Raw genomic sequence first — 72,089 nt, forward strand, 5'->3', positions numbered from 1 at the left:
CACCACCCGGAGCGAAGCTAAGCAGCCAGTGTTTGTGATTTACTTGTGTGTACGTGCTTGTGTGCTTCAAGTGGGAAGGGAAGGACATAGGGCGTTTAAATTGTTGCGTTGTAGAAGTTTCCCGATATTTATTATTGATACAATCCGGGAAAATATACCCGATCGGAAAGTTTCGTCGATCGCCTTAGGCGTCGCCTCGGAAGGAAAATAAGTTCGGTGTGAATCGGTGAGCAGAAAACTAGCTTTGAAATCCAGTGCTGTAACACGGTGCATCTGAACAACATTTGTACTGTCCAAGAAGCAGCATTGTAGTGCCGTAGCATAGCAGCATAGCAGTAGATAGTGCCCACCGGAAGCGGAACAGCTACTCACGTCAGTGCGTCGGATGCGGTCAGCGGAAAGATCTGCATCGTTTCAATGTTGATTACATGAAACATAATGGATATCCTGGGACACTTACAATGGACCTCAATAGGCTATTGAAGGTCTTCCCGGGCATAGCGTTAACATGGGTTTGCTTCCTGGTCGCAGCATGCTGTGTTAAGCTAACCGACGCACGTGTAGGTGAGTGTTTCATACGATTGCGTATACTAAGTGTATCGCTTAACACATAACAATTAATTCGGTCGGTGAATAAATCTCTACAACAATAAAATATCACAACGATTTGTAGTACAATGCCAAAACTCAAATTAAAGAAATGAACTGGTTGTAGCGGAATTGCTATGTTCGCTACATGGTTTCCCTTTAACCGTATCTTCAAATAATTTTGATGTTGATATTTTGTGCATTTAATGTGCCAATTGTAGCCAAAGTAGACACAAAAGTTCGTAGGAAAAGTCATAGAGTCATATAGAATGATAAAATGAACATTCGTAGAAAGGCTGAAGCCTGAAAAATCTCTTATTAATTCCCAGTATTCAATACACAATATCACAAATGTTGTCGTTTTCTCTGTAACTTTGCAAATTAAGTGATATTTTTACAACAAAGATAAAAACGAGAAGAATTAAATTGTAAAACTGTATGCCGCCGTCTTAATTTGAGTAATGATTCCATCGAATTTAAAGATGACTTAATGTTCATTGCAACATGATTTACAACATGCTATGGAAATAAGGTAAAATAAAAACGAGAAAAGGAAATAATTTTAGACTCATGCAACAAGACAAAATTGTATGTAAATTCAAAGTTATTGAACATCCCTTGTGCTACAACATAGAAAAACGAGCCGCAATGTATGCATGACAATGACGTTCGTTTTTGTCATTGAACCATTGTGGTTGACTTCATGTCGCTTTATAAATACGATACAAAAAAATAATAGCGGATTGTTACATAATATTAAACAAAAAGGGCTTCTTCTTCTTCTTCTTTGCGTAACGACCTCTTGGTCATGCCTGCCCGTTAAGGGCTTACGAAACTTGTTTCCCTGTTGTACGTGGATAGTCAGTCCTCTCGTACAGGTCTGACAAACAAAAACAAAAGGGCTAAACATGCTAATTAGATCATATTATAAACAAAATGCTTTTGTCCAAATTTACCCTCTCAATCGTAAAACAGTTTTAACTCTACATCATCATCGGAAACACTGGCCGAGAAGTCTGGTTGACGTCGATGGAGATTGAACTTTTCAATGAAGATTGGAGATCAACCCGATGTACATTGTTTTAGGGTATCTGATGTTCTTTTATATACGTATTAATAATAATTAAAACGGAACAAACACGCATATAAAACAATTACTATCTCATTATATGTAACTAAATTTGGTGGGAATGTAAAACCTCATTGTCAGTTTCATTAGATGTCGAATATTGAAATCAATGAGAATGGGTTTTTTAAACGACCACACGATTATTCTGTTTGTAAAATTGTCTGTCGATACTGTCCTACACTCGACAAATTGAACAAAATGATATATGACAATGTTTATTTTCCCTAATTGAATACATTAATAGCTTTCATTAAAGAAAACAATCATTCGTGGTTGATTCTGTATAACCCTCAATAAACCAGAATAAAATGCATTTTCCTTGCATCGTTTGCTCATGCACACCGTATATCATTGAAATCTCATGGTATGTGAGTAGATAGAAACAGTAGAGCAACTCACCAACATCATCAAACCATTGATGATTATTAATGTAGCTCGGCAAGCAAATCACGCCCAGCTCATTAGTATTCCGAATTAACATTGACCAAGGAACAATATCCCGGTTCGATAGAAAATATTCAAAGCATCCCCTGCTACTCTTTGATGCCGGTAAACGAAAGTGAGTGGAATTGTAAAGCATGAACGCAAGAAAAGCCCTTGGCAAATGACGCATAAGCTGCCTCGAAAACGAAACGTGGGCCCGTGGCACCAGAGGAACCCGTGCGTCCGAGCAGCAGACAGCCATGGATTTAGCATGACGAGCTGCTGAGCTTGATGCTCATTAAAATTGCATTTGTTAAGTGAAAACCCCCCCGTCCCCGGCGGGTGGCACCGCGGTCGCTTCGTTTTGCATCGAGTTTCATTACAGTTTCCGACGAAAAATAACAACACAAGACTGGTTCGATAATGCTCCGTGGAGCTGGTCGGGTTTTGCGGAGGAACAATCGATTGACATAAATCATTGATGGGCATGCTGCTGCCGTTCCGAGCCGAACGGTGGAAGCTGATGTGTGCGAGTTTTTCCCCGCGACGGTGATGCGATTCGGCGATCCGATCTTGGTGGCTTTTTGATTTGGTCCCGTGAGACCAAAGCCATCTGCAGCCTCCGGTGATGGTTAGCCGTGGGAAGTACTGCAGAATCATATTCCCCCATTCACACGCACACACACACACAAGCACATACTACACGGTGATGGTGATGATGACGACGGTGGCGGCCCGGGCTGATCGCCTTCGCGTCGTTCAGTGAACTGTCATGTTCACCAGTGCACGAGGATGATGTTTTCTCATCCATATTGCAGATGAACAACGCGAGAGCCCGCGCTCGTTGCGGTCGCTGCTGGTCTAATTCTGCTTCATAAATATTAAACTGAAAAACTTTCCGGCAATTTCCTGATCCTTTCGCTGCCGCTTTCCGTTATGTTGTTACGCTCCAAGTTGGGGCGGGGAAGGCACTTTTCCCGGTGCATGTCAGCCCTCGCCACACACCTCCATCGTCTCCATCGTCTTGCGTGCGTGGTTCGGTACCATTAGCCTGGACGTTTATGTGCCGCTGCGTTTTTTTCTCTTCTTCTTCCTTTCCTCCCCTTCTTCTTGCATCCTCCTTTCAACTCCAATGTTTGTGTTGACATTTTCCCGCATTATCCTCTCCGCAAACTCGCTAACCTCGGGGAACCGTTCGATGCTGCATTTTCTTTTTCCCTTCTTTCCTACGCGTGGCTACCAATTTCCCTTGGCAAGCCGAATGGGTTCCGGTGTGCGACTGGGATGAAGGAAAAACGACCGTGTGTCGTGTGAGGAGTAGGGGAAATACGTGAATCGAATCGAAGCCGAACGTGCTCAGTGAGCGGTGGACGGATTGCGCTGGATCCGCTTCCAGTATTTATGCCGAGCGGAAATTAATTGTATGCGTCGCATAACTATTTCACAATTGTCGTTTGTACAACGTTTTTCCCGCGGGGTGTGGGAGAATTAAAAGGCATTCCGTCTGTTTTGCGTTATTATTGCGGTTTCGTTTATTATGTTTTTTGAGACGTAACGTACAGAATGTGGGTGTTCAGGAAAATCATAATTTGCCACTCGGATTGGTCTGTTCTAGTGTTGTGCCTTATGAATCTTTCACCTAAGATTCATTCAGATGGATTCATGAATCTTTGGGGATTCGAATATACAAACGTTAATTAATCTTTCGAAACTTTAATAAATCTTCATGATTTTTTACGAATCTCCATGATTATTTTATTGGCGTGAATCATGCTACATAAAAAGGGGTCCTTTTATCCAAGTTTTGCTTATCAGTTTTCATTAGTTGATGCATCTTTGGGACTCATGAATCTCTCATTGATAGATTCATGAATCTCTGAAACGCAAAGAATCTGAGTTACACAATTCTAGTCTGTTCTGTTCTTTGGCGATCACAAATAAGAACTCTGAAAGAGAAAACGAAGGGAAAGAAAACTATATTGTCAGAAAAATGTAGCATAAAAGAAGATAACAAAACACGGAATGTCAAAGGAAGTTTGACCCTCAGCTGATGTAATTGAGGACAAAGTAGCTTCCTTTTAATTTTTGTTTTCCATTTTCCCATGACAAAGCTTCCGTTCCGCTGAAACAACCTCGAATAGGGATGGCATTTCCATTCAACTATCTACTTCATTGAAAACAACGGTCACCCGGTTGTGCTTTTCCGTTCCATTTGCCGTGTTGCGACCCTCGCGGTTCCCCGTTTCCACGGCGTCCGGTTTCCCGGAGAAAAAGTTCTCCACACCTCCGGGCGACGGAAGGACGCTACTGAACAGGAACTTGGATCGATCGATAGGCTGTTGAGCCGTTTCGATTGGCAATGGAAATCGTGTGCGTCGCGTTTTCCCCACCCCAAGCCAACGAGGTGGGGGGGCGAAGAAAAATCGAACCACCGAGCGTCGAGGGTGTTTATCTCAACGATGTGATGACGACGGGCATTTTCTCACTGCCTCAGCCTCGTTTTCCACACAATTATACTCTCCCGGTTGGTTGTTTTTTGCTTGCTTCACCTTCTTCGCCACTTCGGTTGTTGTGTTTCCTGTTCGCTCGCTTGTAGCACCCAATTGGTCTGCTCGTTTGTGTATGAAATTTTACGGTAATTTTCGATAAATGATTATGTTCGTACGTGCACAGAAATCATTACCATTCAATGGCCGACGTAGTAGCGCGTGGGTATGTTTGTATATATGGTTTTGTGTGTGTGGCTGCCGGTGGTTGCGTGAGGGTCGTAGCGGTCCTGCCTTAGTTCCGTACGTTCGTGACCGAGTCCTCGGGAGTGTGTCCCCAGACGACAACACTGCTTGATCAGCGGTTCTTTGATTGGACCGTTTATTGAAAATCAGTAGGTCGTTGGTATTTACTTTTATGCCGGCAGGTGAGATGAATTTTAATTGTGGGGATCATAGCGATGCCAAGTATGATTAAAAGGGGAACGATTCTAAGATAATCAAACAATCGTCAAAATAATGTTGGAAATAAGAATAAATAAGGTTAGATATTTGGGGCCGTACAAGAAAGAAATCAGACACCATGATTTGCTAACAAAATTTATCGAACTAGAAGGTTTGTATTTTCGGTATGGGTTGATTTAATGCGCAATATGGTTGATAAGAAAAAAGCAGATACTTCCTTTTTGAACTTACAGCGTCAATATTTTCCATTTTATCGAGCTTAAGTAGTAACCGTTTAGGTAAACCGATGCCCCAATGTACAACCAAGCCTTTCGCAGCTGATTGACATCCCAAATCAAACCGACTGATCTTTTCTGCCCCCACGCCGTCTCGTTCTTTCCATCAATTCGTCAAAGCAACTGTCACCCATCAGCCAGTGACATATCATGCACCATTTGTGATAGACCAAAGAAATAAGCCGCAGCACACGCTTTGACAGCTCGCCAATCAGTCAGACGCTCATCATTCATGCGTGCGTTAGAAATGAGTTTTATTCCGTAGGTCTGCGTAAGTGTCGATTATTTTTTTTGTGCTCATTTGATGTATAAGAATTGATATTGGAACTTATTTTGGTACAAGACAAGGTTTCTCGTCAATTAAATTATGATCAACCATTAAGGGAGAGTACAACGTCCAATCTACATTTTTGGGGATGAGCAAAAATGTGAGTCGTATTTCGTTGAATTTGCATTAGAGACATCGACCGAGTCACAGTTTCATATGACACGGTTCTATTCGTTAAATCTTTCCAACTTTGCCAAAAATTGCTAGCACCACCAACTGAGCCGGAATAAGGCGACAAACACGGGTAGAGTATGAAAATAAAATCAAAAAAATAGTACTCGCCTAAGCCGACGCCATCAGCAATACACACCGGTAGAGCGAATGTTTTGCCCCTACGCCATGCAAAACACTCCTTGCGTCCTTGCAGAAAGTTTTGCTTCCCATGGCACATCGTAACGTCGTGCTCCGAAATTCGGAGAACGATGTCACGACACCAGATCGCCAGCGGCATGTGGGGAAAAACGAGGCATCGCTAAATTCATAAACTCGACGAATCCATTTTCTGCCATTTCGTTATTCGATGAAAGGCCGCTGGGAAGCCTCCTGGGGGGGGTGCTCGAAACCACTCGGTTCGCGTTTCCATTTTGTTTTAGATTGCAATTTTTTAGGCATTCGCGACTTTTTGTTTTACCCTTTTTCGGCCAGCCAACACCATACATTTTCATTTGGGATTTCAAAGACAATTCTTTTATGTTCGGTACCATTTTTCGATACGATATGCGCATTCAGGTTTTTGCATGCTCGGGATTGTACATTTTTCGGAGTGCTTTAAATCCTTTCGACGACGGAACTGTTCCCGTGCGCTATTGGCCCCGTGGACAGATTGTTTCTGTGTAGGTTTGCGCTTTTTGCTTAATTTTCGTTTTTCGAACCGATCCCGAGCTGGATTGGCTTGTGACCTTGCCTTCTGCCGCGTTGTCAGTTTGAACATTTGTTTCGGGACCATTTTAATGAAAAACGAAACAACGATTATCTCTCACGCCGGGAACGGGAAAAATAAAATGCAATTCGTATTTGTTTCCGAGCGGACATCACCCGCCGAGCGAATCGCCGAATGGTGACGTGGGATTCAACCATTTAACAGTGGATATAGCTTTTTCTTCCGTTTTCATCCTTTTGCCACGACCTCGGCCAATCGGTGCCGGTGTCATCAAAAAGTGATTCTCGGTGGATCAAGGTTTTCCATAGGGTATGCGAATTAAATTATTGCGTGTGAGAATCGGACAAACCCGTTCCAACCGTTGCGTTTCTGTGGTTGGAAAAGTCGAATCCGATGAGCATTTGGCGGCGTGGCGAAAAAATATGATAGCAAAAGTTATTATTAAAATGCATCGATGCAAAAATGTATGGATGACTGTGGGACAGACATTTGTCCAGCTGGTTCGCTTTTATTGCCCTTCCAAGTTGATTGTATTTGCATTTTTGCTTTGTGCAAGGTAATATTTCTCCAAATTGCTTCAGGCCATGGCGAAATGACTGGTTTATACGTAAAATGACAAATCAATTTAAAGATTTTGTCAATAACGGTAATAAATGATAGAACGATAGTGAGCAGAGTAAGTGAAATTAATGTAAATATGGACAAGTGTAATATTTCAATTATGATTGATTTGTACAAATATTTTGTTACGTCTGCATAAAATCATCAAACAACTGTTCGAAAAATTTTATTTAAATTTAAACTACTACTCACTACTAAACAGACTTGCATAGTATGAGATTGTTCAAATTCCATTCACAAACCAAAAGCCAAACGTTTCTTGGAAAAGTTCTATAATAAATCTATCCTTTGAAAACGGATGCTTAATGTGAGGTCCTTCTAGAAATGTTTCATAAACACTGTTTCAAGCAGCCTTGAACCTATCAATATCGGCAAAAATAAACACTCGCAAGGAGCAATTGCAAAACATCCGCAAAACCACAGGGAAGCAATCAACAACCCAAAACGCCTCCTGGGGGCAATATGTGGCGAAGGCAGTGGGCGGTAATGTGCTGTGCTGCGAGTCGGAAAACCACCGGAAAGTAGCTCACTTTGTCAGCCATCTGCACTGGAGCCTCTCCTCCCCCACTTGACGCCGATGCCGATCCGAACCGCTGGAAACTGATCGACCAAAAACAAACCGAACCGAAAGAGGGGATAGAGTATAGAGCACAAACAACCGGAATGGAAATCACAGCCCTACCGTTAAGGCCTTGAGCTCGAAATGCCGTGCGGGTGGCACCGTCCCCACGTTCACCACCCCATCGTTCCTTCCCGATCACAATAGGAAAGACGCGGCAGGCGGTGACAGACGGAAACTGATTTAAATAACAATCTGCTCCTATCGAACGACCTCTGCAATTTTCAGGGAAAATGAGCGTACCGAGAGCGTACGTACGGTGGGCAGCGGTGGGGTTGGTAGGTGGGTAACAACAAGGCTGTGAAAAACACAAACAAACGGTTATGTAAGGAAGAAAAATTCCACCCGATTCGGAGGAAAAGCACAGAATGACAGAAAAGGAAGCGTGCCGAGAGAAGGAACTAAGCAAGGTCTCCCCTGGCGTCCTCCAGCCTGGAAATCGTTTGGAGTTGGAACAAAACCTAAAATCAGCGAAACGATGATTTTCCGGTCTCGTTTACGTTTCGTTTGTTTTGAATCGAGTGAAATTGTTTCCTGGGGAGGTCGTATACGGTCGCCGAGAACGAGCCCGAAAGCCATACGATTATTCATGCACGAGCAAGGGCACACGTCCTCCCGCAGACCTACCTGGAATGTTTGAAGATGAGGGAAAAAAACAGTGGCAAACAGCAAGCATCCTCCCCGATCGATACGTTTATTTGGCAAGGGGAATAAACTTTTGGTAAACCTCTTAGCTCGGTTCTTTGCCGACGTTCTAGGCTTTGAGCAGTGAGGTTGGTCACGGCGTGCATACACATGGAGGACAATCGCAAGATCATCAAATTCTCATTTACCACCTCCTAGGCCCTTCTGCCTGTCTTCCACTATTCCTACCCCATTTTCCTTTGCTGGGGGGGAAAGAAATAGTCAAGTGCCAGTAAAACATTCCGCAGATAAACCTTACCCAGGTTTGGTCTAATCTTTGTTTAATCGAATTGTCTATTTGGGGTGTGTCATACTTTCGGGCTTTAGGAGCTACCCGGGCTAGGGCATTTCTCGGAAGCTCAATCTCCTGATCTCCGCCGATGGACAACAAGCTGGGCCGGGAAAAGGATCCTTCAGCACACCCACTAAGCCCACACCGGTTAAGGACCCACTCGTTGGCCGCACTCTTCATAAGCCTCTAAGTGTCACTTGATACTGGATCAAACTAATAAACGATTCTCTCGGGTGTCCCATCGATTGTCAACCGAGCCCGAGCGCTCGAAATGGAGGCTGGTTCTGCGAAATATCGCTCCTCCTTCTCCACCTGCGGGTTCCAATGAAGCAGACATTCTTCCATGCCCCCGTCGCCTTAGCGAAAAATCTATCATGGCACGTTACGCCGGTACGCCTACGGAAGCCCTACCGCATTCCCCGGAACGACACGCTTCCGGGTGCCTCACCCGGGTGGATTGATGTACGTTTCTTAATTTATTCAAATTTGATTCTCTAATGTCGTTATTATTCAAATGCTCGTTATTTATTGGCTCGATGGATCCCCGGCATCCTTTGGCATTCCGATGTTTGTCGAGGTCGATCCGCCACGATATCGTGCTGCAGCATTTTCCCTTCTGCTCCAGCGGGAGGTCCTGTGGTGGGTTGCAAATGGCCGACTGCAGTCACCGAGAGCAGGCGGCAGCAGATGAGGCTCTCCCTTCGCACAGATTCCGAGGTCGTACCCGAAGTGGGTGGCTCGAGTGAAGTACGGAATTTATGAGACAAGATTATTAATTGCGTAATTTGTTGGCTACGGTTCGGCATCTCCCGCCTTGACGGCTTTCGGCTTTTCTTTGCGGATAAAAACTGCTCGACGCGAAAGAGCGATCGTCAGCGAGAGGATGCGTTCGTCCGCGTCATCGTCGTTGATCTAAATCGTGACGGAATTTTCATAACGGAGTGGAACGAGGGACTGGAGCAAACAAGGATAGATGGAGAGAAGGAACGAAGCAAAAACACTCCGCGCGATGCCATCCATCGTCGCTGATGTCTCGATAATTGGGGAATTGAACGTGCGAACGAGGAGCCTTGGCTGAAGCCGTGGCTGATCAGCGAGATAATGATGATATTGTTGACGACGAGGACGATAATGATGTTGCTTTCATGCCCATGGGTTCGTTATGGGAGTGTGTCTCGGGCGAATTCCATGGAAATGATTGAGACGTATTGTTGGTTGGCTCTTCTAACGATTTTGTTTTTCCTGTTCCCGGTTTTTGACATGAATGATTTGCAAATGTCGAATTATGAATTCATCTGTTTCACAAGAACCTGTTAAAAATGGTTACAAGAGCTAGGTTCATTTTTAAATGTAAAGCTCTTGCCCTTACCCAATGTGTGTTCAAGCCCAGATATTGGTCAGCCTTTGAAATTTTATTGTTAAACTTATTTAAAAATTTGCATACTTCTTTTTTTTGAATTACGATCAACATACACATTTTGGTTTATTGTACTATGAATTGCTTTTTTAAAATTGTACTTAAAATTCATCCGGTCTTCAAATTATTTTAAAAGAGCTTAGTTTTACTGGCGTATTCTCTGAGTAACAAAAATAACTCAAAGGCTTTCAAGCAACAACCAGTCCATTACACAATCTTTGGTCATCTCTTTAAGAGATGTACGTTATTTACTTAGTAGCTGCCATCCTGTTAAGGAAAATCACTACGCATGTAAATATTTTAATCGCAATAAAGCCTCAATTTCCCTTTAGAAAAACGCGAGTTTGGACTAGACTCGCGATGCTAGGAAATTTAAGAACTGCTTCAAACTGTCAGATTATTCCTGTGTCACAACATTTGCCTTCCACGCGGAAAACATCCACACGCCCAACTGTCGCAATGTGTTGGCCAATGCGCCATCATACAAGATTCACAACAAGCCACCGAATGGTCCAACCATGAAAACCATCATGTAAAAAATTATGAATCAAAAAAGGCATACCCGACTGCCCCGACGGGGAAAATCGCCCCTTGCGCTGTTGTCATTGCAATTAAATTGAGCATGAAAGCCGGGTACACTTTCTGATTTTCCGAATCATTTTCTTTTCTCCCTCTGACACAAGGCTTCCCGGTGGTTTTTTGTCTTTTTGTTTCTATCTCATCCGCTTGCCACATGTAAAACCCCGTTTTTCCGCGCTGGTTTAAATGCGGGATAAACTGTGGAAAATGTGTTTCTGTGTGTGTTCGTGTGTGTGTCCTTATTATGGTCGGTAGGACTGTGGTTCGGTCGCTGACTTTAACGGAAACCAACATTTCCCACCAAGGCCAGTTGCCCATTTTCACATATAATCCATAGCATTAAACACTCATGCATACACACACAAACACATACGATGGCCATATGGATCATGGATCTGAAACCAGGTCTATGGAACACGTGCACGTGGAGGAAAGAAGCAAAACGAAAAACTCCATCGGCACACCAACCTGCTTTGAGGACGCCGGGAGAGGGGGAGGGGGAGAGAAAAAGGCGAATTAAAGGAAGACATTTTTCCAGCACAAAATCTCTGCAGTCACTTTTCACCGAGGCGTTCGGTGAGTCAGCTGAATCCAATTTTCACCACACGGCTACTGGACGTGAAAAGCGGCGACCAGAGTCGGTTGCGTTGGAAAAATCGCATGTGTATGTGAGGCTTAGTGGCCTTTTTTTCCCCAGCCCGTTCTCTCCCAACCGATCGAATGTACCCGATGTGCGAAGGGAGTAAAGGAAACCCCCGGCGTTTGGTTCTGCTGTCGGAGTTTACTGGACGAGCGGGCATGGTGCTGTCTTCTGCAATAGAATCTAAGGTAGAAGGGTTCATGCTTGCTGGGTGGGAGGGGAGGGGGTATCCTGCAGTGAAGCATCTATTCTGACCTGTCCGACGACGTAAGGTGGATTTTCCAGCCAGTTTTAACTCGGTACCAGAAAGCGGACTGGCCCTACAGGACGAGCCTTTCAATCTCAACTGGTGGAGCATCGTATGAAGATCTTTTTTTTTATTCCAACGCAGACAAAAGAACCAGACAATGACACAAACATACACACACACACAGACGTAGGGATGAGAAGAGTGACTGACAAATTTCTTGGCTGCAGTTCAACGTTCAGGATCTCCTGGTGCGGATGAGCGAGGCTGAGCAACACCGGGGTGTCGTCTTCCGTAGCCCAACCGACCAATTTTTCCGACCGGAAGCAAAGACACAATCGACCGTTACATGAGCTCACGAACAAAACACGTGCGGGGAACGCGTGGATCGAGGAGTAAAAATCGACCCGGAAACATACGAGACCTGAGCTGGTTGACCGACACGTTCAACAGAGATTTGCTGGTACTACGGTCTGCGCCAGACTCGGAGGCTCGAAGTTCGGGCAACACTCGACCGGGGCTAGAGACCTTAGTTCCGTCCACCCTCGGAGGCCGGAAAATGGGCGGAGAAGACAATTTTGTGGCATTAATTCGAGGTCAACGAGGAAACGATTGCTGCAGTGATTTATTCCTGATTCGCCTATTACAACGTCCTCTAGAAAAACGAACCCAGCTGGGGGAATGTAACACAACGGGGAGAGAGCCGGGTACACCGCCGGGTCGGTTGGTGGCATTTGTTCCGTTAGGTCGTTCGAGAGGTTTATGGGAATAATTGCTTACAGCAATTGGATTGAAGTAGGACGGACCGTGTTCAAGTCCGCCCCGTGCCCGAACCGGGTGGGACTCCAAAATTTGTTAAATTACTCCCCAGTTAGATTATTTTCGGTCGGAAAAGTTTATCGGACAAATTAGCCTAGGTCATAATTTACTGAACCGACACACAAACACACATACACCGCGCGTAAAACAGTGTCCCTTTGGTGTAGCGTTTCATTTCGGGTGTTGGTTAGAGCGGTTTTATCGCAGATAGATGACTTTTTCCAAGCTTCAATTTGGAATTCGACCTTCGTGTTTTTTGAAAGAGGGAGAGACAACTAGAGAGGGTGGGGGTATGAGTGAGTGAAGATGAAACAACACAGAGTGGAACTCCAGAACCTTCATCCCCCCGGGGTAGAGGATTATTTTGTAAAACCAAGCTCTCGCCAAAGCCAACCGACCAGCATTTAGGATGAAAAGTGTCCGCCTTGCTGTTCCTGCTGGAGCTGTTGGGCGATTTTCCAAGCTCTGGTACTTGTGTAACTACACTTGGCCTGGGTAGCAACGTACGAGCGTCGGAAAGCGCAGCGTTTTACGAACAGCCATAACTAAGCGGATCAGATTATCCGAGCAGGAATTAACACATCACTACGACGAGCGAACAGATGTCGAGCTATTCGATGCAGAGAAGGTACTTATATTTTTCCCCTCATTTGTGGTCTGCTCTTGGAATGGACCAGGTGCTCGTTTTAAATTCAAGTTGTCCAGAACACTCTTAGCCAGGGATTGAAGCAATCAGACCTGTAGCGCATGAGAGGTGCTGGAATGGAATATTGTTGAAAAAATTGATAAAGTAAAATGATTTCGAACAGAACCAGTAGCGAACTTGTCTAAGGCGATTTAACTGTTAACACTCTGAAAACCATCGTGGCTCATTTGCACCAAAAATGATTTTCAATAACTTTAGTGACAATAAGTTTATGTAAATCAAATTGTGCTGTTTTGTAAAAAAGTTAAAAAAGGTGAGAGTTGGGATGATTCAAGGACAACTCAACAATAGGCTTCAACAAATAAAAATAGCTAGTGCGCTCCTTATAGTAGCTGTCTTGTATATGACCGTCTCGCCACGATGTCTCGAGAAATATGACTCGTCAAATTAAAAGAATTCAATAATTTCACGAAACGATAAGAGCAGCCGACGAATGTTTTTTGGAAAATTAAAACAAATGCACCACAACTATCAATTAGTTAATCGCTGCTTGCAAAAGGTTAAAAACATGTGTTTTTCGAATCTTACTAAGCGATATCTTTTTACCGAATCCGCCTATAGAGAAATTGAAGAGGATAGGAAAAGGGGAAAACGCAATACTGTACAAGAGCCCAATTAATTTTAAATATAAACTGGCCATTTCAAGGGGTCTGCATGACCCTTGGTTGTGTGAAGAACCCAATTAATGTTGGCTAAGCATTGGCCATTCACGAACATTTGTGTTCCCAATATACCACAAATGACAACAACAGCTTTAAGGGGTCAGCATGACCCTTGGTTGTGATTTAATGATTATCACAAGTGCGAGTTAGTGTTAAAACAAGTGGATTAGAGGCATCATCAATAGTTATAAGCTCATTTTGACTGATTAAAAATAAGTGAATTGGATATTTAGAAATTACCAACAGATAAGCTTTTAACCAGAAGTGTATATGCAAAACACCACCTGGCCAATGGTGTGTAGCGGTTTGCTAAATCGTAGAACATGGTTCGCTGTTCGCTTCTCTCGCTTCGGAGGTGCATATGTCGAAGTTGAATCTTTTGCCTTGGCATTCCTTTTTCTTTATGATGATCGCATATGTTTTCACAAGTGAGAAAATGCACCTGAAACACCCCTCAAACACCGATAGCATGCCGAAATGGCAAAGGTTTCTGGGCGAGAAAAAAGAACAAGTAACCGTGTGTGTATGCATGTGGGTAAATCCTTTTCGACATAACAAAGTTGCACCCTCCTCGGTAAGCTCGTTACCGTCGATACCGATGAAAGGGCTGATGAAAATTTCCATTTTTAACATACCTTTTTATTTATCTTCACATGGTCGGCCAGCGGTTGTACGGAAGGGGAGGGCAGGAAGGGAACAGGACATACCAAGCTGGCGCACAGTTTACGAGGTGATGGTTGAGCATCAGCCCGAATGCACAAACGGTACCGAACCGAGCGAACACTAACGGGCTCTTCTTCCTGCTGATGCTGTTTCTGGACGGGATCACATGATTTTCAGATCAGCAGATGTTAACCTTTCACGAACCGTGCCCAACTTCGTGCCTTGGGGGGATGGTCCAGGAGCTGCACTGTTATTCGTGGACCGACACTGAAGCGCCAATCTCCACAAACCCTACTGCACCGCTGGCCCGCGTCTTCTCCTTCGTACCATCGACGTTTACGTCTCTCGATGACCGAGAATAAGTATCCGAAGGACCTTGAATATCGTATACCAACTCACACACGCCTTCTAAAAAAGGATGTTCTCCTGCTCGAGATGAAGACGATCGAAACTATGATACCGATGACGACGACGATGATGATGATGATGATGATGATGATGAGGAGGAGGAGGATGCTGACGTTGGTGCCACCGGGCGATGGTAGTGATTATGGGAGTGCAGCTAAAAATGACTTACCCGGGGTTTAGTTGTGCTACCATCAAGCGCACAGTTTACGACTAAAGGGAAGCGGGATTAAAGAAGCGATTTCGTAGCAGCGTTCATCAGACGTTTCGGTTCGGTCGATGTGGAGCTTTTTCCACCGGCGTCGAAATGCCAATGTGCCCACTTACACCTGCGGTATACAGCAAGGATTAGAGGGGGCTGGACGTATTCATGGAATTTGTGTCGGAGTGTCTTTTAGTATCACTGCGAGGAGGCATTTACGACAAAATTGAACCAGCTCGAGCTCCACATTGCAAAAACGGGTACGACTGGCAAATGGCAGTTTAATGTTTCAATTGATCTGGCGAAAGCTATCACCAGGGAACCGTTGGATCAAAATCTGCCATAAGCTTACGGTGAAGACTCAAGCGAGCAACCATCGCCTTTCAACGGTTTCGTCTGAACCCGTTCCATTCATGGCGACGCAAGGTGGAATGATCAAAGATGGCCCTTATCGTCGGTCGCTTGGCAACCGAACTGCGCAAGAATCAAACATCCTTGACAGCTGCTCTTGCAAGGGAAATACAAGACCCGAAACAGAAGCAGTTGGGTCGTAAAACCGGGAGCAGAAATCCTTTTCGCTGTTCCCGCCATCCCTTTAGCTGTGTGTGAAGAAATAAACAGGATAATTAAAGCTCCTCCGCGCGGGAGGATTAGTTTTACTGCCTCCCGTCCTGCTAGTACCTTGACTGTTGCGCGCCTTTTGCGTAATGTTTTCCCCCCAGCGGGCCAAAACCTTTTCGTCCCGTGCACCGAGATGAGATTGTGGCAAGAAAACCCCGACGGAGTGCTGCCATTTCACACCCCGTCAGTTTGTCGATGATGACAACTCGGCGGGTGCGCATGTGAAACGTGAGTATTTTAATCAACTTTGTTAATAAATGTGAATCCCAACCCGTGACAGGTGTTTTAATGGCATAAACACGATTACTTTTCCAGTCCCATCCCACCGGGTCCTTTAGTATTCGTGCGGGAAATAGGAGTCCCGAGACCGAAACTGAACCGTGGAGAATTTTCTCCCAGATCCCAGATACTGGCGGAATCCGAATTCGAGGTGAAAATGTTCGGAAAACAACTACCGATTGCAGGTTACTTGTGTGGCTTCCACCTCACAATGGGGTCACCGGCAGCAAGGATCAACAACTTTGAACTTTTCCTCCCCACCTTCGGCTTGCTGGATGGAAAATCGAAAGAAAATCCCAATCGAATTTCAAAGTTCGTAAGTAATGGAATAGTGTTCGACTCCCCCCGGGTTGGGAGACGCCGTGGCAGCTCGCCCTGGCCAGGTTCTTGGCTTCTCTTGGATAACAAAGGGCGGGGTTTCGTGAGAAAATAAACTACACGACCAACCCGCACCATAAACTACCCAATACAACTGCCTTCCAGCTGCTTCATTCCAAAATTCCTACACTCCCGGTGAGAACCATGACTCAAAGGGCCCCTTCTAGTGTACCAACCTAGTGTTTTGCCGCTTCCGGGTACAACTTCATCCGGCGTTTCTACTCCACTTCCGACGGCACCAGCGTACATGACAGATTCGTTCTCGTTTGCTTGGTGGCTTCAACATGCCCTCGATCACGTTTCCACGGAGCCAGCAATTCAATTAGATACCCGGGCCGCCGAAATCGGGGAAACCCGAGCGACGCGTAACAAAATTCGTTACGCGTCTTCCCACGCACGTGTAAGCGATATCCGAGTGATTGTTGCTCGGGATTATTTACGGGGGAGGAGAAACGGAGGGACGAGACGCCGGGACCAAAACCGTACGCGGTTGAGAAATTGAATTAGATTAATAAACGCAAAAGTTCCCCGTTTAATATCCTGGCGTCGAAGGGTCGCGCCGTTCCGGGTGCTTCCCGGGGCGGGAAGAATGGAAGCAAACGAAACACTTAGAGCAACGCTTGAAGGAGAGGCCTTTTCTTTCAAAGATTCCTACCGGAAGCAGAACGATCCGTACGAGCAAGGCGTCGTTGCTGCCTGAGCAAATTAAATTCTCCGACGTTCGGGTTCTATTTTTGGGTGTGTTGGTCTATGACTTTTGAGTGAAATTGTTCGCGGTTTCGCACGGGAAAACAAAACCGAAAGTCGATGCCAACATCTCATCATTAGATCAGTTTGCTGCAAAGCATTTCCATCCAAACTTCCCGACAGGCTCGTTCACGGCGCTTCGACGTTTGAAATGGCTCTTCCGACGATCAAACAACGGCGTGGCACGGGTGGATTGCTGTTATTTACTTTCTGCCTTACCACTCGCGCTCATTATGAAAATGGAAAACGTCTGCGAGTGTCTTTGGGGGGCGGAAAACCATCCCGACGTCTAGCTTTCCACCTCCCACGTGAGTAATCAGTATGCAAAAGGAAACAAAAGCATGAACTCTTGGTCGGCGTCGAGCGGGGGGAAAAAACGGCGACCAAGATTTATTCACGTACTTCAGCATCTCGTTATCTCTCAATCTCGTTTGATTTGAATGAAGATTGTGCGCTCTGGGGAAAGGAGGTAGAAAGAAAAACCTGCTCAACGGCCGAGAGAAGCTTCCCATCATCATCTCGAGGCCTCCGGCCCGGGGAGTTGTTTGAACAGATTGATCTCTTGATGACGGCAACAAAAATAAAAATATACATTATAATAAAACACAAGTAGGATGGAAATGATACGCAGTAGGTTCACTGAAGGACAGCCGTTTTCCCACTCGCTTCGTAATGCCGGCTTTTCCGTGGAAATGTTCCTGCAAAACGGATTCATTTGCGTCTGAACCCCCGCTATGGGGCGTGTGTGTGTCTGTGTGAAGGCTTTACCGGTAGGAGATATTCAGATAACAAGCTCGCCCCAACTAACGAGGGCAGCTCAGTCGGTGGAAAAAGCGGAGCTTAGTTTGTTTTTTCTCTGACATACCGTTCGACTTGATCCGCCTTTGGGGAACACTAGCTAAAGTTCTGCAAGACACATTTAAACCCTGATCCTGACTGATTGGAGGGATCAGGCACGAAGCGGGCGCACAGTTTTGAACTTGTTGCGTAATTTACACTCACTTTTGCGTTCGATTACCGATTTATGTCGATCTTCTCCAACACATGGAAGGGAGCAAGAAACCATCGGGGATCTAAAGTGTACCCCGATTCCTCGCACAACAATTCGTTGAGTAAGCAACGATGGAACCACCAACGGGCTGGCGATGGCTTACTGAAGAATTGGGAATTCTCTTAAAGGAACAACTTATATAGTAGCCCGTCGCGTGTCAATTTGGCTTTGGGTAAACCCTCGCGTTTTGTTTCGCTCATAGTTCAACACTTTAATCAAGAGCTCGCGCACGACGGTGGAGATTTATTCGCATTTGCTTTCGAGATGCGCTACACACACGCCACCGACATAAGCAGTTTGATCTATGGTGGCATATCAGTCGCAACCATGAACACACGCGCACATTGGCGCTCTTTTTCTTTCCTTGTGAGGCATAGGGTTTGTGAACGAAGGAAAGTCCATACAAATCCTCCCATAAACAATGTATCAGACACAGTGAAAGCAAGGATCTCTTCCATTTGTGTCCAACCAAAAAACCATTCTCAAAGTGTGCTCCCTCCAATTGCAATAACCCACCCCCACTATACCCTCCTTCTACAAATTCAGCCCCTCAGCGGGTTCCATTTTCTTGTTGCCAACTATAGCAGTCTGTGGTGGAATGAGTGCGCGAAACACAACAATGCACGAAATCACCTCGAGATTGTTTGCTTTGTCTGCGAGAGTGAAAAGCGCGCGCGTCGAAAGCCGATTGTTGGTTGAATTTCCACACGCACACACCCCTGGGGAAAAAAGGGCAAAAGAAATCGATGAACAAATTGGTTAGGCATAGTCTTTATTTACATTTCACCTTCGCACCCGCACTTTTCGTATCAGTTTGGTGCGGGCGAAAACGGCACGAACCGTGCTGTAAGTCTCCCCAATAAAGACCGGGCAGGAAGGAACCCAAAAAAAATCAGAGGAGAAAAGGAAAACAAAAGTACAAACAACCAAAGCATGCCAACACTGCCAAGCGAATGGCGTCCGGAGGTGGTAGCTGATGAACGATAGAGTCCTTTACAATACCTTTCGTCTTTTCGTTGCTCACGACCACATCAATAATGTACTCGCTTGTGTGGGAAAACCGGTGGGTGGGGAGGTGCCGGGGCGGCTGGGGATGAATCATGCGGGGCCAGGAAAATCCCTTTACGTTGCTAAGAGCATCAAATGTTACTGAGCGTCGATGTAGGTCCTCCCGTACCGTTTGTGAAGCGACGGGTTGAACATTTTTTCCTTTTTCTTACATTCTTCACTACATCACCAGCGTTTCCATTCCATTCTCCCGTTGGAATCTGGAAATCATATCAACATAACGCAATACCCGATGGTTTTTTTCGCAACCCCTCGCTCGGAAAATGGGAAGATGGAAGGTAGGAATTCTTTCGAATACGACACGGTTTGAATTTCTTCAAGATGAAACCGGGATACCCATCATCAAGCGGCAGCCTGATGGAAAATGTGTATTGAAGTTCCATTTGCTTCGCCCAAGTGGTTTCCAATCGATGGATTTGATGTTCCCGGAAATTTTCCTGTTTGCTCACTCGGGTTCTGCATTTTCTCTTTTGCAACTCCATATTTACCTCCACCAACAACATTCCCATCGCGGTGGTGATGGCTGCAGAAAAGATGATGGCATCGAAGCCTTGCCAATCGAATGGCGCTGCGATGGAACGTTGCTATCAATCGATTTTCGGAACCAATTATTCGCAACCAGCGCAGGAAGAATCGAACGGCGAAAGAGGACGTGGGCGAAAGCGGGTTTCCTACTGTTGCTCGCTCGCCCAAACACTCCAATCCGATCGGGAAGAAAAACATCTTCAGACAACCTTGAGCTCGGGCTCAAGGCACGGAATTCCGCTGGGAAAATCGAAAGGATTTTCATCGACAACGCTCCCGGTGGACCACCGTTTTTCCGATGTTCGATTATTTATTTACAACCTTGCCTTTTCTGTTCCCCGCCGCTTCACAAATACTTCCGCAGTCGGAAAAATTCCGAAGCGTTTTGTCAATCTTTTTTTTCCCGCTCTCCCACACACCTTAGAACGGAAGCGTCCTTTATCCGATTGTACCACTCAGGACGATCGTCAGACTATCGGGAAAACATAAATAACAGACACAGGTATCGGGGCAAGGAAAAGTTATCATCCGCTGGGAGAGTGAATAAATAAGATTCTAGTTAGTTTGCACACAAAAACAGGGAGGGAAGAAGGAGAGAAAGTCACGTTCGCCGGAGAAAAACCCCGGTGTTGCTTTACTGACTTAATATTTACAGTTCACACCGTACCACGACCATCTCAACGTAGAGTTCGTTTCGCATATTTTCATGGACGATTTCTTTCCATTCTCCTCAACAGGCTACTTCTGGCACATAACGGATTTACATTTGGACACGGCGTACAACACCAAGGGCGATACATTTCGAAGTAAGTATTTTTCCTCCAATCGTATGTGCCGGTGTGTGTTTGTGTATGTGTGCCACTCTTCGGTATCTATCCCAATTCCCAGCACCTTGCGCCTCTCCAAACCCATCCCTGGTCGATGATAATGGAACGCTTGACTAGTAGTGGGGTGCTTTTTACGATAACAATACCGCCATGCTCTCGAGCACATGTGCTTGTGGAGCATATCTTTACGGACCGGTGAATACAATACAGGAGAAAAATGGACTCGAAACACTATTTATCGACGGATTTCTTCCACCACGGAAAAGCGCTTACCACCTGCAGACGGTGGAGCTAAGTGTGCTGCAAGAAAGGCATTAGCGCCGAGACCCACCGAATTCCGAACACGGAGCGCGAAAGGGAAAGAAAAACACCTCAAGTGTAAGGTTTCAACTCGACGGGTCTGATTTTTGGTCCAGCCGGTGATGTATTGGTGTTCAGCATCGCATCGCCGCGTTCCCAGGGATGTAAAAGAGCAAACAAAATGTGAAGAAAAGTGTGGAATTCGTGAACACAATGCAAGGATGGAGTTTTATTTTGTGGAAACGATTTCCATGGGCTTTTCCATGCATGAAAAGATAGCTTGTGCCACCGCCCTTAAGTGGAGCATTTCCGAGGGTTTCCTAACGCAGGTAGAATGTTGTAATTCGTCCCAAGTGAGGGAGAAACCGAGTGTAGGCCAGACTTTACATTGTGAATAGCGCTCAGATGGAAAATCATGCACAATAATGTTGATCGATTCCGAAGCACTTCACAATCGATACAAAAATGTAACGCAATTTTCTCGCTAGCATATGATCGAATTAGGAAAATGGAAGATTCATTCATGTGGTTTACATGAGACATTATTTTACCCAAATTTTTTGGGAAAATTATTCGTCCACTGCACCTTTTGTTGATGTAACATTTACATCTCATTGAATCGCCTATTAGGCCGGAATAATATTCATTCAATGTCGGGTCCGGAAAATCATCTTGAGTATTCCGGGCATCTTTACGGGTCACTGCACGGTCAACGTGCACTGCAAGCGTAAAGCCTCACTTCGGTACCGGATCCTACCAAAAGGGATGCTTTAAATGCCCCAAATCCCATACGATGATTAGGACCGGTAAACATGCAAATCGATTCAATGAACCGTCATCGTTGTGTGGCATGAATTTATAATTGAAACTACAAACCATTTGCGAACGGGCATGTGAGTTTTCCGTAGCCCGCAACCCAAACCCATGGTCATAACGTCAGGCCAAATACATAATACATAGGGAAAATTCGTGTACGCCAGCCGCACGGTGACAACCTTGTTCTTTTTATTCACCCTTCAGGTCACCTCTTCGAGCCCCTTCCAAGCGCCTCACCTTCCGGGTGGCTTTTGCATGTTGTGATTAAATCAAATCATTTACCGCTGACATTCACGCTCGGCTACATTTCGTATTGACATGAGATTGGTTGAGTTGAGCGGTGCTGAAAAAAGCGGAGTGTTTTCCACCTGAATAACGAATAAGCAGCCACCACCGCTTGCTGTGAAGAAATTTCATATTACGATGGCGATTAATAAATTACCCAAATTGAGCAGGAATCATTCGTACATGGAACTAGTTTCCAGCTCCAGTATTTTCGTGGGTGATTTGCGCATGGTGAAAGTTCTAAATTTCCATACTTCCACTTGTCCGTGGGTTGCGTGGGGCCCGGGTGTTGTGTGAGGACACCTAGCTCGTAAGCCAACTTAATCATAAAACCATTACATATTACTGCTTCCGGTGCACCGCACAGGCCGCACGGGAAAATGACTCCAACGCTCCCGTCGTGTACTGCAATTCAACTCGGGGCTTTCCCCCCAATCGTCCGCTTGTCTCGCCGGCTTTGTGAGAAGTTTGCACCCGGTCGGGAAAAAGCGTACCGCCTGCGCCAACAATGGAGCGCCGACTGGATAAAGCCTTTTTCAGTGTCATATCTCGCTGCAAATCCCACCGGATGACCTAATTCGCCAAAGACTCCGAACGTCCACCGAGAGCTAGGGTAGTGTTTTCCATGTTTTCCTTCCCCTGTATTTTTTTTCCTTCGCTGGAAAACGAAGCATATCTCCGCCACACTCGGGTGCTTGGCCAAAAAGTGCCATTGTCAAAACTGTGCGCCCTGATTGCCAAACTTCTGCGATTCGACTCGAGGCGAACGCTGGGGCGAACTTTTATCCCGTAGCGCAGAACTGCACAAGAGGCGCGCGCTATTGTGGGAAAATAGGAAATTCCGGTTTTTCCTCCACCCGTGAGGAGAAGGAGGAAAAATTCCCGGAAAAGTAGTTTCATTTATTCCGCACACATTCGCTGTCCAACAAACGGAACAACTATACGTACGAGAGGCAAACGGGGCCATCCCTGCATTTGCTTCCCGGAAAATCTTTCCCTTCGTACGCCCGCTCGTCCGCTAATCCTTTGGCGTTGTCCGTTATGGGGTTTACGGATTTGGTTCCTATCTTTCTAGTTGCACACACACACACACACACGCCTGCTCCACACATTCCAGCCACTCGCTCTTATTTGGGAAAACCACCGGGAAACGGTGGGATTGTCGTATGTGTGCCCGATTTTTTGTCTCCGCCTTTTTTTGTTTTGCTCCTTGCTCTTCCCCCCAACTTACTTAAACCGTTCCTCTTTCTTCCGCAGGTTGCTGGCTTACGGAGCACAGCCACTCGAACACGGCCAACGCCAAGCGCCCGGGACTCTACGGGGATTACATGTGCGACAGCCCATGGAGTCTGCTGGAATCCGCCACGCAAGCCATGAAATCCAAGCAAGGTGATAACGTCGAGTTCGTCCTCTGGACCGGGTAAGTAGAACAGTGTGCAGGCCGACCTCGTTGTCGCCTCCTCCGTCTCCGTTTTGATGGTCAGCGAATGTTTTTCATTTTTGCCTCCACCGGAATGGGTTCGATTGCTTTTCGGTTTCTTTGCCGCGCTCGTTGCCTCGTTCACGACAAACGACAAAAAAGCTGCAAACTTTAGTGCGCGTGATTTATCGACAGTCGGTACAATTTATGATGTCTTGCAAGAAGAAGGCAGGATCTGGGGAATATTGCGAAGCGGAGTAAAAAACGCGTCCTTTTGGAGCCGAGAAACAAGTGATGGCCGATTTTTTTGTTTTTGCTCTCGCTTTCCCGCCGTCTTTCCGCATATTGAACCACACGTTTTCCCGTTGACCAATCCACCAAAACCATTACGGAACTGGGTGGAAGGTTTTATGCCACAGCTTGTCCCTTCCACACTTCCGTTATACGGTCTTAGGTTTGGTGTAAAAAAAATGGCATCCAGCGGGAAATGAATCGAAGTGTAGCCTTCGACCTACGGTATTATTAATATTCTTCGGCAATCGCTATAAAATCTCGACCAGTATAAATCAAATCATCCAATGCATTGGCAGTTGGCTCCTTCCGGACCTAACTTTGGCTCCGGTGCTTTCGTGTTCCTTTTTCATTCCTTTTGTCTTCTCCGGTTTACATCGTGCCAGTTTCTTGAGGTGGGTGTGGTGGGTTGATGCTTTGTGCTTTTTTTCTTACATCTACCGCAGCCCTCTTGTGTTTCCGTGCTGCCGGACCTGGGCGATGGAAGATGGATGCTACTTTCATTGTCCCCTGCGGAGCCAGCTTCACTGGAGTCCTTCGTGGCCGTTTCGTCGCTTCTAGTCATTTTGTGATCGTTCAAGACGTTCATTTCGTTGTTTTTTGCCCCCTTCCCATCGAAACCGGTGCTTTTTCATGCGTCGTCTAGCGTTTTGAATATTTGATCAGGAATTACATAATGCTCCGATTGTGCGCGATATGAATGTTAAGTTGGTGCTTCCCGCGCTCCCTCTCGCTGGCGCCATTTCGTCACCATCGATCTGTTCGTCAGTGTATGTGTTTTTAGGTTGAAAAAGGTAAACAAGCGGGCGTTGCTTTCCACCCATCAAGCTGCTCTATTATTTTGCACACGTTGCCCCATTCGCGTTTTGCTGAAGCCAAAACTTCAGCACAATTCCGTTGACATTTGCCTGGAAATCGTCCTAAAGTTTCGCTCGATCGACCAAGGTTTGCCGATCGTTCGTGACAGTTTTACGCAAAGGGAACTAACAAAAAAAACATACCCTCCCACGAAAAACAACCGACCTTGGCATCATGTGTGTGCGGCATCGGAAAACTCGACGTGCCGAAGCGGCCTTTTCTTGTCTTTCATCCACCGGTTCAGATTTGATTTGATCGTGCCCCGTCAACGTTAAGCTGGTGGAACAATCAAAAGATAAAGTTCAAAGCTGCTCCAAAGACGTCGGCGGCCCTTGGGAAACGATGCGTACGTACGAGGCATCGCTCTCTATCGTTCCCCCCATTGGCAATGGGCCTCCATTTCCGTCGTCCTCGTTATCGTGTTCCTGGAAGGAGGGCGGAATAACAACGATTATGGCGAGGTGGGTTGAAAAGTGGAAGAAATTGAATTATCAGAAAACCATCACAAGTACCCGGGCGTGTAAGGATAACATGGAAACGTTTGTGTTTGGCGGAGAGTTTTCCCATTCCCCTCGTTTTGCAACCATTTGTACTACAAACAAAAGGTATTCCCCAATCCATACCGAGTTGTGTTTCTTCGGATATTTTCTCTGCAAATCCTTAAACTAACTTTCGAGTGCATTGTTTCATGTTTTCGTTACGCTGATTTAAATATTGCTTGGGCTTACGCAACGAATCCGAATGTCGAAGGGGAAAACACACACACAACGTCAATCAAAGATCGGTACGCACAGGTTATTTGCCACTCTCGGCTGCTTGTGCGAGTGGTACTTTAAATAAATATTCCATACACTACTGAGAGACCCACCAACTAACAAGCCGGGCAAACGCAACTTCTTAAGCTCCGGAGCGCTGCTTTTGAACTCGTGCTCATGCCCTCCCACCCCAAAAATAGCTCCCCTGCCCCTTCTCCGCTGGGCCGGAAAGGACCGGGGAAAATAAATCTTGAGTGTCTGTTCCATTTTTGATAGGCAATTTTCTCTCTCACCGTACCGATTCGAGCTAAGGATTTGTTCAAGTTTGCTCAAAACGGCAAACTGGGAAGCAGAAGGGGGCGAGAGAAAAAAAACTCGTGGATTCGTTTGAGTTTCCCACGAGATGAGACACAGGCCTCGAAATGCCGGCAAATGTGTACTGCATCATTCCGACCGTACGTATTTCCCTTTTCGTGGTGGAGTACGTGCAGGAGGAACCATTTTGATCTTTCAAGGCATACACAAAACACGGTACATGAGCGTGTGTGCCTTTGAAATATTCCTTTCCGATTCGAGGTGAAATTCAATTAATATTAAATGATTTTGTACTTCTGCCGTGAGGCGCAAAAGGGGGAAGCTTTTGGGGTTGAAAAATTGGAAACATTCCATACCGGGGAGGTTGGGTCATATGGCCCGATCTTGCCTGGGAGATATTAAAGTGCTAATGTACTCTGAGGCAGGGTGTGTGCCCTTTCTCGATGACCTTCAGCAAGTGATCACGTGGAGCGCGTGGCTTTGCCTGTTCGGATGAGATTTAAAACACGTGCGCTAGGTCGAGATGAAATTACCTCTGCACGGCACCCGGCGGGTGTTTAGAGAAATGTAAAACAATTTTCACCAGCCCGGGGCAGGAGTATTTGTTTTCGTTCGGGAAGAAGCATTGCAATAACCGCGCGTGTTTTGTATTCACGTCAAGTCCAAGGATAAATGTGGCCTGCAGGTGCGGTGCGGGAAGGAGATTGTTAGTGGGTGATTACATATTTATTTCGAAAAGATTATCTCATTTATGCCACGTGCACAGATCCCCTCCCACCCCTCTCCTCATTCCACATGAATTGCTATCTCCCCACGCGTCCGAAACGGCCGTCCCGTAGTTTGCTTCGTAGCTTCGTCTTGCTAATCTTGGCTCGCCTCCAGAAATGGCTGCAATGAAATCATAAAACCGACTGCCGAGCACCTTCGCTTTCCTGGGCTGGCGATCACGGTGGTTTTCTTCGGTGCGCCACCTTCGACCATTGGCCCCGACATACTTAGATCCACTTAAAGCGTTTCCACCGTGGAAACTGTGTCTTCACCCGTGTGCTACGGGCAGAAGAGTTTTTGCGCTCGAAAGGCTGCTTCAGAGTTCCGAGTAGAGAAGAACATGACCGGTTTCTCTTTCTTAAAGCTTTTCTTTCCTTCTTTCCACCCCCTGTCTGGTCTGAGTGCCGCTCAACTGGCACGACTTGACACGGTGCGGAATAAACTTGCGTTTCTCGGGGTTCATCCGGGACAAGGGCACTTTTCTAAGGGTTTTCCATGCCACGCCACGTCTTAACCCGTGCGTCACTCCGAAAGCCTACTCCGAACTCTGGAGCGTCTGGAGGGTAACTTCTTTTCTCTCGAGGCAAGCACTGCCCGAATCCAAGCTTTCCCGATGCTCCGTCAACGAAATTGGGTATCCTGGGGGGGATGGAAGAAAGCACAACCTACTGCCGTTCACGTGCTAACGATGTTACCCGACGTTAGGTCCACCTTTCTGGCAGCATGAATTTTCTTTTCAAAACCCAGTCCCGAGACGCTCTACACCGCTTCGCTGGGGGACCGTTAGGAAACAAGCCGGAAAATTGAGCGTTTATATATGTATGAGGAAAACCCCGGAAGCATCATCATCCCGGAGCACGTGGTTGGTTGCATGGCAAAGCCTGACATCTCACTCAGGCACGCTACATTAAAACACATCGAGCGAGGTCTGGCCGGCGGAACGGTACGGGTGAGATCGAGCTTAGTACTGATTAGGTTTCGGAGCCGAACAGGGGTGTGGGGTTTGTTCAAATATTTTAATTAACTAGAGTTATTGCTCGGTTATCGTGCAATTTTCAACAACTCCCGTTGACGCACTTCTCGGAACTAAGGGTACCTGGGGATTTCATCGCTTGGTACCGAGCGTAGCAGATTCGCTTTACCTAATCATCGTTGTGGCATCATCACAAAGGTGGAATTATTACTCTAATGTTTCTTGGAAGAGCATCACCATGTCCGTGTACCTGCATGGCTGAAGTTTTGTGCGAAATAACCACAAGCAAAGAATATTGTTATTTCGATTAAACCGTAGTTCAATTTTATGTGCTACTAGCTTGACGCCCCGGCGTTGCGCGGTGAAGAAGGAATTGAGAAAAGAATTATGGTTTTAACTAATACTTGAAAGATATGTTTGAATTTAATAGTTACAATAACGACATATTTAAAATTTTTGATATTTCATCAATTTCCCCGCGATGTATAAACCTTAGTGTAACTATGGTAGATACACCTTGACATTTGTTTACATGCTTGTTTTGTTTGTGTTAGTAAAACTGAGTTTAAATTGTAAAATTTAGATGATTTTATCAAAAAATAGTGATCAAACAAACCTTCAACAACATCTGCAGTACTTAAACTTAATGTGTGAAAAGTTTCAGAAGCGACGGTTCAATATTGGTCGAGTTTTAGGTGTACATAGAAATCCATACATAAAAAAAAGCTAAAATATGTAGTAGATGATTCGAATGTTTTCATTCTCAGTGTCAGAAAAAGAAACCTCTCCAAAACAATTCAATACACAACTTCGAAACGTTTCATTGAAATTGGAAAACTGGTTGTTACTGTCCTATGAAATGCGAGTTTATGCTGGTATCACAGTTTCACTCGCTTGTTAAGTAGTGGTCCACTTTTCCAGTCACATAAAAGTAACAGCTTCAGTAAACATGATTATCGACCTATTTAATTTATGACAGAAACACTCGATCTGGACTAACGGGTCTTGTCGAAAGCAGTTTAATTCTGTGCGATTAAAAATCGTTAAAGCTATTTGACGAAGAGACGTGGGGTCTACAACCAGCAGTTCATTCGTTTGAGGAAAGCTGCGAAGGAAAAAGCTGCCAACGATAGAAAAATGATGCTAATACCATTCGACGCTCGATGGCCTCATTCAACCTCGCGTTGGGGAGTTTGTTTTTGAGTGTTTTCATTATCCTACATTAGAAGCAGTGTAAGAAAATAAGTTTAAACCACAAGTCTTTAAACATTCGACCAACGTCCGACCTTCGCCATCGGGCGAAAGAGGAACCGGAATGCGACTCCCTGCAACAGCGCCACGCTCTTTTCCCACGAGCCATTCCACTAACTGTCGGCCACTGATACCTATCGATGCAATGCAGAACATTTGCGGTCAGTGGTTCGTAAAAGTTTCTTAATTTCTCCCCCTTGCCCCACTCCGTGACGACGAGTTCTCCCATGAAATGGCCCGATTTTCCATCCACTTGCAGCGATGGCGAAAGGGAATCAACAAGAACAAACCCTCTCTCCATGGCCGAGATAGGGAGAGGAGGGGGCCGTCGTGGTAAATGAAATAATTTCTTTCCCATTCGGTTCGATTCCAGTGGTTCTCGCGGTTCACATCGGGACGAAAACCTTAGCGAAGAAAAGTGCAGGAAAAGTTCTCCGGTTTAAGGGTGCCAAGCGGAAAACACTTCCAAAAACGTGTGGTGAAAGATGCAGTGTTTACATTGCGTTCGAAATCTGGCAGCTTCGGTTAGCGGTCGAGCGGAACGCAAACGTTTCCTCCGGTTCTAATTAAATAGCCAATTAAGTGCAAAATTCATTCATTCACTTATTAAGTTTGCTCGAGTTTAATTTGGCGAATGGTTTCGTGCGCTTCAACATTTCTTAGTTCGAAGATAAGTTATTTAATTTCCTAATGAAATAGTTAATTCCATTTCTCAGTATAATGTTAATGTGTGTCTAACCTATAAATTGTCATTGAAAAATGATCTAACATTATTCAAATGTAAGCTTCCTATGTTTGAAGGAGTACCTACGATCACATTTTTAAGGTTCGAACTTCGAACGCCCTATTTAACAGTTTTCTCTAACTAAATGCTTGTAAATTACATGCATTTCATAGAAGTAGTAAGATTGAGTAGTAATCAGTTTCGTCTGAAATTGTTTACGCTACAATGAATTTGTTGATTCGCTTTTCATTAGTTTGGAATTTCGTTGCAGTGTTTCTGAGCATTGAGTGGAAATTCTATTCCACTCGGATACGATCTCGTAACAATCATGGAAAATGAAACAGTTTTTGTGCTGACATTCCCCTTCATTTGTAATCAATTGAAAGCGAGAATAACACGCATTCCTTCGCGAACTTTGCGTACAAGCTGCTCGTTTATTTTTGCTTCGATTTCGGTAGCGCACCGAGGAATTGCTCGGTTAACTCATTCCATTTGTCGATGGGAGAAATGTATTTCAAAGTAATTAAGTTGTTTGGCTTAGTTTAATTTTCTTCGATAAGCAAAATAACATTCCACAATGGTTGCCACCATGAAACCCTTGCCTGAGGGCAGGTGCTTCTAGCAGATCACCCTGTCGTAAGCATCCAATTTCTTGGAAAAGCAGCTTTTTTCTCCAAGCATTCGTCGAAGATAGACGGTGCTGGGTGGCATCGAAAAAATAACGCAATTCCCCGTGGCCGTGAGCAATTCGATGAATAAAACATACCTTTCTCATGCCGGGAAAATTGTCGTTTCTTCGTTGACCAGATCAGGTTACATTAAACCGGGTGGCAAAGAAAAAGAAACTTTTAGAAATATGCTAGCGTTTTACGAGCTTCATCGAACAAATTACATTAAATCCAAATGAAATGGAACCAAAAACAGAAACGGATGGAAACACCACGCAATAACATTTTTGAAATAAGGGTTCACTTTTCGGCTGAAAATTAGTGAGGTAGAATACGAGAAGATCTCGACGCCGTTAATTTCTGTGGACTTTTCGTGTATAGGAATTCTAAGATATCATTTCAGGCAAGCGCTCTTTTTCAAATTGTGCATTCGATGATTTGATGAATATCAGTATTCGGCAACGGCACGAACAGTTCAAGCTCAACTTTGATAATTATTTTTTCGAGTAGAATGTCACTTCATTATTATATGTTAGATTTGGAAGAAGGACTAAAAAATTTTTGTTAATTTTGTAAAGGTACACATTTTTATCAGTAAAACTATAACCGGTAAAGAAATTTCAGCAATAAAATAGCGAACTTGGAAAAGAAACGCTATGTCCTAATAAAAATCTTCCAATCCATTTTGTACGATTTCATCTGTACAAATTGAAGAAAAATGTTGCTACTAGCACTCGTTTTGCCTTATCGAAGTACAAAGCCTTCGACCCATGTAATTGACACTTTTTGGAGCTCATCAAAATTCAAGACAATCACCATGGCCCATTTTCTTCGTACCAGTGAAGATGTTCACCGCCACCGATTGAATTTCCAATCAATCCTTGGCGGACCAACTGTTCACCGGTTGGCGAACGGTGAAAATCTGTCACACCGTAAAAGCGCCCTGCCAACATCCGTGGCGCGAAAAATCTATTCGGTTTTCAACGGTCAACTCCACTCCCTGCCCACTACCACGCCGGCCCAGTAAAAACCTGGTCAATGCATTGATTCATCGAACCAAGGCCAGGCACAACATAAAAAGCCAATTCAGAAATGTCACGGCAAGGATATTTATTGAAGCTTAAGCGATTGAATCTTTCGCTCGTCCATTGCGCCAAAGCATTTACGTTCCGGTACGTTTCTCCATCCTCCACTGTGGACTCCACCGGAGGCGGATTGCCAAACTGCCCATAAAACGGCGTGGGCGAGCGCTCCAATTCGATCGTATCGCTGCACGATAATTCGGCTAGCACTTTCCTTTTGCCTCGTACATATTTTTTGGTGCGCTAAGGTTTCGGTCCGTTTTTTTTTCTCCCATCAACGGTCGTTTGTCGTTACGGTTCGATAATTTTAAATTTCGCAGCCGGCCCCATTGTCCACGAATCGTTCTGCGCTTGTTCCTGCGTCGTACGGTTACAAGTGCAGGATTTCGTTTTTTCAATCAACCGATCGTTCTTTTACGTCTTCTGCCCGAACCTTTCCAGCGAACCCAATTTTTGCCCCTTCTTGACAGATCGAATAGCACTTCTATTTGAACTCATTTCCATATTCTCATAGAGGTGTTTCCGGAAATCTTTAGTCAGGCAAAAAGATGAGTCGTAGTGGTAGAAATAATAAATACAAAAAAATTTACCCCGTTCAAAGGAAAATCGCAAAAACTTCCATCGGTTTAGCCTAGCAGTTTTTCTCTTCTGCTAGCGAGAATGAAAAAAAAATATTATAAACGCGAACGTAAAATGAATGCCTTGAAACAGGAATAAATGAATTCCCTTACATTCAAATTTCACTCGAACAAATCGTTGCACTTCACAACCATCTGAAGCGTGTTATTCAAAAAGATTGAATAGAACTGTTTTCCATGGTTGCTTTCAACAAAGCATGCGAAAAGTGAAGCTTCCTGTTACCTGAGCAAGCGTTTCTAAGTGATGAGCAATCTCTTCGAATGATAATTGGTATTTGTATGAGCCCCCAGCATAGCTGAGCATTACCATTCCTTCGCCATAGAAGAACGACCGACACCAAGCCCGAGCGGTTGGACGGTGAATGATTTGAATAAATTTTCCACCTCACCACGCTCAATGGGAAGGAAACTGTGAGTGAATGTTCCGGAAGCATTCTGGCACATGAAAAAAAAAAGAAAACACTCACAGAGAAGTTGATAGTGAAGAGGAAACTGGCAAAGCTACAGAACTAATAAAAAACGGTACAGAGGGTAGAAGAAAAATGTGCCACCGATGGTGTTGCATTCATTACCATCGCAAATGCTTTGCGGGCCCGTAACCGCAGGCTGTTGGTTTTCCTCGGGAGGAAATCTATCTTCCCCGAACCACCCGTGTGCCTTCCTCCGCAACCCCGCCAAGTGGAATGAATGGCGCTCGGGTGGAAAACTGTCATCTCATTGTCGTCGCCAGGGTGTCGGTAGGTAGGCATTTGCTGTCCGACTGGACGGAGAGTCATCGTGCAGGGAAATGGGAAAGAAGGACGGGACAAGGTATGGAAATTTGCCATCCCATCAAGGAGCACTCGGATGCCTGTTTCAATGCTGGCTACTCCAAATCGCTCTCTTTGTACTGAGACTGAAAATAAAAGTGATAAAACAAAATTCGTAGATAAAACGATAATGAGGGTTGGATATTGTTCCTCAAATTTTATAGCTACGTTTTCAGTAATACATAAAATAAATTTACACAAATTTCAGCTCTTTCGACATTGTTGTACTGTTGAATACTCGTTTTAATACATGTGCTTTTCCGCGCCCAGAATTATCCCTCAGCTTTTCTCGTTTCTGTCGAAAACCACTAACCATTCATAATCCTCTTACATGGCGTTTCGCTTTCAGCGACGGACTGTCACATTCTGCCAAACGGATGCACGAAAGTAAACGCCTAGCCGTGCTGCGGAACATCACGGACCTGCTCAGCCGAACGTTCCCATCTCAGTTCGTGTTTCCCGTGCTGGGCCACGAGGATGCCAGCTCCAACTTCGAGCAGATCGGTCAGCTCTGGAAGCAGTGGCTGCCACTGGAGGCGGTGCAAACGTTCCAAAAAGGTAAGTGTCTGTCAGACTGAATGAGAAGAATTTGTACAAATTTATCCAACGATGGGATGATGGTCTCTTCATTCTGTTTAAATGCTTTCAAATGTTAATGTGGAATAAAAGACAACAAATTTACATTTTAAAAGTAGCAACTTTTACCTAACACTAACTGCCAAACACATTCTGAACTTCAAATTATAACTTGTAAACTCAAATTGCTATGAAAACATGGAACGCTTCATTAGAGCTATTATTTCACAGCAGAGGCGGATCATAGGGTAAGCAAACTAAGCAGCTGCCGTTTGGCTTTGCCAAGCCGTCGGAGCCCCATAATTTTTGCGCATAGTTTTTGTCAAATTTCAATGCTGGAATTATTTTGCCAAACAGTTCAAACTAACGAAATCAAATGAAAGTAAAAAAAAAATATGATAATGGATAAAAATTATGCTTGTAGTTAAATCTTAATTTCAATTGTTTTTTCGGTTTATCCTTGATTAACATTTATTTATAATCCACATTTGCATTTAAAATGTTTCGTTTAAATTGCTTTATTGAAAGTTGGTCGTCTACTGTTTACTTAATAGCTTAACGAAATATTCTATGTGTCAGCATACACGAATAACCTATACATGAGCCTCGAGGAAGTTAATACAAGGGTCAATCAGGTTAAAACACCATGCCTCTGAAAAACGCATGAAAACAGCAACATACTCCTGCAATCTATTGTGGCTTAATTTTAGTTGTGTTAAAGAGCATTCAATATTTTTATGATGAGATAACATAAACCAAATTTGTTTGTGGCAAATAAATTTCTAAATGAAATGTTCACTCGTCGACCGAAAAGTAATATGATCGATGAAACCGTTTCATTTGGCTCACTTCAAATGGTGTTGAAGATCTGTATTAAAAGTAATCCATAAAATAAAACGTTAAAGCAATCTTGCATTACGCCATAGAAAGAACCTTTTTGTAAGTTTAAGTGAAACATACCCCACCTACACCTCTCCCTCAAAGATGGCGCTTACAAACTTTACAAACCCTGCCCTATTTCCAGGTGGCTACTACACAATCGAGCAGACCAAGAGTCGGCTGCGGATCATAGCTTTAAACACAAACTACATGCGGCACGACGCGAAGTACTCGCAGTCGCACCCGTCGGCGGTGAAGCAGCGTCCAGATGGCTCATACCACTACCCGGGCGGTGGCCACTACGGGGGCACCGACCAGCACATGGGCAAGCACTACCACACCCGGGAGGGCAGCTCCACCGGGTATCTGTACAGCGACCGGCAGCGGAATGGCTACAGTAGCAGCAGTAACCTGCCGGACGGCGGCCATGCCAGTGCATTATCGGGATCAAGCAGCCACGAGTCGGAGAAGCAGTGGGAATGGCTGGAGGAGGTTCTAGCAAAGTCTAGTAGAAATAAGGAAACTGTAAGTACTGGCACTATCGTTTATTTGAAAAGTTTTTCTTAAGAGTAGAAAATGGGATACCGAGAATTTCCTGTTCGATCTAGTTAGCGTATCTATTAAATTCTCTTTCATGCTTGCAATTATAATACACTTTTTCCTCGAGAAATTGCAACAACCATTTTGTGTGAAACGGAATGGAAGACTGTGCTACGTTTTGGAATTAAAAGTTCTGTTACAAAAACAAATGTCAAAAGAAGTATCTAAGGAAAACAAATTTCTTAAAAGCTTCAGGGTAAAAAATCTGTCTGTACACCAAACGAAAAATAATTTTTCATCAGCCAACGCCGTTTTAAAGTTGCCAACCAGCAACATCGAGACAACGACACGACTTTGGCACAGACAGGCACAGAAAGCCAGCCGGGAGAACTTTACCGAAAAGACGAAAGTGCTGCAAAAGTACAAAAGTAGAAAGTGAAAAACCAACTTTGCAACATCTCTCCGGTCGAAACAGCAAAACGGAAAGCAATAAGACGACCAAAAAATTGGAAGAGTGGGGGTGGAAAACTGAATCATTAGAAATAAGAAGAAAAAAACAAGTGGCCAAGATCGAAGGGCACCGGGGCGAAAGTGTTACAAAGCTGGGCAGTAAGCTTTTGACAAGAGAAGCGAAGTCTCCCTAAATTTTATGGCCACGGTGTCGCCAGCGGACGGAGCGAGGAAACTTGTCGGCAGCTTTCTGTGTATTTTTTTTCCGTGTGTCTGTTGTGAATGGTTCTGCTCAAAAGATGTGTGCCACTGGGATATCTCACTTTTGTAGCGTTTTTCATTTTTCTTTCCACAGAGCTACTTAAACGAGGTGAAAGGTTCTGGTTTCTTAACATTACCACGATCTTTTTTCGTGCTCTCTAAACATGAATATCTCTCTTCCAACAGATTTCGTTTTCGTCATGAGTGTTTGGTGGTGAGGATATGAACTGTTATGTTTTGTTTTGCTTTTTTGATGGTTCATTTTGTTTTTAATTTGTTTCTCTCCTTCACTGGCCCAGCTTTGCAACTTGCTTGCAACATTTCCCTGCCCGATGCACCGGCCTCACAGCCCGCCTGCCCGGGGTCGGAACCTCGGGATGAACGGGTGGATTGCCTGAAAGGAAAATTAAAATTAATTAAAAAAGTCCCGCAGCAAACTTCTCGGGGGTTTCTCGGTAATCTTTTTCGCGCTGTTTACAGTGTTACTTGCAGCGAAACAATGCTCGTGGACCGTGGACCGGCAATCCGTCCATCATGGTGACCCAACGCTCAGACGTTACTGTTTGTTACAGGGAGAGACCAGGGTGGGCTCCGGGAAACCCTTAAATCCTCCAAGTTGGTTTCATCGTTTTGTGCCGGTTTCGCTCACTTTCTGCTACAGCCAGGAACGCTCAGCCTCGGTCAGACAAAACCACCCTTTCCGACCGTTTCTGGGGCGGGTCGTTTGAGTCACGTCTTAAGCCAGCGCGGGGCACTGTGAAAAGAACAGGTTTTTTTTTGCTGTTGTTGGTTGTGTTGCAAAGTTCGCACGAAGGTGGCCGAGATTTTCATCATTAAAGTGTACCGTTTAGTGTAACACTCGCACCCGCGCGCCTGTTTGCTTAGGGTTGGTGCCGATGGCGATTTAAAAATATGCTCGCTACATTGTAAATTCATTAAAAAAGAGGGTTTTCGGGACGTCGCAGAAGAAAAAAACGACGCACACGGGAACATGTTTGCACAGGGATTGCAAAGACGCTAAATGAGCAGGAAAAAAAGTAAAAAGAGGCCGTTAGGAAAAATTTCCCCAAAATCCCGACCATTATCCACGCGGTTGTTAATCTCTGGTTAATGAAGTTTGTTGATTTTCTTTTTCTTTTCCCATTACTTCTCCTCTTTCCCCCCCGGTCGGTTGATTACTTCATTCGTTTTGGAGACTTTCCCTTTCGTGCCAGAGCGTGGCAGATTGTTGTTTTGTTTTTGGACAAAATTTAAAACCAGTTCAAGACCACCAGCCTGTAAAACGGTAGCAAAGCCCGCAGGCTAATGGTGAAGAAATGTTTCCTAATCTTTCACCGACAAAGCCCGCTGGTGGCTGGAGGCTTTGGTGAAGCTTGGCAAAGCTGTTCCTTCTTGATCCGAGTGTTGCTTTTTTTCTCACTTGTGTTCTCATTTTTAATGAGATTGTCTGGTAAACCAGTGTGCTGGTATGAAGATATTAAAAAATAGGGATAAAAAAGATCTAGCAGTTGGTATGGGGTAAAAAAATCTTAGTAGAACAATTCTCCTTTCCTGACAGAATAGCACACCTTCGCGTCTTTTTGCTTCTCTGGCTGGTAGATGTAATAATCGGAGGAAAGAGAAGTGGATTAGTTTATGGCAAAAACTTTCGGCGAAGGTGCTAACGGTTTTAGAACGGGCACGGTTAAATCACACCCATTAGGAAAGGCAGTTAATTATGGTTAACACTCGCAGAGCTAATCATGTAAAAGTCTTCACAGATCCGCCCGGCACTTTCGGGTTGGGCAAGCAGTCCTACGATCTTTACTTCCGTTTTAAGCCAATCCGCGGCTTGCATTTTTCTTGTCGATACTTTTGTGGATGCACAACCGACTTGTTCCGAGTTGGAAGCTGCCTGACAACCCCGTAGACAGCTGCTACGACCCTGAACGTATCGTAGGAACGGTGCGAAGTTTTCCAGTTTGCAGGCTTACATACTTTAGTAACGTTCCGCTTCGCTTGGCTGTTGCGTTATTTGAGTGAGTGAGAAGCAGAAGCGCGATTAATCCGCTTAAACGCGCCCCGCACAAACGTCACTGATGGGGCGAAGCTGGATTAGCTGGCGGCTTTCGGGTGCAGAAACGTTGCTGATTAAACGAAAACTTTCCCATTACACACACACACACATGCACGCGCGTGAACGTGTGATAGGCGCTTTATGTACAAATATTTGCCGACGGTTCGTGCGGTGATGCCCTCGAGGAGGGGGCGGACCTGGGTGTGTATCCTTAATTGGACTTTGATCTTGGCTGGCTTTTGGTGCTTCAGTTCGCTTATCGGTGAGTTGCGTGGCATTACGAGTGACAATATCGACACGAGGGTACCGTGCCTATCATAAGCGCGGCTTCAAAAACAACTATTTTCCACGTGGGGAGTTTCGCGGTGATCAGCACCTACGCTTTTCTCGGTGGGCTGTAATTTAAATGCTGTGCAAACATTATTTTGGGTGGCGTGCTGAGAGTGCTGTGGTTCAGAGGAGAAGGAAGGCGATAGGGCTCAGGGGCGGGAAAAACCAAACAGTGCGATAATTAGCGGACAACGGCCTGCTTTGTGCGATCCCCACACTCATGAGCATGTACACACAGGCACCAGCAAGGCTAGCGTTTATCCTAGGGGTTGGTGAAATATTTGACACCTTTCACCGCAGCAAATAAATGAACAGAATCGACACACTCCAAGCAAACGGGCCTGGCTCGTCCCTGCTTCGTCGTTATCAGCAGGGTTTGCTGTTGAAATGAAAATTACAAATTATCCCCAGTGGACACGAGAGATACTAAGAGCAATATTTATTATTATTAAGACACATGGTGGAACTTTTTGGATTTTTAACAGCTATTCCTACTTTAGCGTTGCGTTGGCTTCAAACGTTGGCTTTACCTTCAAGGCCTTAATGGCCAGCATTGTCCTCCCGCTAACAAAGCCCCAATGAATTGTAACAGCCTTCTACCGCTTTATAAAAGTCATCAGATGGAATGATTTCCACCCCGAACAGCCGTGGGTGTTTCGCTATTTATCAATGTCCTGTTTAAACTGCCATTAAACAGTGCTACTCGAGGGACCCGAGAGTCCGTGGCCCGGTCCGCACCGGGGGGAACTGGAAGACAAGAGTCCCGAGGCAAGTTTACACAAGATGGCAAAACTTTGTCACTCCGGCAAAACGGTGCTATTTCGTTTGCTTGTTTCGATAAATGAGAGAAAACGCGCAGTCACTCTTCCGTTTCTTTTCGTTCAATGAAAGTTCCATCCTCGTTCCGAAAACGGGCGGACAGTTTATGAATGACGGCGGAAATGAGACACGAACCGGGCGGTAGTGGTTACACAAGCGATGCTAGAAGCCAAGTGGCAAATACAACATAACATCGCTGTCAAACGAAGCGGACAAGCGTTCCTTCCTGTGCTTGCGGAACTCGTTCGATGGGTGACGAAGAAGTTTTGGGCCGGAATCCATCATTCCGCAGTCGCGTTAACGATTTTGAGACGGCATCCGTTTGTTGTGCAAGCCATCGAAGCATTACAAAACCTTTTCCGAACACTTTCCCCTCGTTTCATCCTCCCAAAACACGGGTAGGGGTATATTGGACCGGGAGATCCTGTTATCTCGGAACCGCCTCCCATTCGAAACAGACGCTAACGTTCGAAGCGTCGGAAATGAAAATAATCAGCATCCTGCCTGTAAGCTGTCCGGTGCAGCTGATCAAATTAAAACTAAATTAAAAATCGATTAACGCCGCTATTAATGGAACTGTGTTCAGGGTGCTGGCTCACCTCTTTTTCTTCCAGGGCGCTCCACAGTGGGTGGCGCAACAGCAACAACGAACATCGGGTTGTCTATACATCGCATTTCGCACGACTGAAGCTGGAAAACGTTTTCCAAGAAACAGCTCGCTGTTATGCAGCAAGATGTTCCCGTTGCGATAATGAGAAGCGATTAAACGCGAAATTGGAAAAACGCCCGTGCTACGCAAAGGGTATAGAAGTTTTAGCCATCGTTTTGGCTCGCGGGCACGGAATCGGATCTGGTAATTTCGTTGAAAACTTTCCGTCGGGCCAAGAAGATTACCCGTATCGCCCCGGTACAACTGGTGAACTCATTTCTCCGATAGCCTCCTTCTCCTCCCCCACCTGACGCTCGGTTTCGGTGGCCTCGGGTTGCTTTATTAATTTCGGCATCTTATTCAGAAGGCCATTTGCATTAACTCCCCCACCAGACGGGCGCCATAAATCCAGGGTGGCTTATCGCGAAAGCTCCTCGGGAAACAATTCGATGCTGAACAGATAATCATAATAAATCCGTTTTAGTCGGCCGGATAACGTCCATCGCGGGACGATGAATCGAACTTAACAATAATGTCGTGCCGTTTGTTCTGGGTTCGTTTTTATCTGGCAAAACCATTTGGCGCCCCCAGACTTCAGGCAAGTGGGAAGAATAATTTTCCGGACAGGTCCAATATGTTTGGCTTATAGTTGACGGAGTGAAAACTTTATCAAAATGGAATGGGCTTCACATCGATGAGAACGATTTCTTAAAGGATTCAATCGTGGAGCTTCAAAGTCTCTGTTCTACCATTCGTTGGTAGGATACTAACCTGAAAATATCAAGTTTTCCCGACCGGATGCCCTTCATGATACTCTTGCACACATGCAATACACAGGAGTTCTTTTTTGCAAAATAAATTGATGAAAAGTCTAGCAGAGAAATTGATACCTTTGAAGAATGCCTCCGGTCAATCTTCCCTCTCATGGTAGAGTCCTTACATTCCGCTTCTTATGCACCTTCCGTCTGTTGGTGCTTCGTTTGGCTGCGTCCATGCCGTGGAACGTGGACGGTTCCGGTCGTGCTGACTCCGGCATTCGACCAGGGCAATCATCATCAATCAATGCGATCCGATGCATTTCTGGCAGAGCATCAAAAACCTGATCGGAATCGGACGGAAGATAAATTAGATCGAGCTAGAACTGGGCTACCGGGCTCTGATTCGACGCTTTAATACTCTATTTATTTTATTCCACCGGTGCACATCGAATCAAATCTCGCACCGAAAATCGGCCTCATTCGGCACCGGCGGCCATCGGCAAAGAGCTGGCTCGAAGAGAAAATCCCCTTTTCCCTATCGACAGTGAGAGGCAGCAGCAAAAAATAGGAAAAAAAAAGAGTAGAAAACTCTGGACACCATCTCGACGAGAATCGAGCACGAGCTGATTTATGGAGCAATCTGGAGTGGTCACCATTCGTTTATCCGGTTATCCGTAATTGATTGAATCCATTTTATTGCAAAGGTTTTCTCTGCAATTCTATAGAATTTCGTTTCTTCTCTGATTTCTGTGGGCTGCTTCGTGGACGAGACACTTGAAAAGCCTTTGGCAACCAGCAATGAAGCGCTCGCCTGCGATGATCTATGAGGGCTTTGGAAGGGTACGGCCACACTTACTGGGAATCTATCGATTTGCACACATTGCCGGTGCGTGGTTATGATCCATTGATATGTCATACTACGGTCAAAACCATGATTTAAGTTCCGAAAATTGATTTCCAAAATACGTCAGCAAACTGGATTTTGTTTTCGCCATAAACAACGTCTTCATCTAATTCATTTTTGAAACCGTCAACCTGTATTCCGAGGCTAATTGGATTTGGCTTAACAATATTATGCACTTTAAACCACCTCCCCAAAAACTCGACTTCAAAGTCCCGACGGATAGGAACATGCTTTGCAAACCAAACACATCGACAAATCGGTATTCCCAGGCAGAAAATTTCTACTTCTTTCTAACACACCGTCGCCTGGTGTATGAATAATTAAATTTGCGTGCGCCTCGGGCAAGATCAGTCCCCCGGCCTGACATCGTCATGCCCAATTTCCTTTGCAGCTGGGAATTTGCCAAAGATTTACATCTTACGTGTATTAAAAATTCAGCCGCTTGTCACAGCTGTGGTTTTCAGTAGTGCACGGCTGCGATTTACGGAACGAGTGACATGAGAAAGCATTTTCACCACCGCTTTCCGTCCCGCTCCAGTTCGTTCGCATGAACTATCGCCATCCAAAACCCAAAATCAATATCGAAATCTCCAACCGACAAATAACATAAGTCCTGATGTGGGGTTATGGTCTGTCGTGCCACTAACGGGTCTGGATAATTCATCATCAAGCAGAGTGAAGCCATCCGGACCGGCTGGATCCATTAGTCATGCCGTTATTTTATCGAAGGAGTCACCCGGGGTGTGGGATTTTCGGATGACTTCCTCTTTTCATTCTTTTTACTCCTGAGTTGAGGTTGAGTGCAGGAGACGCGATGCCTGCCAACTTCACTCGTCTCCCGCCGTTGAGGTGACTTCGTATCGGCACTAAACCGCTCGAGTTCGAAAGGCACACACTAGAACACCTTCGCAACGCACCGGACTCACCGGACCGGAGGTAGTTTTATGGCGGTTTTATGGGAATCAATATCTACCGGATTGTGGTTCATTTATTTTACCGATCAAACCTTAAAAGGGCGGTGATTTGATGGCGGTCCTTACCTGATGGTCAGACCTGATCCCAATCGATACGCCCAATGCCGGCTACGGGGTTTCTCCCAATCCCGGGTGGGACCATGCGGGAGCAGAGAAGAGTTCGCCGCATTCGGTGGCCAAACTTTCTCGTCCGAAACGGAGCGAGCCGAACGAAAGTGGCAGATCTCGAAACTCAATTGGATGCCTTAAGTTTTACGAGCTGTAATTGAATTTTTGATACGAAGCCATTACCTGCGCCAGCGGTTTGGCTTGGGATTGTGCGTCCCACATGCGAGGGATTTGGCAAAGCGATCAAAACAAGTGACAGGTTTCTCCGAATATAGACACATTTCCCGGTGGGATATGGAGGACGTTATACTAAAAGACACATTCCGTCATATTTGGCTTATTTCCCCCGCAGGTATATATCGTAGGACACATACCACCAGGCTCGGACGAACGCCACATTGGCCACCCGATGCCATACGGACACAGCAGCTACACCGAGAAGAACAACATGCGCTATCTGCGGCTGGTCAAGCGGTACTCGTCGATTATCCAGGGGCAGTTTTTCGGCCATCTGCATTCGGACTCGTTCCGGGTGGTGTACGGTGAAGGAGGTAAGCCATGCAAACTTTCACGAGGCGTTTCAACTATAGCCATGTTGATAAAAGTCTATTGACGGATTTAGAACCAGTATTACATGCTTTTTTGTTGTCTATGCTATTCGAAGGAAAACCTGTATCATGGATGATGATTGCTCCATCGATAAGTCCCCGAAGGAACAGCGAGTCCAACAATCCCGCCATGCGGCTGTACAAATTCGACACCGATACAGGGCAGGTGAGTGGGTCCCAAAATTGTCCACAAGCACATTCTAACATTCACACGCGGAAAGGATAAAAAGATAACATCTCTCGATTGTGTTAAACCATGCAATCCCAACTTACATTATAATAATTCATCGCACCCTTTTCATCTTCATCTGTCCTCTTATTATCTCCAATCCCCAGGTCTTAGACTACACGCAGTACTACCTAGATTTAGAGCAAGCCAACAAGCTGGAGGAAGCCGTCTGGCAGCCGGAGTACAACCTTACCACCTACTACTACGGGCTGAGTGAGGTATCATCGATGGCCCTCCACAACCTAGCCGATCGGTTCAACAGTGCCGACGACACGCAGTTCATGAAGTAAGTCATATTTAAGATCCCGCTTTACGCGAGACCCAATCCCTTTACCCCGCCCCGTCAAGCTGAAGTCTCAATGTCTTAGGGCGCTCCACTAAACCAGGATTTGCGGAAGATTGCGTGTTGTGTAAATAACAGTTTCTTCACCTAAGCCTTGCGCATCCGCATTTTCGAAGGGATTCCTAAGATCCCGTAGGATTGTTTCGTAGGAGTTTTCGATCGACCTAAAATAAAAAAGGCCCAACGGAAATTCACCCTCCAACAAAGCGATGCCTCGTAAGAGCCTCGGGACAGCACTAGTTTCATTTAATCCCATTTTGAATTCCAATATGTTGTGCTTCCCATCTGGCTGTCTCTGTTCGTATGTAATCGTTGAGATCCAGGAGTGGTTCCAAGAACCTTTATCACACATTGTGACCTATCGTAGACGAGGGCAAAAAAAAACCTTACCGGAAATCGAAAGATCCCTTCATTCGCTGCGAAAATACATGCGCTTCGTGGGAAAGCCTCCCGAAACCACCGACCAAACCTCGCGGGCATGAGTTCCGTTCCTCGCAAATCCTACTCCCTCACGGATTCACGCAGAAAGGCTTAACAATGCGAACAATCGCACCGAATCGGTGGTGGAAAGCCTTTTTTTCTCATCATCCCGGTGCTCGGGAGTTTCCCTACCGACAGGAAATGGGAAAGGCAATCGGGCGGTCTAATGGTGCGTTACAATGTTGTTGTTTGTTTAAAGCGTTGCTTGGCGTTCTGCGTCGAACCGAACCGCGGTATTGCCTATCCACCTTAAAGGCAACCCCCTAACGTCAGCTTTGACTCCGAAGACGGATGACGCGCTTTGGGATGTGTGGATGGATTGAGCTCGAAATGGTGGAATGTGGGAAAAATTACTCATCCCCGGTCAGCATCTAGATGGGAGATCCCTTTCGGAAAAGAAATCTCTACCTCCGCAAAACATTCCATTATCTGTTTCCATCCATTGTGTGCGGAGGCTTGTGGGTGTCATACGGCCAACATTCCCATGCCCGGCACACCGCAAAGTTGTGTGTTTCGGCCGACCACTATCGGCATTCCATTTTCGGGAAGGATTTTCCCGAACCTGGGCGTACTTGCCTTATGCGGGTCGCATGTGGGGCGCAATTTGGGGATTTGCTATGGCTTATTCAGATTCAAATCTCTTTTTCGGCCCGCCGGATCCACTCCGTTCGACCGTATCGCGCGAATGCCTTCACCAGGGTTCCAGTTCGTGCGTTCTGGAGAGGGACATGCGGGAAGGAACGTCTCATCCAGGGCGGGGTGGGGATGTAATCTAACATTTTATTTGTATCATTCATCCCGAGAAACCGCCGTCCGTCCACCGCACCCCTGGACCGGAAGCTAAGCACCGAAAAGGAATCTCATCGAATCTCGCCACCTCCCCCCTAGAGCCCACCTTGGGCGAATGGTGGTAAAGGTTTGCTTCAACGTTCGCCGGAAACAGGTTCGGTCGTCGTTGAAGGGAAAAGAATTGGACCCCATCATTGGTTATCTTCGCCGTGATTGAAGCTCAACCCGTTTTCGTGCGGTTTACGGAGGGCGTGAGGGGAGTGGTTGGTACGGATGCATGGGCGGATTTTCCACCCAGCCGAGCACGAACATGTCACCGGGTTTGTTCGGTCGAAGTAAGTGCTTAGGCGGTGGCAGTGACCGAACTTTCGGACATTTCATCTGGAAATCCTCTCCCATTCGGATTCGCTGTCTCTATCACACTTCACTCTTTGCTCTTTCTCACCCGCGCGCGGCAAAAGGTTCGACCGGAAAAGTATTCCTCCCGCTCCACCTACCCTCCCGGCCGGCGGACCGGGACGAGTGCAGATGACAAGCCATCTCCGATGTGAACCGATCGTCCCAAGGACTGCTTTCCGTTCCGCAGTCGTCTCGTTCGTCTTTGAAAATGGAGAAGAAAAGGGGTGCCCGAACCGAATGCGACTCGATGGGCGGAAGAGCTAACAATAATCTTTCTTGTGTGAAATCAGAAAACTTTTCACAAAGCCGCCTACTTCTGCGTCGCGTTCGTTGTGTGTGTGTTGTCATTTGCAGAGATCGTTTGCCGGAGTGCTTGCCTACTTCGTTCGCTTGTATTATTCGATTTTTTTCTCTGACCACGAGTTTTACAACTAGTCCTGTGCACCGAGGGTCGCTTTTACAGATTCTTTCACTGATACAGGCTGGTTTTCAATCACCGACTCGTGCAAGTTTCACATTGTCCAAGAAAATTTCTTCGTCATGTTTTCAAACACACACACTGCAAGCTTTTGCCATTTTCTTTTCCTTCCAACGACCTCATACCGAGATAAGATGAAAATTTTGTATTCCAAAAAAAGAAAAAGTCACTTATCTTATCAGCTTTCCACAAGGGCAATGTGAAAGTTGTCGCCTAGTTGCCGGACGAGGTACTGTTCCTTACTGCCGACGGACTTCTGCTTCTCCTTAAAAAAAGGGTTCCCGTGTGGCTTTGCGATTGTTGTAGCATCCTCTTTTTTGCTTCAAACATCCGGTCGGTTTGGGAAACTCTACCGCTACCATCGGGACAGTGGCGTTGGAGGATATTTCCCCACCCGACATTCTTAATCCTTGAAAGTTTTTCCGACCACTTTTTCCTAGTCTTCGCTTCTAGCCACACATTCACACATACCCACACACTGCAAATAGTTAAATCTTGTGAAGAGATCTCGTTCCCCGGAATACTAGACCATGGAATGCAGATGGAAGTAATCTTCTGCTGACAAGAACTTTTGTGGTGCGAGGAGAAAAAAAGATCGTACTAACTGTACAGTCTTGCTGCAAAAGTTGGGTTTCTCTATTGTCGGTGAGATCTTGGGATAAAATGCACTTCGTTTGATATGCCTGTGTCGGCTTTCATTGCCTAAGGATTTGGCCCGGCCAGCGACGGTAAATGGTCCCTTTCGATGGAGGCTTAGCTACGAAAAGAAGTGTAATGCAGTTACGTAGCTCGTCAGCGTATGAAAAGTGAGGCAATTTTCTGGAGTAGTAGCGCTCAATTACGCTTGAAATTAGCTGTCTTAAGAAGGTTATCCAACGAAATGGCAGGAGTTTTCCGCCGGGTAAAGGATGCGGCTTAATAAGCTTGGCGAAATGGGCTTGCTTCTTGAAGGAGGTCATCAGGGACAAGATGCTCAAGGCTTCCGAATGGCACCGCAATCGTCGTTTCGCAAGTGTGTTCTGTGGGAACTAGATTGTCTCAAGTTCTTCAATTTACGGTTCTTCTGTCCTGCTTCTGACTTTTTATACTACTCGGCATGGTTCCGCTTTTCATTCTGGCCTTTTCCCCTTTTCTTACCGTCAGGTACTACCGGGCAAACTCGGTGCGGCACGCGACGAGCACCTGCGAGGGAGTCTGTCTGCTCAACCACTACTGTGCCATAACGCGGCTGGACTACCGGGAGTTTCGTAGCTGCCTGGAAACGGCGGCCAAAGCGATGGCTTCGAAAAACGGCACTCCAAGGGGTCCGCTTCATCCGGCCGCCAGCATCAGCCGGATCCTGATGGCCGTGGCGCCGACGCTGCTGATGCTACTGCTGACCAGCAGCTGCTCAATCTTACCGTACTGGTCGCTTGCTGACCGGAACGAACTTTCGTGGACATCCTTCGCATCTACCAGCACCGGAAGCAGCTGCAAGACCGTTATAGGCCATTTGTTGTCCGCTTCCTTCGTTTGGACTGTCTGCAAAGCGACAGTTGTTTTCATTGCAAGTGCACTCTCCTGTTTGGTTGTTTGCCTGGGCCTACGTCAAGCGGTGAAGTCAAGCGCCGGTGACTTCTTGAGCACAGCAACGCATTGCAGCGATGCTTGGGAGCGAAAGTGATCTCTGCTGAACAGGGTTCATCTAGAAAGGTAAAGAATGCGTAGTTGTGCGCGATATAGATTGATAAATTATGTCCCCCATGTATGTGCTATGCATCACACATTGTAGCTAAAGTTTATTTTCGAAAAGACATCCAAATCGTTCCTCTTATTTTGGTGTTTCTGTTTGTTTGTTGGTCAAGGCGCTACTAATTGGAATCTATTTTTTTATTTGCAAGTTTTTAAATATTTTTTTTTTTACTTGTTTCAAATAAATCTTTTCATTGAACTTAACTCAAGATTGCCCTTCAAAGTGCACTGTTTTTCCCGGCACGACTCTACGTCGCTCGCGATAAGCAAAAGTTAGTTAAACGAATGATTTAGTTAAAAAAATCAATGAATGTGATACATAACAAAACAAACTTAACAACCCAAAATCAAAGCCAAACAAGTACTCACAGTCAACGTGGAAGGAAAATAAAACCATACTCTTGAGAAAACATTAACGGGCACTGGTAATTGGAACATTAGCCAGGTAAGCTAAACGAAACTCAACTGAATGCGAAAGCTCCTTCCACGAGCCCACCCTCTCATGAGTACGCTGCAGTAAGCATGCATGCAAACCATTAGCACGAAATCATTATCGAACGCAGTGAAACGGAGCAGCTAGTGTTAAATAATTCCGAATAGAAAGGAAGCTCATTAACAAACGTCTAATTTTATAACACGCTGTGTACATAAGACCGACCGATGGCTTCATTGTACGCGCATAGTGTAATGGTAAATTTATTTAATTTTTTGTACCCGGCAGAAGCTTTCTGCAGGATCCACTCACGATCCACAGATATCGGGGAAAAGATACAGGTTCAAAGAGGGCGAGAATGAAGGATGCAATGTACGTTTTGTTTCGTTGTTAATGAATCTCTGATGGTTTTACCATGCTTGGTGCAACATCAAAAATTCGATTGGATAGTTATGAAATCCCTTTAAAAGTTGTAAAATAAGCTCAGCCTAGCCGCAACATAAAGGATCCAGTTTGAAAGATTCTGTCGAAAACGTTAAACGTGTTTCAAATGGAGTTTTGCCTGGGTGAGTTGAAAAAAAGATATATCACGCGACAAACGAGAACGAAGAGATCGGCGAACATCAAATTAATGGTCATTATTCTTGTGAAAAATCGTTTGCTATTCGAATGATGCATATTTATGTAACAGCCAAATTTTCCAAGCACATTGCGCTAAGCTAAGCATGCGGAGAGATAATATCGGATCCGCCGTGAATTTATTTCATTCCCTTTAATGTAAAAACACAAACAACCGATAAAAGCTTATCCCTTGTAATTCCCAACTAGAAATCGTTGCAACGAGCAGGATGCAAGACAAACTGATTCAAACCATCACCATCCTTGGGAGGTTGTTTTCAGGCTTTACCAGATCCGGGGACCGTTGCGGAATAGCAAATAGTGGAAACTTCAAAAACAAAAGAGAAAACCAGAAACGAAACAATACCCATTCTCAATGAAGGTAGCTGATCAACCTGCGGCTGAATAGAAAAATGGCGAATATAAAAAGGAAAATTGAAGAAGTCAGGGAACGTTATATTGTACTTGAACGAAAGAAGGATCTAATAAAACCAAAAATTCAACAACAAAACATTCATTGTGGCGTGCAAGGCGCAAAAAGGCCGAAACATAATATACACATTACGACAACAATTCTAACCACTGAGAAGGCAAAATGACAAGATAAAACGATTAATAGAAAAATAACAAAAAAACACTAAGTAAACTGTACATGTTTTTAAATAAAATAAAGAGGAAGAAAAAAAAACACTTAAAAACCTTGTGTTACTTATATTTATACTTCATTCTGTAACCGTGGAAATGACTGCATTACTGATGTTTTTTCACTTCAATAAGTTTTCATCTCAATGGACTTTGCCAATATTTGGATAAGCTGGAAAATCTTGTGCGTTGAACCGATTGTTGATACCATAAGTTTGGTCTAGCAAACACCAGTAAGATTACGTAACGAGGCAGCTATAGAGGTCACGATGAGAATTTTGAGCAAACACTTTTAACTGTGACAATTATCGTACCCATCGCTATCATACTTCAATTTATTTTATTTTGCCACAATTGAAAAACCATCCATCGACAGAAGACGACAAACACAATGGATCATGGAACGAGGAGGACTTCCAAGGGCTTTTGTAGTGAGCAAGCAAACGGTTTTCCTCATCAACGGTAATCCGTAGCGAAGGCCGCATGTTTAAAACTTTCGCTCCAACATCCTCTGCGTTCCCGGTCTCTTCGTGCTACGTCTGCAGTGCGTTCCGGCTCACAACCGCGGCTTGTTGGATCTCGATGCAGGCAGACTGTATCGATGTAAGGGCGACGTATTCCTGTTCCGGAACTGCCACAACCGACGACCACCGTTGCAAGCTCCCGCTGAGGAGGAGTCCAGGAAAAATCCAGTAAGTAAACTAATTAATTTTAATCGCTGTTCGCTGTTAGCTGCCGGCCGGATTGCGTCGCTAGCTTTCGATAGTTTTATTTTATCGTCATGATTTCCTTCGTCTTCATTGGAACGATCTACGAGATTACGGGTTTTATGAAGTGGAAAAATGAGTTTGTAAGTTTAAAGGTAGTGCGATTACAGGAAGTCATCGAAGTTCTGATCAAGTTTTTCGGAAAGTTTATTTCGTGTTAAGTAATAAGCGTTACGTAAGTCGTTACGAGATTTATTGCAAACAATTACCTCCTTTCATTGCTCGTGCAAAACTTGCCCAAAATTTCTACATTTTCCCACCATGTTACCATTGTTTCCAGTACCCTCGATCGTTGAAATTCCGGAGTGCATTAGAATTCAATTCCGTGCATAATAAGATGCCGAATGCGCGGATCGTCCGGAAAGCGTATTGCAGCATTTAATTATCTACTCGTGAGAACATCTTGAGCATGTTCTCAGGTTACACCCTTCCTGTCCCTGCGGCTAAGGCCGTTCATCGTTTGCACATAGTTGAAACCGGTTCCATTCGAGAAACGTTGAATAAGCCCGAGGCCGAGGAAGGTTGTTGGAGGCCAGCCGTGGGAGGGTTGAAACTTTTCAAGTATTTGCCTCCACCTCACCCATTCGACATCCGTTCCGTTACCCTTTCGCTCACGCGAACATGTCTTACCGCGACCACCTCGACAGACGCGAATCCCTTGGAATCGGTTGGATGCAAATGAAGCATTTTCTACCGGGAAAGGGAATAAAAGAAAAGGGGAAAAAACAAAACGGTGTGAAATGCTACGCATTACCGAAATGCGACGAAAAGTTTTCCCATAATCACGTTTGAAAGCGTCGCCTCGCGTTTCAGCCTCCACAACTTGTGACCACTTTCTGTGCAACGCTAGGATATTCCGCATTTCTTCGACAAGGTTTCAGGTGAAGAAATGAACCTAATCTTCCACCGAGCGAGCGGATGCTACGAATCGTGGCAGTTAATAATAATTGTCAAGTTTCACTGCCGCACCCGAGTTCCACGAAAAGAAAACTCAAACTCGACACCGGAGGATGATGGAGCATGCAGGAAAACTAGTACCCATTAAAATCGTTCGTCGCGAGCATTCGAAAACGACCACGAAGAGGGGGGGGGGGGGGGGGGGAGCAGCATTCGCACCCCATCCACTCGCCCGACATAAGGCAGATAATGGTATAATAAGGGGTAAGTTCTATTCTCTTCCCTTATCGGCTAATTGAAGTGTGCAATGTATGTGTGAAATTTTCTAACGCTGCAAACGGCACATACATATGGGGAGGTTGGGGGATGTTGGGGAGGTTGCGGGAAAGTTTGTCAACCATGTTGCACTTCCGGTGCTTAGCAACATTGAGTGGCGCTGGATAACCCTAATCAAGATTATAATGTGTCGTTTCGGAGTACTCGCCTCCTAACACCGTTTATTCGTTAGCACTTGCTTGTTGGCACTTCATCACGGCGATGATAAGTTTTCCGATGAGAGGAACTTGTTTTAATGGATGCAAACACTACACTTTCTTCAACGGCTTGCCATATTTTCAAACTGTATGATGGGAAACATACTTCTAGTGACAATAGTAGATAAGCGTCATGAGACAAAAAAACATTTTTCAAAAACTTTTTGATTAAGAAAAAACTCTAATGCTTGGATTATTTTTCGATATGCTTCCTTACATACAATTGTGTGAAAATGACGAGCTTGTATTAGAATTTTTTTATAGACCGTTTGGTTTGCTCTTTTGCATGAGATTATACAAAACAAACCAAATACACATTACATGAATATACAAACATCTTTTTTCCCCGTATAGTCCTTTCTCTTATGTCAATTTGTTAGCAATCGTTGGAATTTTAAACGTTAAATAAATTTACGTTTTGTCGAAACTATGAGGGCAGCGTGTGTTTGTAAATTGATTGGTTTGTTGAAAAGATGTAACAAACACTAAATTGAATCAGGCAAACTGAACTCACTCTAACTACAAATAGAAGGAGTTTCAAATAAACCCTTACCTTTTTTCACTATTTTATATTCTTTTATTTAATTTAATTTATTAATTCTCACAATTACTATTCAGCTATGCTTTTCGACTCTGATATTTATTCTTCATTTACAACAATATATTTGATTCTCCTTAAAAGATTCGATTAAAATCATAATTTCCGTTAAAATTGATCAAATTGCTATTATGATAAGAGTATTGAGTGTTTATGTGCATCGATTTTGAAGAAATATTAGGAAAACTCATTTGTTTCCTTACTTCATTGAGCCATCAAGAGAAACGTGCTCTATTTACAATAGATTCAATTTAATGGATTGCAGCTGTTTTCATAAACACCCTAATGAAATTATTGCACGCTTCATTTGATTCCCCGGTCGCAGATAATTTCCAATCAAATTATCTTCGTTATCCTTGCACTTTTACCCAACAAGAATTAAGCGAAAAATTATTTCATCGCTCCGTTTCGGCTTTTTACTTTTCTTTCTTGTGGATCTGTATGTGCGCGTGTGTGTGAGTGCGGATGTTTCGGAAGGGGATAAACTGCTAATGGGACAACGCTGAATTAAATTATGAGCCCCTTTTCTGAGCCGCTTTTTCCTCGTCCGTGTCGTGTAAGTTTGCCTGTGATGAAGCTTTATGATCGGATGTCTTCAGATCGATAACGTCGCTGAAAAGCCCAACGTTTTAACGAACAATGGAACTGAGCAGAACGAAAGAAAAAAAAACACAATCGCTAGGGAACACATGCTAAAAAGATGGGCCTCGCAGGGTTTTGCTCGCAGCAAAGAAAGTCGTTCCCGTTCAGGTCCATATTTAATCACCAAAAATGCCCCCTCGAGAGGCTAACGCGTTTTCACCCCTAAGACCAAGCGATGGCACACTGCCGGGAGGCGATGGTATTGGTGCATGCTCGTAAAAATAAACTTTAACAGCTCTCCGGATAATTTCGTGCCTTACCGTTTTCCTCTGGCTCGGGCACTTATTCGCCAAAAAGTATGTTCCACGGGTTCCATACCGATACTCCTAGGAGCGGGCACAGAGCGTGACCGGGAAAAATTGAAAGTTGACAGCAAGCTTCCCCGTGGGGGAAGAAACGCACCGAAAATCGTACTAAATTTTAAAGCAACGGCAAGACGGCAAAAATCTTCACCGTAACCGACCGATGGAGAGGAGTGACGTAAAAATTTGTCTGTTTTCAATTTTCCCATTTTCACCCCTCGAGGACCAGCACCGGTGGGGAAACTTTTCCTGGTGGACCCCAGGTCGGTTTGGCTGCCGAGAGGGCAACGAACAATGGAAGGCACATTCCTGTTCTCCGCTGGCTTTCTTCCGTGTAATTCTTTTGCCAGTCTATTCCGGAATCTCGTGCTTTGGGTCAGGATCTTTCCGGAAGTCAGTTTGATCGGGATGAGAAACGACAGCAAAAAAGCACTACAGCGCGGATTAAATCCATTTACAATGATAATAAAAATTTATTTCCCTCTCGCCACGACCCGGTGAAGCGAATATTTTATTTGTACAAGTTATGCACGGTATTTCGTTGTTTTCCTGTTTATTTAGAATGGAACTAAAGTAAATCCAACGGCGTTCGGAACAAAACCGACCCCCAAGACAAGGTTTGAATTTTGGGAAGCAACAAAGGTGAAATTGAATAAAATGGAGGTATTCATCCGAATAAAATGGTCGAAAGGAAATTATTTCAACCTTATTAGTAACGATTGATGACTTTATTTCCTTTCCTTTATGGATTAGCTAAGGAATAATGTAAAAAGTTGTAAATAAGAATAAAACAAATTTAATCATTAACGAAAATTGCTATTAGTACATTCCTAAAACTTGTTATAGTACTGGACTTTCTGAACTTAGTACTGAAATAAATGATAAAAATAGTCGCATATATAGGTTGTTTCAATCTTTTAGAAAAGACCATGCAAACTTAAATGATTGAACACAACCAAACGATATTTTACTGCTACCGGCTTGAGACTGCCATTCAATCTGCTGCGCGAATGCAAACGAAATAAATAGAATAAATAGAACAGCTGTAGGATTATAACTTATGATTTGGTGGAGTGAAATATCTCTCGATCCAAAAGTTCTCCACTAGCGGCCAGTGAGAGATACTAGAGGATATGATTTTCCCAATGGATTTGTTGCGGTGGCATCGCAGAAACCTCGGGCATACACACCGCCCATACATCCCGCAGCAAAACACTCCGCCCGAGGACGAACACCGGAAACGGGAAAGTTCCTCGGTTTCGTCGGACAAACATCCCACAACAACACCGGCTATGGCCACCGACCGCGCGCGCTCGGAAGTGGATGTATAGAGTGCTTTCCGAGGTTTTCAAACGTTCCTCTCGAATCCTTCCCAGCGGTGAAAACTCGCCAGCAGAACGAGACCGCGAGTAGTGCAGTGGCACCGAAATCCGCTGGAACGCAAAGTAAAAGTTGCAGCTCAAGAGCAGAAAAAAACGAATACCCACATACACATACTGCCAGCTCACCGGAAAGAAAAAGCATTCGTTCACCACCGCCTTAGGAGTTCATTTCGAACCGCAAGCGCTTCGGGGCCATCCAACGATGGAAATGGAATGGAATGGACTGGTGGTTGGACAGCGTTAACAGTTTTAGGTTACCTATGGGATACATAAATAATACTTTGGGCAAACTTTCGCGCCACCACTTACCAGTGCGCCTTGTAAATCTGCAATTCGCCCCCATCCACTGCTGGTCAATCGGTAGTGAAAGCTCTACGACCATGCTTCACACGTGTCGGTTCGTGTACGCAGGGATGGGAGTGTGTGTAATGTTTCGTTGGGAGGGAAAGTTTCAGTTTACGGTTTTAAGCCGTTGCCCAGGCGACGGAGAATGCTTCCGGTGTGTCGAGTGCATTAGTTCTTTCCACTTACTACGCCCAAGCAGAGTACTTACACTAGCACAATTACACTGCAAAACCGTTCCTACGTTGTTTATTCTTTTTCGGTAGCAAAAAATAATCCCTCTCAAAAGTGGTTAAGGATACAAAGATATGAATAAAACATGAAATTTCATTTTGAAAAAACCTGTGCTTTTCGAACGATCCATTGTACAAGGGTATCAGGATGTAAGGGATTTTACAGTGAAGAACTATTTGTTGCATTTATAATCCTATTGATTTTTAATTGCCCTTTCAAATTTACAACAACAATTAAACGTGAATACCAAAAAACAATCAATAAAGTAATAGCCTTTTTAATAGGTTCACGCTACAAATTTGTGCTTGCCGTAACCAACAAATAGTTTAATACAACAATTAAATTTTTAACACTCTGACGTCCGGGTACATCTATAGATGTAATGGCTCCGTTTCAGTTTGCATCCGATCACATCATGTTGGTGTGCTGTCAACGCTGTCTCCTGACACGCACCACAGACTTACTGTATGTAAACAAATATCAAATGGATAGTGAACAAATTTCGCAGGGCACGATGCTGTTCGTACGTAAATTCTGATATAGATTGAAAAAGAATTATCAAACAGGGTGGCCAAATACAGAGGAAATAGTGCCAACGCGCCGGGCGTAAAGCGTTGCGACACCGTGAATTGTGCGGACGTCAAAGTGGTAAAACCAGTTTTTATTTCAACTTTTTAAACAATTTCCATGGGATGAAGTAAACGTAATGCAATACATAGCTTGTTGATCGTGTTTTCGATGCTATTTTTTTTAACAATACCACGCTGTTTCAGTGGTTTGGTTACAAAGAAAGTCATACAAAAATCAAATTGCTTAATAAAATTCCTGGTTATGGTATTGATTTCTATTAAACATGAACAATATTGGTCAACTGTTGAAGTACTGGAAGACTTCAGGTTAATAAACAGTGGTATTTAAAACAGTAAATAATGTAAGTGTCATTGGAAATCTACCTTAATAAATTATGCATAAAAAACATGATGTAAACGATAACTTCGCACAGAGTACCATTCATGCACCTAAACACAAGTTTACAAATAGGAATGTGAATTTGCGTCACTCTATAAAACGTTTCACTTCCACTCATTTTCCATCCACTTCTGCTACAGGGACACAGATGGCCACCTACATCTTCTACACACCGGCTAGTGCACCGTTGCTACAGAAGAAGAATGTAGCTGATGACGATGATTGTGATGAAATTATCATCCGACTGGCCCCACCGGCGCATCAGACGCTGATGAAGAGCATCATGAACATAATGATGAGGTGATGAGATTGTGGTAAGTATTAAATATACCGCACAACGTCATGCTTGTAGTTTTTATTTCATCCAGCTTCCTTCCCTCGTTTGTTGTTGTGTGGTAGTGAGATGGGAAGGTACGAGGCTCACGGAAACGGAATGCGGAATCCATAAAAAAGAACTTTCCGTCGGCTACCTACTCCCGGTGGCATTATGTATGCTCGGTTCTACTTCCAGGATATTTTACCACGGGGAACTATAACTCCAAACCAAGTGCTAGCGGAGAAAAGACGGAAAACCAGTATCTAGGGGAGGTACAAGTAAATGTAAATAAACTATGTTAACTTGATACACCATTGCCGGAGCCACCATCAGTACATGCTTTAAGGGAATGTCGTTCCATATTTCTTGTTTCATGTTTTGATTCCTCCATTTTTTATAAAAACATGAGCAAAACTGCATACACTTTTCGTGTTTCATCTTTGTTTTGTTTGTGTTTCAAGAAAAGGTCTACGAAATTAAAGTATCCTATACCCCTTTTGATGTGTGAGTTTAATTTAAAATTTAATTTAAATTTTCATTTAAATATTTTAAAAACGGTTTGTTATCACATCAATATTTCAGAACGTGTTCATGTTCAATTGTAATTTTCTTCTCCTTGCTTAAATCTTGAACAGAAAACCTACACTACGTTGCTTCCGAGGCATGCATTTCATAACCAATTCTATGCACATCAACGATAATTGTTTTTAGTCGACCACGATACAATTGGAGAATGGTTCTGAGTATTAAACACATTTCTTGATGCTAGAAACATTTCTCTCAATTAATTTCATAGCCGCACAGAATTAATTTTACGACGAATAAATTTGCATTATTCTCACCAGAATTTTACTCAATTGCGGCGAAACCGCACCAGCGTTTGGTGCGAAACCGTAGTAAACGATTATTCAATCTGTTTAATTTTTCCTGAAGGAATGTTTTCAAAGGGAACGAGAATATTGCTGCAGTAGGTGTTTGTTTGATTCACTGTTTGGCTGCGATGAACGTGTAAAAAATGACTGAAGTATATCACTGACAGGTAAAAAGGAAAGGGCAGTAAAACATACAATTTAAAGTTATCGCCAATGTTGAAATGAATTTACTTCTTTGATAAAATGTTAGTGTATAGCTTTTTCTATATTAACATTGCAAATCAATGTCGTCAGTTTTTTAAATTTGTTTTTATTTGTGAACCGAAATTGCCTGCTGCGTTGGGAACCCATTGTTGTTTTGTCATAGTTTTAATTAACTGTTAGATTAACTTTTGTATAGAAAGTAAGTTGACAACAAAAGTGGTCAGATATAACTGATTCAAAAAACAAAACAAATAAAATAGGTTAAAGGACTAAATAATGAACTTGAAGAATGAAAATGAAATTTACTAACTGAAAGATACATTTCCCAATTCTCGTGTCTATTAATATATTCTTATTTAAGAACGGAAAAAATGCATAATTTGAGAAACAGTTTACCATCAAAAGACAAACATGTTCAAAAATTAGTTTACTAAAGTTGCGAAAAATAAACATTGGGTTAGGTTACCATTATGCTAAATTCATAGAAAGACTACAAATTATATTTATTATTTTTGATCGAGTATTTATCCATTAACATTCTGGAAATTTTAATTTTGCATAGTTTTTACGAAATGAAATAAAAATTATAATGAACGTGAAAAATAAACAAAGCTTAAACGCGTATACACCGTTAGTAAATGAAATGCTCTGCTTTTGAGACCACTCGAAATTGACAGTGTCAAAAAGACCACTCATGTCTAACTGGCGTAACATATGAGGGCATGCAACCTATCAGCAATTGCCCATTTTCATGCTACTGTTGCGAAACGGTTTTATCGCCTACATAAGCACTTCTGTAAACGTCTATCAAGCCACCGTCTGCCGGACAACCGAACACATAAACGCTATCAGTCGGTGCCAAGCGACGGGACAGAATCGGGGTTGTGGCGATAACTTGAATTACCTTTGTTAGGACAACTATACATTGGAATAGATGTGTTGGCCATTTGCACTACTCAAGCTCACCCCTTTGGAAGTCAACCGGCGCCGTGCCAAGATGGCTGTTAAGATGATGATTGTACCGTCTCGGGAGTGTTGGTATGGTGGAAAGGGGAATGTCAATAGATACTCGGCAGTCATGTTGTGCACCGTATAAGGAGCCCAGGTCGTGCGTTTCACTGTTGCGGCAGGAAATTTGTCATAATTCTCATTAACCAGGACAACAATTCCTGGAACCGCGCGCGTTTGCCTTCCCGACCGTACACTCGCTAACGTTGCACCGAGTGCGTGGCTAAGATAACGATGTGAACAACGACGCATCGCTTGTCTCAGCGGGATGTTGACCATCCTGTTTAGTGGACGATGTGTCCGGATGGAACAATCGGGTGGCAAACCGCACGAACGGCTACAAAGAAATAACACTTGGCGCGCTTCCCACTGCATACTGCCGTTTGGTGCACTTGGATTAGATTGGATCAACTCCCTGGTTGGTCCGGATGATGGTTTTGCTTCCATTTCAACACTGCCTGCCTTTTAAACATTTACAGAAATTATTATCGGTAATCCAGGGCTACAAGCAAAACATTTACACATGTCAATGAGTCCTTCTTTCGTCCCCACAGACGGCGCACACGGAAAGGACATGCAATTACACTAACAAGATCCGACACCGGCCTGGCTGACGTCTTGGACAGACGGGCCCAAGTGTGACTTCCAGCCGGGGGACGTGTCTGAAGGATTGACCTGATGAGCACGCTCCAATCAACGAGCCGTTGACAACTGCTACGTTCGGTTAAGTCAGCAACTCCCATCCGGGAGTAGGGATGCCTACATACGATTTTGTAACAGATAGAAAACCCGGAAGCCTTTATTACGCACCCCCTGACGGCCTGTTAATGGTCAGGTAGTGCGAGTGTTTTATTCGAGTGCACTCTGCCAGCCGAAACTGCTCCCTTAATGGTTCACACTGTTCACACGTGTTCCTGCGGTTTCGGTCACCCAAATGTGCATCCCAAAACGAATAGACACACACCGAAACAAGACACGATGGTAAGAAATGGTATTGTTGGTTGTCATTCCACAATTGGACCACACCACAAAGCTGGACAAACAGAACCAACCATAGGCTGAGGTCCTATGTGTGCAAATGTTTACGACTCGCCGTAGAGCCGCTTCGGAGACAAGTGACTTCTTTTCGCCCATTACGTTTACAAACAGTAGACATGAACAGCGTAAGACCATTAATGCAAACACTTCCAGCTTCAAGCATAAAAAAATCAAAACAACAACGCATTAAGAGAAGACAGAAAACCATAAAGTCCACTAAATACAGAAGTCAAGAACAAAAAAACAACCGATGCTCACTACCGTACATGTTGAAAGATCAAAACGACCAGGCTGGAACAAGGAAAGTGCATTACATACGAGTACTTTTAATGGAACTTCCATCAAACCCATTTTTTGCTTGAATACAAACTGTAAAGTACATAAAAAAGATTTTCCAATCTTGTTTCTGTCAACCAACGTTTCATTAAAAAAGCCACGATTTTGATTCTTCTAGGAATAAATGCATCAATTTATGTTTGAACTCTTGCGTTGAGTTTTGATTGACTTCAAGTGAAAATGCAAATGCATATGAATTTCAGTAATATTTTAAACGATGCGATGCGAACGATTAAATACACTAATTGATGGTATATGGGCATATTTCATTAGTAAGTCGCTAGTAACGCTCCGTGATTAAGTTACAGGGCTAAAAAGCTAATTTAGCATCAATCGAATCGACGATTTGTCAGAAGTGCTGAGGATACATTAGTGGATTTTACAAAATTGTGTAAAAACATCAGGACAGCTTGACACTAAAATACTTTTCATTGAACTGTTTTGTCATAAGCTCCGAGTTTTTTGTAACACAAAAAAAAGCTACGGTTTTACTGCCGCGTGAGTCATTTTGAATCCCTTGCTAGGACCAATAAAATTACATATATTCGAAATATACCTTATATTTTGGTCGTTAATTTCGAGTTAAAACAAATTAATTATGAACTCAAATTAAAACTTCCAGCTTGGGAGATACGATAATGTGGTCATGTTTAACCACGCCTTATGACAGCAGTCAATTATTTATCGTTTTTACAATATTGCTATTATGTTTAATCAATTGTATCGATCGACGTTCATCAAGTGGGTTGTTGACACCGAAACGGGAAAATTATTTACTCACGTACCAGCTGACTAGTTAATCAGCCGGCTAAACCTTTGGCTGGGTGTGATGAAAGAAAAAGTAACTACCACCTCAGGGAATGGAAATACGAAAGAACCCTTAGAACTGACGCATTACCCTTTCCTTACTGCCAATCCCCTCCACATTCAGAACGCTATGTGAAGCCGATCGCCAACGAGGGGATGAAAAGCCATCCCAAGGTGCTTATTACCTTTTCACATTCATCAAAAACGCGCACGTAAGTTGTTGGAAAGAGTGTGTGAAGACAGACAGCATCGGGAGGAGGGTACAGGAGGTGGAAAAATAAATTGTGACATTCACCGTTCCCCAGCAGTAAACCCTTTTTCCCAGAAACACATTTATGTCGCATATGTAATCAATCTCCTCATCATAGCCAACGAGGTCACTCGACAGGGCTGCCCTAAAGTACCGTTGCACTCTCTCGGTACCCTTTTCATATGCCGGTTTGCTTTTTCTTGTTATACTTAAACTTTCGCTCCGGTACCTTGGCACTTCCACTTTATGCTTCTCGGTTCCTCTTTTCGCTTGAGCAGCCGACCGTTTGACGCGGGTTCGTGTGCATGCTGAAGATTATACCGTGCGTTCGGTGGCATGCTACCGGGCCATATAATTGAGTCATTTGAGATAACAAATGCTGTTAATGTACACTTGCAATTATTTTCTTAATAATGCATTGCTTTCACCGGCGTTTGGACGGTGCGGGACATATTATTCAGTGGTGTGGCGGTTCGACTCGGCGGCCTTACAGTTTCCCTCCTGTTCCCTTTTAATGAGCGAAAAAAGGAAAGGAGCAGCTGTAAGTCTGACATGCGGGTTTGGCCCTTAATTTTCACCAACGGTGTTTCATGAATCTCAAAACCTATTCTGTGCGTGCCAAAGAGCTTGAACTTTGGACACTATAAGCCTTCATTTTCGCATATTAAGCTATATTCACACGATATATTAACCGGTTAACGGGATTTAAGTTTGGTTGTTCTGGAACTGCTAGAGCTTTATTTGTGTTCTATGATATAAAAAAGGGTTTGTTTACCTATTATGATCGTCCGAAATGCTTCATGGCTTTGTGTTGCAAATGGCATTATTTGTTATGTTCCTTATTTGCAGTTTTTTTCATATAAAATGACTTCCGAATCAAGCGATCAACTGAAATTCTGATGTTGTAGCTTCTAGCTTTGCTCTTTTGTAGAATAAAAAAGCTACCAGCATTGTTTTCATGTATTATTTTCTATTTTAAATTTAGTTTATGAACGCAACTTGGTGTTGTTAAGTAGATTAAGGTGGTGACAAAAATCTGGTGTTTTCATTTTTCCCATACCAAAATATGCGAGGTTCTTTCATTCTTGTGTACGTATTAATCAGCAACTCTGTTGGTCCGATACGGTACAGGACTTTCCATACACTTCAATAATGACTACATTTACCCCGTTTCCGATATACTGTGAATTTACAATCATTCTCCAGATTTCCAATGTAAACTCGATATACTACCTACCTACCGATTACATGCCTAAATTGTTGAATATTGGAATAAATTAATTAAAATAAATAAAACAAATAAAAGTTGATTTCACAACCAATACAACCTCCATTTAACACTGTGTCTACCATCATGATCATGGATAGCAAAATGTAATATAGTTCTTTTTTCATTTCCAGTCAGATAAAATACTGATCATGTTTCAGAGATGATTCAGACACAAAATTCCACAGTAGAATAAAACAATATAAAATATATTTTATAATAAATTTAAACACAAGTATCTTCTATGAGCAGTACTGAATTATTTAAAAGTAAAATTGCTATATTTCATGGAATGTATAGGTCAAAAAAGTTTAAAATGTGCTGCAATTGTAAACTGGACCTGATCGGAGGCAAGTAGTATAAAACAAAATCGAGCAGCCCTTAATCTTTATCGAGAACTGCAAATCTTTACCGGGGAAGTTCTTGTGGCAACCTTTGCACAAGAACACGTGCAACTTGGTTTAATCCTGGTATCCATTTCTTTGCTCATTGCATCGAACCAAAAGCACGTATGAACACTTTTGTGGAAAATTTCAAACCCCCGACGACGACTTCCTTGCTACACTGTGTAATACAAACACGTTGCATTGTGCAGATCTCTCGCTTTACTCCGTATTCGTTGGATGCAAATCGCCATTCTCAGTAACGGAATGAAAACATGAACAAATACAACACGAGATGGGAAAAAATATGACCAGGTGACTACCCGATAGATGCAATATACTCCATACGTGCCGCATTTGCATTCCGTGAGATGCTGTAAAGGATTGTTACAGCTGTAGGCAACATGCAACCTGACAATATGCTAACGGATACGACGAGCACTGTTAGGAAAAATCGTTTGTGAGGAAATTTGAAAAGAGAGAAAACACTTACCGGATACATTTTTGTAGCATGTCTCGTCTATTTCTTCAGAAACGGGTTAACAAACATGTGTCAATTCCGTTCAATTACTGATAGTTAGTAGTATCTATTTGCATTGTCGTTGAGTGTCAGCTATTATACGAGATTTATTGAACAAACCATATTTCTAACAGCCAACCTGACGCTCGATCATTTTCAACGATAGTATTTACAGTGGTTTTGTTTGAGAACTACATTTTCGTTTGACTTTTAGCATTTCTTAATTTAGCAAAGACATGTTCTTCTTTTTTAACGTATTTATATAGCTTTAGCGTTGTTTTTAAATTTATTTTCTTTGTATCAGGTTGTCAAATTAAGTAAGTGAAAGTGTTCATCGTTAACCTGTAAATGTAATTCATACCTTTAATCCATCCATGTAGTTTTTTTAAATAACCCAACAAGTAACTTCTACAACGTCAGCAACATATTCGACCATCCTGCCTCTGAAGCAACAGCCAGTTTACCACATCCCATTAGTTTAAGCCCACGGCAACTCAAAAGAAACCTCAACATCTACCTCATCCGCACATGAAAACACACACAGATTAATCAACACATATATGGGCCGGAAAGTTTTCCTTCTGAACGCGCTCGTGATATACCCGGGAAATGCAAGAAGATCCGCCAAGAAAGTGTGAAGTTTCATTCCGTCACCTCGGATTTCCTTTTCAGACAACAAAGTCTTGGTCATGACAGCCGAAAGTTTTTGTTTCTGCAAACCGCTTGCTTCGCCGAAATGACAGCCGGCAAGATAAGGAGTTAGTTTTGCTGAACTGCGCTGGGTTTTGATTGCAAGAGCATGAAAATAATCTACCCTAGTACATACAATCCCAACGGTTTCCTTTTCCGATGTTTGGTATGAATTCACTTTTTCAAAAAACGCCGCATGGTTTCTTCCGGGGTATACCACAGAGGGAAAACTTTTGCTGAAAGCTTTTAACATGCGGCACACACCTACCTAACCCAAAGGCTAGTCATAAGTGGTTTGTGAATAGTATAGCTGTAGGCGCTGTTCATTCAATGAGATAATCAGATCCTCAAGCGCTATGAGGATATGCACATATTACACCGCATCAATACTTTTTGCTGTTCCCGACATGCCAGATTATACTTTTTGGCACGATGCCTAAAAGACAACAAATATTTCTTATTTTTTGTTGATGTGAACGATACGCCCTACCGAGTATTAAGAACGCTTTTTATTGTTGGAAGCGTTTTAAAAAACGAAATGAAGCGAAATTTCGCTCAACCAAGGTTTTTAATATTCTCTTAATTGGCCTCGCTTACTCTCTAAACTCTGCCTGTCACTACCTGTCACTATTGTTTACTTTCTCGATACCACTACCGCGTGGATACCAATCTAGTTTAAAGTTACAGCCGCATCTAGTTTTAGTTACAGAGTTGTCGGCCAGTGTTACTTTGTAACAGTTTAACTGTCTGGAAACAGACGATTATAAAGTATGACCATAACTAAATTGAACCAAAGAAAGCGCGCTACTGTGGCGCCTCTAGTGGCGTCAGCCGGAAACTAATATTTTTAGTAGTATTAATAAACAATAACAATGAAGTTGTGAAAGTTTCAGACCTGTACTATTTTTTTTCGCGAAATGCCGATTAATGGAAATTGATCGACCGAAAATAGCTCCGCACAAATAACTGGAAAACCAAGGCAATTGAGCAAATTGAATAAGCCGGGAACCCATAAAAAAAAAACAATAAAAATGACAAGTATTTTTCTTTTGTACAATTTTGCATAACGATTGTTATAAAAATAGGTTTTTAGTATTCTAGTGTTCACTGTTCTTATAAATTCACGTATTTTGTGTTTTGGTTCCTGCATTAGCGCTCGTATCGTGGAAAGGGATACCGTTTTCGCAACGTCCGTTCACTTCTTCTTGCCAAGAACATCTCTAACTGTTCCAACACTTCGTCTAAAATGAAGTTTTGTGATTGCCCAGAGTTTTTCGATGGGGTGACACTCTGGGAAATTTGGTTTTGGTACCAAGAGGATCCTATTGGTCCAGTACCACTCCAAGACCACCTTGGAATAATGGCAGGTCGAAAAATCAGCAAAATACTTCATGTGAATTTATAGGAACAGGGAACATGTAAATAGTAAAAACCTATTTTTAAAACTAACCTTATGTATAACTGTGCAAAAGAAAAATACTTTTAATTTTTCTTTGCTTTTATTATGGATTCCAGGCCTTGTCAATCTGTCCACCGGCGCTCCAGTGATTTGTGCGGAGCTATTTTCGGTCGATCAATTTCCATTAATCGGCATTACGCGAAAAAAAATAGTACAGGTCTGAAACTTTCACAACTTCATTGTTATTGTTTACTAATACTACTAAAAATATTAGTTTCCGGCTGACGCCACTAGAGGCGCCACAGTAGCGCGCTTTCTTTGGTTCAATTTAGTTATGGTCATACTTTACTAAAGGAGAGAAAATAAGGCAAAGTTTAATTAACCAATACGAACGACTGGCTGAAAAATGTTGGATTACTCCCTACAAGAGGATGTTCGTTTGGATAATGTTGCAATAAGTGGTACATAGATCAAGCGAAATAGAAACTAACATTGAAAACTACCAGGCGCCTCCATTACATAGTAAATTACTAGGCGTCTCCATCACGTAAGAATAGGGCAGAAAAGCCTAATTTGATGATTTGAAATAACCGGCAATTTGGGAAAACGTTGTGAGAAGATGGTAATAGACTTATTTAAAAGATGGGTTTCCGAAATTTTGGCAAACGGGTAGCACACGCTGCCCGTCACACCTACATTTACAAGTAGTTTGAGGGCAGTAGAAGTAGGGCAGTTTTTCGTGGAGGGATGATGTATCCTGGAAAACGCTCAATGCCGATTATGTTTCCTGTAATTTATGTGTAGGGTTATCTCAAACTTAACATCTAAAATGACAAACTTCTGATCCTGGAAGAGCTGAAAAGCAACGCAAAACACGCCTTTGTTAACTTTCCTGTTGATTTATTCGAAAAAGTTCAGTTAAATATAAAACAAAAGTAAAATCATGCTTTATAATGGTCATAAAAAGGCAAGTATTGTTTTAAAGAAGCATAGATTATACATGAAGGAGGTCCGCGACAGCCGAGTAGTAGCGCCGGTTATAAAAATCGGCCTAGCGGACCTCCCCTTGAACTTTTTCTCATAATGACTTTTCAAATCATCAAGTTTCCCAGCTTCACCCTCTAATTTCATCATCAAATCTTCGACATGACAAGGGCAATATGCTGCTTAAGCAATTCACGCATCTTATGTAAAGAGTAATTTTTTTAAATAAATAAACCATACTACAATTCTCAACAAAGGAATGTATTGAAAAACGGAAGACGCCAAATAGAAATTTTGTACTACCTATGTAGCACTTTAATGAAATTACGGTAATATAACAAGTGTTGCTTCTATGAGTTTTAGAAATTACGAGTGATTTAATGATAGTCAAAATCATTTGACAGTTAGATGTAGAAGAGTAGTTCTAGCTATTCACGTGAACACCGAGATTTTTAAAATGTCGTTACCCTCCTGAAACCAAGACTATATTTTGAAACTCCGCACCTGTTTCTCAATTATTTGTTTTTAAAACAGTTCCTTTGGTTAGGGCTCAAAACTTCCTAAAAGCCCGTTTACAAGCAAGCGTTTCTGTAAGTAGCATGTGATAGGTGCAGAGGAAAAGGAAACAAAGGGAAGAAATTAAAAAAAAATCTATGCCAGAAAATGCACAGTGACGCACATAAAGAGCATCTGGTAGGATCAAATCCTAAGCAAATATTTAACTTTTACGATAAAACAAGGCCAATTCCATGCGCTTCGCTGCACCCACGATGAGACCGCTCAAGCTCATACATATCGAAGAGTGCTCATGGGCGTGTTCTCCTCTAGCATATGCCTCCGTCAAGAGAACCGACGTTGCATGGTCCTTTTTAGGGTTCTTTTTGCCATCATCATCCATTTTGAAAGGAAAATCTTCTCAAAGTACACCCTCAAACCCGACCAACTCAAACAAACCGCAGCTCGTTCGAGGTATTTTGTGTTAATTGAACTTTAACATAAAATTGCTACGATGTGTTTGGACTGCCACGCGTTTTAAGTGTAGAAGTGTGTGATTTGCTCCTATCACTAGTGTGGTTTATTCCACTTACGGTACCAAGTGTAACTTTGAAAACGAAATGATGAGGTTATCGCTCTCAATTTATCGTTCAATCGTTGTTTCAAGCACATCTTCCCACCCGTTTTCATTTTAAATATTTCGATGGGAGTTTACTCGAGTATCAGAATGCAGCAACTCAATACGAGCACATAAAAGACACTGCAGAAACCCGTGGGAACTTCTTCCTCTATTCTAAGCATTTATTTTTAACATGATAATGACACAATTTCCCCACCTGCCTTTTTAAAACTCGCATTTAATTTTAGACACGGGGTGCGTTCGTTTGCCTCTGACGGTGAATGAACTATTTTAGGCGGCGATACTCTGGGAAAACCACGAACGCTCTAATTACAACCGCAGACAGAGTGGCACAGATTTGAAGATTGCTTTATTGCCACGCAACGGTCACGATTAGCATTGCTTACCCGAATAATGTTCACGGCTTAGGTGTTTGCCATTGCACTACGAACAACTGACACAGAAATCGCATGCTCGAGTGTGTAAACATTTTTTATGCTCAATGTTGTCCCTTCTCCGCCCTGCTTACCTGCATCTCACGAGCAGTGAGAACAATTTTATTGATGATGAGCTAAATATAAATGTTTGTTCACCTTATGCCAACCTAAGATGAAATTTCCCAGTTCATCCCAAATACGTTGGTGTGGTTGGACTTTATTATTAAAACATTTCTATTTTATGAATGAATGGATGTATTGGAAGTGAAATAACAGTATGGATATAATGTAAACAAATAAATACGTGCAAGTAAGTGAATGTTATAAGATACACGATTTTTCCAGCGTGGAACAAGAAATTTTGAACAATTTTATGCAATTTAGAAACTTTGTCGATAATTTTACCATAAGCCTATAAACGCTGGAGATAATCAATTGAAAAATGTGTGTGCCTGTTCTGCCAATTTTTAAACTCGAAAACGGAGCAGAAAAGTCATAAGCTAGAAAACTTGTGATTGAACTTTTTCAACCGCCAATAAAATTAAATTCGATTGCAAAAATACGTTCATCTGCTGCGTTCTGCTCCGGTTTCAAAAATAAAAAAAAACATCGTTACTAACGCCTTAATCAACAGGTTTTATAACTAGACCGCCTCAACGCAATCATTTTGTTGTTTCATTTCGCTAGCCCAACGCTCGGACAGCTGGGCTGAAAATCATTCCCCATTTCGGTTGATGGAGAAGATTTGCATTAGGAGAAAAGTTTTGGGGCAAAAATTGTCCCGGATCCCAATAATCACTTCCACCAACGTCTCCTGCTCCCACCCCACCGTTTTTATCTTCACCGCACCGTGGTAACGATAATAGCTCAGTTTTTCCGCAGTTTCCGCCGTCGAGCGATGGTGCCCGCAGCATTTGCTGGCACAAGTTGATGAAAGCTGAGGCTGAGTTCGGAGAGGAAAAGTTTCACCCTGACGAACGCCCGAACACGATTAAGCAGATCGTAATAAACTGCCGATGGGCCGATGCTGTGGTGAAAGTTGTTGCGGCGTACTTCCGGCCGAAAATCGAACCTCGCACCCTCCGGGCTGGACCAAGCAGATGGACGGCTTCGCGAAGCAGACGGTTTTGGGGCGTCTTTTGTGGCTCGCTACCGAATTTTCACGTCCAGCGCTCGCTGCAGGCCAGCTGCAGACGCAAAAGCGCTATTTTTCGCCACGATTAGTTAGCGAATATGTGTGCGTGAAACGAACAAAACGCCGCAACTTTTCTCATTATCAAACCACGGCTCAGTGTTTTGGGCTGATCAGGATTTTTTCATGCAATCTGTTTATCTCCCATTGTTTGTGCACTCGTTGTAGGTGCAGACTTTTTTCTATATTACATACAGGCACAAGTTTTGAAAACAAACCACGTGATTGAGTTTATTTTATATTTGCAAAAAAATCCACACGTGGTTAGTATTTAATTTAACATTTATTCAAATTTCATCGAACAGAGGATCAAAAAATGAGAGACCTAAATCATATATACATACGTAAATATAATAAATAAACAACTTTATCTTTGAAAATAGCCGCTTAGTGTACAGACGTTAAGAATTGTGTGTAAAACACCTGTTGTAATACGCGCGAAAAATGTGGGCGAAACCTCTTTGCTTTTTTTTAATTCAATCAGCTTCTGTCCATACGATCACTGCGGGAACGTAAAATAGAATTTAGCTACCCTGAGTGTTTTTCTTCAGCTTCTCCATGTGCGCTCTCCAAGTTCACCACCACCACTAGCGTGAAGGAAAAACCACTCGTCAAACACAGATGCAAAAAATAGGATCTACGCCGTCACGAAAGTTCACGATCACTATGTTCCAAACGCTGTGACGGGGTGACAGCACAACCACATTGTAGAGCGTGGGCTATGTCTTGCCTTTGATTCACGCACACTAATGGCACGCTCCGACCTGCCAACGCGTGTCACTGTCGCGTGCTCGGGACGGAACGGACGGAAAATTTTGGGAAAGAAAACCCCCCGCACTGTTTGGATATTGCTAAAAATAAACATCCCATCGGAGCGGGGACCGATGGCAAATTGGTTAATCGCCGGAGGATGGAAATTTTGCATTGCTTCATCCGCTGTCATCTCTAATCCATGTTTCATCGGGGCAAATATGCTTAATAGAGAATCGCGTATAGGATTTTATTGAACAAAAATGTTATTTTAATTTTCATAACATATTTTCCCACCGCAACATTAGCTTCTTTGTTTTTTTTTTTTAATCATTCACTCGGTACGTCATATGTCAACCAAGTTTACCCAAATTTCCTCTGATATTCTTTTTCTAACGAATAAGTCGTGAAATAAATTCTTTTAGACGAACCTTTCTCAACAGCAACAAACGTGAACATGTCATGCTCCGCGTCGGTACCATTTCATGGACACATCGTTAATATGCGGGACAAGTTCACAAACAACCCACGCATGTTTCGTTGCTCCCACGGTTACAACAAAAATATCAATCCTACTGAAAATTTTACCCACTGTAAAGGGTGTACTAATGATTTTATTTAAACGACGGTCCAAGCCGTAGAAATTGTTAGGTTATATAAAGATGTGTGACACAATCGTTTACTTATTGTTTGAAAAGCCTTTTCCTTTGATTGAAAATTTGTCTCCGCAAAATATTTGTTTGGGGCCCTCTCGTTGGTTTTTTATTACGAAGTTCCCCTGTTGAAATAAGGTATGCAAATAAAACTAACCTCAAATCCTCCACATCCGCGCCCCACCCGTTGCCACACGAGCCGCAGGGAGCGTTTGTGTCCGATCGAAAGAAAAATATTGTAACGAGCGCAAACCACCGACGCCAACGATCGAAGGAACGGCCGGCCCGGGCGGTGATGATCGCGCCGCAGGGCGGATTGCCAGACGCCAGACGGGGTAGCCAGGTCTATCGTGGTGTGCGCTCGGGCGCGCACGAATATTTGTATCATAATCCCGAGGCATAAACATATTGCGACCAGCGAAAGCGGAGGGCCTGATGTCGATGCAGGGTGAATCCGTCGGTTGCGAATGATCGGAAACCAGGGGGCCGTTAGGAGTGGGAGAGCGAGCTCGAGCGCACCACACACAGGGCGGGCAGAAAATTCCGCACGGAAAAACGACTGGTGCCCCCGGTAGGTTTCGGTCGGTCCGACGTTTGTTGTCCGCCTGAGTCGATTCGATTCGTCGGCAGCGCTTGGCTCCGTGTGTGCACGTTCGCTTGTCAAGGTACCAGGGCTTATCGCCGGGTGTGTCATCGAGCCGTCGGCGACGGTGGAAAATTGGACAAGTGCAACACCCGCACTTTGGAGCGTTTTCGGACAAGTGCTTGGTGCAAGATCGAACCGCTGATCAGCGTAGATATGTGGTTGTGTGTGTGTTCGTGAGTGCAAGGGTGAACGTTAATTGCGCACAGGTTTTTACATGGTGGAAACGCCCATGAAGTGCTCAATTCAGCTCGCGCTATGAGGTCAACCATGCATGGAAAATGAAACTTATACACCTTTCAAACAGGTTGATAGATAGACACTAAGGAACATACTTGAAAATTGTCAATCTTCCATATCTTATGTTGGGTAATTTAGAGAAGTTTAAACTTGAAGAAATATCGTGAATTGTGATTTGTGCATTGTTGATTTCTTTTATTTAGCAGTCATCTACCATTGTGAGTTCTGTGTAGTGATATTTCGAGTAGTGATCAAATTAAGTGCATCCAAAGATCCATCCACTTGTTGGTGGGGATCTATCGCTGTATAATTTTTTTAACGAAGGTGAGTTTCATTCATTACAAATATCAAAATGATCGAGCCTACCGCTAATGCAGCTTTGCATGGAAATATGTTTCTCGTGCTTACTTTTTCTTGCTATCTCTTGGAAAACAAAACTGAAGGATCTAAAAATTTGAATTTTAATTTAGCCTTACTAATACCTCGCTAAACGTCCAATGAATAATGTCACCGAATCGTTATTCGCCTCCAAGAACACCTGCCATCAGTATGTTATGTCGCAACGTTTGGTCGGTGTCCGAAAATCCTCCATCAAGTGACGCGTGCGTACGGTGCGGGTTGCTAACGACTTTGCTGAGAAACATACCGCCAGGAGCGCAACCGTTCCGTAGGCGTACATTCATTCACCAGCGTGGTCGGCCAGTGGACTATATATAGTTGTGCGGCACCGATGGCAAGCCCAACGTGGCCAAGAAAAACCACCTACACCGTGCCAGCGAAAATGTCTTATTTTCGAATATTTCACTCGATCATGTAATCCGGTCCGGGCCGAATGGCGGGGCAAAGCGGTGCCCACATTCTATTGAAATTGGCGGAACCTGTGGTTGTTTAATTTTCCATCAGTCAACCGCAGAAGACGTTTTGCGCTTTTCCCTCCAAGGCGTAAAATTTACGCTCTATAAATAGGTTTCTATTCTTCTGGGTCTTTTCACGGTGAAATATTAAGAGAACAAAAATGATTTGCTCTAATTTTTCTTCACTTCAAAACAACAAATTGAACAACTTTAAGAATAGATGTTAAAAAACAAATGTCACTTCGTTATTCCGTACTCCTTATCAGCGATTGTAGCTTCCATGCAAACATTGGCATCCCATTGTCGAAGGTGGATTAGTTCGAATTGAATTTAAAATCTACTTTGTCAGCGCATAAATTCCGAAATTGAACATGCTTATCCGTACCCTCCGGAGCGCCTTCATGCTTTCTCCTGTGCAACGTAGAAAATGCATTTGCACTGAGTCGGTTTCTTCAGTTGTTTCGGTTATAAGCCAACGTGCATAGTGCCACATCTTTTACGACAGCTTGGGAAAAAGATACCAGAAAATGTGGGGCGGATGTGCGCTCCGCGTGTATTTCGCTTCCCATTGGAAACCATGCAAGAAGCATTGCTCCATCGTGGTGGATGCAAAGACTGGCACAAAGAGGCACAACCGAAAGACACTGCAACTTCTGTGGTTGAAGCTGTACTTCCCAGTCGTTGTCGTCGTAAGAATGCACACCATTCGCTTATTTCTTCGCTTCATAATCGTCCATATGAAGGACAAATACTGGCAACCTTCAAAAGCGACATTATTCGCATAACAGCAGGCACTTTTACTCGTGCACTAGAATCCTGTGGAATGGTTCACT

The 72,089-nt window shown here is 43.7% G+C and overlaps 1 protein-coding gene across 1 annotated transcript; it reads left to right on the plus strand.

Moving 5' to 3' along the window:
- Positions 1-428: 428 nt before the first annotated feature.
- On the plus strand, positions 429-55,603 carry LOC131293988 (acid sphingomyelinase-like phosphodiesterase 3a). Its single transcript, XM_058322038.1, has 10 exons — positions 429-564; positions 20,537-20,605; positions 23,285-23,447; positions 32,929-33,137; positions 34,180-34,559; positions 42,236-42,434; positions 42,548-42,657; positions 42,828-43,006; positions 46,353-46,696; positions 55,440-55,603. The coding sequence occupies exons 1-10, from the start codon at positions 429-431 to the stop codon at positions 55,601-55,603; spliced, it is 1,953 nt and encodes a 650-aa protein (XP_058178021.1).
- Positions 55,604-72,089: the final 16,486 nt, after the last annotated feature.

The sequence above is a fragment of the Anopheles ziemanni genome, chromosome 2, assembly GCF_943734765.1.
Source record: "Anopheles ziemanni chromosome 2, idAnoZiCoDA_A2_x.2, whole genome shotgun sequence".
NCBI classification, from domain to species: domain Eukaryota; kingdom Metazoa; phylum Arthropoda; class Insecta; order Diptera; family Culicidae; genus Anopheles; species Anopheles ziemanni.

Excerpts from the sequence above, each read along its gene's own strand:
- LOC131293988 (XM_058322038.1), top strand. The coding sequence starts at position 429 with ATGAAACATAATGGATATCCTGGGACACTTACAATGGACCTCAATAGG. Across the intron at positions 34,560-42,235 it reads CTAGTAGAAATAAGGAAACT|GTATATATCGTAGGACACAT; the intron begins GTAAGTACTGGC and ends TTTCCCCCGCAG. Across the intron at positions 42,658-42,827 it reads TCGACACCGATACAGGGCAG|GTCTTAGACTACACGCAGTA; the intron begins GTGAGTGGGTCC and ends TCCAATCCCCAG.